General features: G+C 41.3%; 1 protein-coding gene across 1 annotated transcript; it reads left to right on the forward strand.

Moving 5' to 3' along the window:
* Positions 1-33,935: 33,935 nt before the first annotated feature.
* On the forward strand, positions 33,936-41,645 carry LOC111901382 (uncharacterized). Its single transcript, XM_023897233.3, has 8 exons — positions 33,936-34,083; positions 34,180-34,271; positions 34,420-34,486; positions 34,699-34,729; positions 34,833-34,973; positions 40,679-40,704; positions 41,263-41,321; positions 41,406-41,645. The coding sequence occupies exons 1-8, from the start codon at positions 34,042-34,044 to the stop codon at positions 41,446-41,448; spliced, it is 501 nt and encodes a 166-aa protein (XP_023753001.1). The 5' UTR covers positions 33,936-34,041; the 3' UTR covers positions 41,449-41,645.
* Positions 41,646-72,089: the final 30,444 nt, after the last annotated feature.

Consider the following 72,089-nt stretch of genomic DNA (forward strand, 5'->3'; position numbering starts at 1 on the left):
ACTTATAGAAAATAAGGGATTTTCTAGGGTTTTTCATACTTACATCAACATTTTCATTTAAAGGTTTACATGGCCTTCATGATAGATTTTCATAAGCAAGACAATGACACTTAAATACTTATGAATTCACCAGCTTTAAAGCTGATTCTCTCTTTCAAAATAACTTGTATTCTCAGGTCAACTGTAGACAGGTACGATGGCCAGGTTTTGAGAAGACGGAGCAGACAAGACTCGTCTTTTATTTGATTGTATATTTTTGGTGTCTTACTACAATGAAAGAACACACATGTATTAAAACTCTACTTTTAATGCAATGGATGATGTTGTTGCTTGTTTATTATATTACACTGTTGTGATACTGTACATGACGTCCTCTACCCCTGAACGTTTCCGCCGTTCGTGGTTTTGGGGTGTGACAGACACTCATCTCACAATCATCGCTTAGCATTCTAAGTTGAAGTCTAGAAATCCTAAATATTCCTAGTTCGCTTAAACTAATGCTCTGATACAAACTGTGACATCCCCAATTTCACGGCCAGAAAAGACCGATTTGTTTATGCTTTATTTGAAAATTAGAGTATACTTTTGAAGAAATATGTTGCAGAATTTGTTCCCAAAAATATGATAAGTAAATTATCAAAGAATTCTCTAGGGAATGGGTTTTCATTATATTAAAAACATTGGGATGTGATTGTCAATACAGTACATAAGCATAAATAGAAATAGTACAAGTCTTACAACATCTATTATTCTAATAGCCTATAATCCATAGATCTCTCATCAGATCAACACTCATCTGCTCTTTTGCCACTACCTGTAATTCAAGGAACTATGTGGGTCAGGCTTGGGAGCCTGGTGAGAATGTAGAGTTTTCACCCCATAATAATTAAGTTCTTTAGTTTCATCAAATCATTCAACCTGATTAACCATTCCCGTTATCCTCACTTTCTGTCCCTAAAGAATCTAATTCAAGGGACCTAGCCTAAGGATCATCATCAGGAAGACAATACTTTTTTGGGGATTGCTCAGCAATATGTGTCAATAATCCAACCATGAGGGGGATGGAGTACACCGGTGAACACATCGTTCACAAACACCTATAGGTTGCAAGCCTACCAACGTTCCACTAGACTTCCTAGAATAGTCCAAGGTCGTTATCTATGCTCCGCTAGATGACTAAATCAGCTTAAACATCGAGCCCTCTCATCATTTTATTTCATCTCTCATCATCTATTTCATCTACCCATCTTGCACAATATAATGATAGGTATAAAATACATATACAATTTAAATTAAGTAAAAATGTAACGCTTGGATCCTGGTATGTATTTAAATTACTATTTATTCAAATTATAAGAGCAACTCGACGAGTTGGAAGCCTCAAACTCATCGAGTAGAGATCATATGATCCGCATGATTTAAGTAACCTACTCGACGAGTTGAGAGGCCTCAACTCGATGAGTTGGCTGGCAGAAGGGAAACTCTAATTTCCAGGGTTTTGTAGCCTATTTAAAGGACTTATTCTTCCCTCACCAGCCCCTCATCAGCCTCCATAAAACCCTAAATCGTATTGTGAGCTCCTTGTTGATAAACTAGAGGTTTTTAGTGGATTTTTGTGTGTTCTTGTGCTTGGTTAAGGACTTGGAAGAACTAGAAGGTCATTGAGCTTGAGGAGAAGCACTAGATCTGGGATCTCATCCGTCTTTGGCAACTTTCTGAGGTAAAAAGACTCAAACTTGATCATTAATAGCTTAGATCTATATTAGTGTTGTTTTATGAATCTTTTTTACCCCATTATTAGAGCATGATAATCTTCATAGTCCTGATGCTAAAAACTTCCATTCTCAGTGTTACTTGGTCCTTAGATTCATAAAAAGGGTCCTAAACCTGTTCTTGTCCAAGAAAAGACCATATTCATAGAAGTAGGTTTCTATATCTCAAGATTGGGTTCATTTGAGGCATGCAAAGCCATCAAGTTGTTTATTTTACATATGTATACCATGGGAACAATGTAGATCTATATTCTGGAACCTTAGATCTGAGGAAAGGGCTTAATGCACTAAGAAATATGGGAACTCGACGAGTTCATGGAGGAACTCGACAAGTTGGGTCGAATATTCCCGATTATGCTAAAGGAACTCCACGAGTCCACAAGGGAACTCGACGAGTTGTACTGGGAAAATCCTGTTTTTGTTGAGAAGGAGAAACTCGGCGAGTTGGAGGAAAACTCGACGAGTTACATTGTATTATGTGATTCATGGGAACTCGACGAGTTGAAGGGTAAACTTAACAAGTTGAGTCAACTCGGTTCGTTGACTTTGACTTGACATTGACTTTGACTTTGACCTTAGTTGACCTAAATAGGGGCATGAGTATAAATGGTATCTGAGGGGTTGTTTTGATTCGCGTAGTGTGTATAGCTGATTCCGGGGCAGAGACGTTTCAGCTATCATTCGACATAGGTAGTGAGTTTTCCACCTGTATGAACGGGTCAAAGGCACTAATTTCGGCCCGTATATGTATACTAGTATGTTCTGAACCAAGGTCCGATGTCGGGCAGTGCCCGATATAGGTTTATATGAACGGGTCAAAGGCACTAAGTTCATTTTGTTCGATCCTCAGATCAACTCACTGACATCTTCACTAAAGCCTTACTTGAAGCAAACTTCAACAAAATATTACAAGGTTTGGGAATGATGGAAGCAGAATCAGTACCAAATCCTCAAACCTCTCTCTAAAAATTAAGATAAGAGAAATAGAGCGAACGCTCGGTCTATTTCGGTTCTGGATTTTTCGGGAACCGAAATGAACCGAACGCTCAGTCTATTTTTGCTCCAACATTTTCAGGAACCGAAATGAACTGATCGCTCGGTCTATTTCGTCTCCAGAATTTTAAGGAACAAACATGAACAGACCGCTCGGCTTATTTCGCTTCATTTCTTTGAGGTTTGTTTTTGGTTGTATACTTCGTAATCTTTCTCTTACTTATTTTCTCTGCGTTGTTTTTAAGACTTACTTATTTCTTTTTTTTCTTGAAAACTAAAAAATCCAAAAAAAAAATTTGTTTGTGTCTATGGTTTGCTTCTTTCTATACATTCTCCAGGTGTCATGGATTTCAAAGCTACAAAATTTGGGGTGAGGCAGGTATGATATACTTATCTTGAACTAGTTAAGCATCCCTAGAAGAATGTTGTTGCATGTAGACTGAAGACTCAATAACTATGAGTGAAACCTTAATGAACCGATTCTACCTATCGGTTCTTCCCAATCAGGCTGCTAAACTCACTCCAGTCCTAAGCTATCTTTCTCCTCTCAAATGAGTTAGGAGAGTTCTACTTTGTCACTTTTATATAGCAGTGGTACTTTCGGTTCTTTCACCCCCTCCTCGGAAAATTTCTCCATCAAACATCGTTTCATAAAAGTAACCCTTGAGACTCTCAGTCATAACTACTGAGGTTTATGGTTACACAATATCTGTGTTTATTATCTTAGATGCGTACACCACGTGCTAAGTGAAACCCAAAATCCAACACCTATATAGAACTGACGGTGAATTTTAATATTCAAGCTTTCACTTGTTACCTAAAGAAGTCTCATTTTTATTTTCTTGCGTGATCTTTATGATATTGTCTAATACCAAGACATTTCTTCCCAAAAGATCCAGTTTAGTTTTTGTTTTTTGAGATTTATATTCCACTTATTGTCACCTCAAAATTTGTCTACCCTAATTGTTCCATAGACCACCTCGGTCTCATAAGTGCTTCAACCAACTTTCGGTCTCATGTTGAGTATCCAAATTTGGTTGAATTTTAGCCACCTACTAAAGCCTATGTATGAAAAGATGCATTTCAATGTTTCTTAATAGACATTTGATCGTATTCTAACGGGAAACCACACAAGAACTTCAAGTCTCTCTTGCCCTTGAAGGAAGAGATTCGTGCCCGGGATCAGTTGCTTCTTGTCTTATATGACATCACTCACATCCCTTACACTTATTGCTTTATTTCTTTTTATTTGGCACACTAATGCACGAGAATCTTCATGATTTACCACCACTCTTGTACGTGTTGCTTATGAATCTTCATGATGTTGTCGATCAGATAAGAAGTTCAAAGATATTTGTGGATAAGTTCAAAATAGGGCGCGTGAATTTGAAACGGCTCCTAATATCACACCTGTTGACGTCTATCTGGGGAAACCAAGCTGTCACATCCCTATTTTCCAGGCGCCTTTTCAGAGATCGTATCATAATTATAACAAGATTTTTTCTCTCTCCTGGGAACCGTATATAAAGGATTTGTTGCACTGTTGCATCTTATTACCTTCCTTACAACTCTCTTAAGTATCACAGGTGACATTCAACTGTTCATCTTCTTTACATCTACAATGGCGGACTCTTCATCTCTTCAAGATCAGACGGCTTCATCTTCTTTACTCGCAATCAAACCTAATCAGAACATGATAATTCAGTTGAATTTGTTCCTATATGATTCATACATGCTTCATGTAGTGGAATGTCTCAAGCATTCCCCCCTTATCATCGCTCTAATTCAAGTGGAATCTGTTCCAATGTCCTTACTGTCACAGGTGTATTCCACAGCAACGTATGACAAGAACAAAGAGAGGATTTTCTTTCAAATTCACTCCAACAAGGCTTCTAGCTCAAAAGGACGTTTTTCTCTCTATTGGGACTTGCAGTAGACGCCTCAGTTATCTCCCCAGACTTCATTACAACAACTCAATTATTCTCGATGTTCTATGAGATGGGCTACACTGAGGTGCTCACCACCTTCACTAAATTCAAGAAATCGTGTTTACCCCCTCAATGGAATGGGTTACTCACTCTTCTTCACAAGCGGTTAGCTGAACGTGTTGGTGGATTTGATGGTTTGAACAAGTGCTTCATGACGATCCTATATGATCTCTACAATGGTCTCAACCTGGACTATGGTTCATTAATTTGGACTCAACTGGTGCAAATCTTGTCTTCTTCTATAAGGCATTCTGAAATTTTTTGTGGTCGTTTTTGGACCATTGTCTCTCAAAGGGCAATCACCTACCTCAATGTACCAGTCATGAAGGATTCTCTACTCTCCTCTATCTCCTCCTTTCATACCAAAAAGATCATAGTGGCTGATCTAACCAAGTTTTTGCACAACGACTCTATTCTGGAAACTATGTACCGGTCTGTCTCTCAGGAAAGTAAATTGATCTCTGATTACAAATTGCTTCCTCCCAAGCATCCACGACAATTGACTCTTGAGATGCAAGCAGCCTTAGAAGAAGTGGAGAAACCTGCTAAATGAGGTAAGAAAGCCATTACTAAGAAAGAAGATACTACAGATACTTCTTCTAAACCCGTTAAATCCAAGAAAAGGAAAGCTGACAAGGGTGATTCCTCAACTTCAAAGAAAGTCAAGAAAATGGCTCGAAGAAAACACACTCCTTCACCATCCCCTTCAGAACTGAAAGATGAGCAGTTTGCCGGTGAAGACGAGGAAGAGCAACATGAAGGTTCACCTTGGGGTAATACACCTCCTCGGCCTCCAACTCCGGTGGATATTGTTGATGATTCTGTTCCAACACCCCCTCTATCTCCACCCAAGACAACAGTTCGGGTTACCATTGCTCCTCCACCCCCATCTTCATCACCGCTTGTTTCTACCATTGCTCCACCACCGCCTGTCAGTTCTACTCCTGTCACCACTGCCCCATTACCACCTCCTATTTTCTCCAACGCAACCTTCACCACTACACCTATCATCACTTCTACCATAGATTCTTCTGTCAACGTCAACACATCTGATGTGGGGGAGAAGACTGAAGAACCTCCTAATGTCACAACCGAGCCCCTTTCCCCAACTCATTCTAGTGATTCTAATCCAGTTCTTGGAGGAGCTGACTTTGAGTTTGATTCTACTTACTATAGTCCCTATCGAATCCCCAGTGAGGAAGATGAATCTGCTCCGGTAACCAAGCAACAAATCGACAATGTTCATGAAAAGCTTGATTCACTGCTCGCTTTGACAACGAAGTATAATGATGTTGTTCTCAAAACATTCATGGATACAACCCTGAACCAATATACATAATCCATCGACAAATTACTGCTGCTATGGATGATTCTACTTCTCTATGTAAACGAGACACATCTGATGTTAAAGATCTCATCCATGACTCTAAGGTTTTTCTTGACTCTTTCAAGGGTCATGCTGATTCAAATGCTGCCAAGATCACAGAGTCCATCGACTCGCTTTCTCAATCTCTTTAAGCCGAGCAGACCAAGTTTGAGACTGTCCGTTCTGACATCTCTACTGACAACAAGACCTTCTTGTCTTCTATTGACTCTCGATTCGAAAAGCTCACTGCTGATCTTCACATGGAAAGGCAACTCAAAGATGATCTTGCTCAACAAACTGCGATAAATGCAGTGCAGCAAGTAGCACTTGCTAAGGCCGAACACGATATTTCTTTGTTAAAAACAGAACGAGTTGTTTTTGCAGCTGTGCTGGGGATGTTCTTTCCCAGCTACATAACGTGCTTCAAGCTCATGATCCTATTCTAACGCTTACAATTCGCAATCATTTGACCTTAAAACTTCTTCCGTCACTTGAACTCTTACGAGAAATGAAGGGTGTTTCGGAGTGAATTGTTCCTCCGCAACAATGGGGAGAAGAAAAGCCACAACCTATTTCAATTAAACCGAAGGTGAAAACCGAACCGAAGGATAATGTAGCTTCGGGTTCTGGTATCAAAGACAAGAAAAAGCATGATGACGATGACGAAGATCAAGACACTATTTCTGAGATCCTGAACCGAAAGAAAAGGGATGAGGAGATAGATGAAACTCTTCGAAGTGCCAAGTAAGCTGAGGAAAAAGAAAAGAAGAAGAAAGAAGAGGATGATGCATTAAGTTGCAAGAAGATGTTGTTCCCTTCTTGGATAAGAGAAACACTCACCAGGGAGGCAATAGAGTTTCCAAGCACCTACTGGCTGGAGCCTGTAACCTCCTTTGACTATGAGAATACAAGGGATTCGCAGTTAGACATGCCTATTACTCGAAAGGCATTCGTTTTTCATTGTTTTGAGCCGACAGTTGAAGTTCCTTCACCCCATCCTTAGGTCGAGCGTGAACTTATTTATTTTTATCTTGAGTTTAGTCAGCCTCAGTACCTGACCTGGAGTGCTCAGAAAATTACTACGGTCAAGGTGCTGAAACCATCGTCTGTAGGGAAGTTTGTTAATTTCTCTTTCAGGATAAACAGAGGTTTAAGTAACTCAGTTTCTATTATCTCCCTGGCAGATCCTCCTAACTTGAATCCTCATGATTGGATTCTGCTCTTCAATATTTTGCTCACTAATGCGACAGAGTATGAACCAATCTTAGGACATTTGAAAAGAATGTTGGCCTCTTATATCCACGGAGTTACGAAGATGGATCAAGAAGTGGCGAATGTCATGAGGAAGAAAACAATGGTGAAGCCTACTGTAAAGCCAGGAGATGTCAACAAAATGACTCTCAGTCAAATTGATTCTGCTCACCCCACAGTGATGTTTACAAGGGCCAAAGGTGAAAGATTCTTGTTTGCCCTGGTGGACAAACATTTGTTCTCTACTGACTGCCTAGAACACATCATCAATATCATTCATCGGTGCAAGGAAAATTCCGAGTCTGATAAGAAGAACTTCACAGACATGCTCCGGTGGTACATCACTTTTTGACAAACTCTTTTGGCCATCATACTGAGCGTGTTCAAGACTATCAAGAATTTTGCTGCAAATCAACCGAAGTGAGCTCTCGGCTCCATTGACGCAAAGGAGGAGATTGTTGGGTATTATGTGTTGCGTCATGGGCTATTCTTTTGTATATCCAGTTTGGGCCTGTCCAAATGTGATTATAGATTAGGGTTACGTATTATATAAAGTGCATGCATGTATGCCTTTAATAGAGATTGATTGATTATTTTTGTATTGCAACCCTAAGCACCTCTACAGTTGAAGTTCTTAATCGAGCTCTTCTGAGGTGTTAAAGTTTAATCATACGACATATTTAAAGTCACTCATGTATTCTTAATTACGTATTTAATTGTTTATCTGCTTAGAATCTATCGATCCTACCGGAACTTTGTTCCCAACAGTTTCAATAATAGCAGAACGAATAACAAGAATCAATTAGGCAGGAAGATAATAGTTTCTCCAATCTGAAAATATGGGATAGTACTTGTGTATCATATTTTATGATTATCTCATTGATTGTGAAACCATATCACAATTGATCCTCTAAGGACATCTTAGTGCACTAGTATATCTAAGAAGAGGAATCGGAAATTGTTGAAATGGTTAAATCAAAAGGATGAGTCATACTTCATTCTAAAAATCAAGTCTTAGAGTCATACTTCAAGATTGTGAATTGAGTGACACATGTTAAGAGGGTCTAAGACACTCATCAAATGTGAAGTAGAAAATTGTTTTTCTTACTCTTGCATGTTTGAAATTGGTAAATTGTGATGTCTTGGATAAGACAAAGACCAACTAATACCAATTGTGTGTAGTGTTTGTCTTGATAAGAATCCGCACTAACTCTTGAATATTTGTTTGTCAAGAAATGTTTCTTGACAAGAGAATCTTATATGTCAAGAGGTCAGTGGGAGTCTAAATGATCTTGAAAAGGTTCAAGAACTAATCAAGAGTAAAACTATTAAACACTAGCATACGACTTGAGGATTGTAGCCTATCGTGTTGACGTATTCCTGTTTCTGTGCCAACCAGTTGAGTTGATTATGCATATGAGTTCTACGAGTTCTCAATAGACTGCATAAGGCAGACACCTTGTTCAATGAAAGTACATTCACTAGTATAGGTGAGCTGCTAAATAACTTGGAAACAATGGTGGGACCCTTGATGGCAAGAAATTAAGTATGAACAAGTTCTGTCCATAAGAGTTTGGATTTGTCACAAACATTATCTTATGGTTATGGTTATGACAAATTCGCATGGATAGGAACACATGCACCATAAAATCTAAGTGTCATAAGGTTTCTCTCATTCATGAAAATGATTGTGAGGAAACTCTTTCACTAAGGGAGATTTTAAGGAGATAACGATTATGTAAATTGCATTCTCAAATTCGATTATGATTATGACATCCCTCTTCATAGTTCGAATTGTGAGATTTGACAATTAGTTTATACATTTAAGAGTTATTGCTATAAGTGCTGAAATTGTTTAGACACTCATCTAAGCTATCTAAGGAAAGGTGTATGAGGTTGAGAAGCTTAGATATAGGCTTATCGAAGCATATCGTATTAGAAATATGAACTTTGGAAGTCAATAAGTATTCTTTTCTAGAAGTCCAAATGTTTTCCGAATACGTGTCAAAGCTAGTGGGAGCATAAATGTTATGTCGGTATGAAGATAATTATCATGTTAGTGGGAGCAGGATTATTATTTTAAGTGTTGCAAGTTGGCAATATTAATTATAGAAAAACAAAAGTTTCACCTTGCAAAGTTGCAGGGGTTAAAAAGTTGTTTTTGCTATAATTAAGGGAGAAAATGTTATACTTCGTTTCCAATCTAAAAGCTTAGATCGAGAAATTTTAATTGAATTTATTCAAGGATATATTTATTAATTGCATTCTCAAAGTTCGATTATGATTACTGCATCCCTCTTCATAGTTCGAATTTTGAGAACACGACAAATAGAAATATTATGGGAATAGTATAGCAAGAAACTGGTAAAGTATCACGTTCATTATGAATTGTATCCCATATGCTTCGGGTATAGGATCGATTGCGTATAATGTAATATCGATTGTTCTAAATTTTTCCAAATGCCTAGGGCATTTAGAGGAAAAAAGGGAATAGAAATGGATTTGAGTAAAATAATTAAACAACTGACAAGGACAATCTAAGGTTTGCTAAGGATTGGTCGCTTGTGGGCATTTGGAAGTATAGTAACGAATGGACCATAGTGAGATTATTATGACTACATATGATTCTATTAATAATGAGTTTTCGTATGGCAAATATGGAAATGTTTCCATATTGGGAGTTGGATATCGAGAATCTATGTCTAGATTAGAAACTTCTATACAAGAAGGATGTTCAAAGGAATGTACTTCGAATGTGAGACTTCATGACTATGGAATTGTCTTGTAGCAATCTCCAATAGAACACTTTGTAATTTCATTGGCAAAGTCTTGGAGACTTTGGCACTGTGATATTACGAAAGGACCATTGCATAAAATGTTAGAATCTAACATATTCCAGTAGTGGCGAGAATTTTGTATTCTTACACTAATTGATTAGGATTAGGAATTGTGAAATGAGCATCGTTGGAAATGTGTTCATTTGATCTATTTCACAAAGTTAAGACCATAGGTAAACATAGTGTGCATGCTTCGTGTATGGGACAACTGTTGTTATAATTCAAGTAAGAAGTTGATTACCCAAAACAACAAATAATGAGTAATAAATATGGTGATTAAATAAAAGGTGTTTTATTTATACTCAAAAGTTTTAGGGCCATATAGGATTAGTATTAATCTTGTGTTTCACTTTGCATGTTTTGACTTCCCGAATAATAAGATTATTCAAACCCTCCACAGTCGCTCATACTTTGGAAGTAGGTATGAAAGAAGACTGCCATGAATCCGTCTGTAAATTGATTAAAGCGTTTAGACATAGCACAAGTTTGCTGCGGAGTTCATGAGTGTTGCTATAAGATTAGAGTATTGGTTTAAACCCACGCTCACTTGGATCGCTTCATGGATTTTATCACGAGTGATTGGTGAGACGATAATATCTTGTATTCTTGAAACCGAGATGTGTGAGTTGTATTCTGCAAGTCGGTTTCACATTGATAATATGTAAACGCACCAGTAACTTGGTGTTATAAAACATATTGTTGTGTGTGATTTGATGAGTAGGTACAAGCCAACATTCGATTCAAAGTTTATCCGTTCCTTTTACCCAAAGTGGGATAAAAGCGATATATGTGGGCCCCTCGATGATTTAGTGATGACACCCTAAGCGCTTGGCCAAGCCGGGACTAAGTTGATGTGTTCAATTATAGTTTGTTGTCAGTCGTCATAAATCGGAAATCGGGAAACAACACATGAACAGAGAGTATGATTAAAATCCATGTCTCAGTTCATACGATATCTATAATGGAGGAATATATGATGCCTTATCTAAAGGACAAGTTGTTGATAAGATCAGAGTTCGACAGTGTCTTTGAGAGCTACGATTGCTAATCGGATTGTACTTACATTATAGTTACTAGACTTATCCAAGTTAGAGACTGTTGAATTAGTGTCTAAGCTCGTAACTATATTTGGTATGTACTTGACCAGGTTGTGCATAGTCCTTTTGGGTTGCCTTCACCAAAGCAACTTGATAGGATGATTTATGGAGAAAGAGGATTAACTATGATTTATTAATATATTATATGAATAATATATTAAAGGAGAAATCATATTGTTTAATTAATATTAGTCAAGAATTAATTAAGAATTAGTTTTGTGACTAAAAGACATTAATTAAACTTAAGGGGTTGAGATTGCAATTATAAGATAATTGCAATTGGGCTATGGATCACCTTGGAACATAGGTTGGATGAATTCTATGGGAAGCCCATAAGGAATTCGTCCAAGGGGTGTTCTAAAGGGAGTCAATGGGCTGCTTGGAGCCTAAACTGTAACATCCCAAGTTCAGAAGTGCAAGTTCAGGGTTCAAAGTGTAAATAAGGATGGTCAACTCGGCGAGTCCATGGGTAGACTCGGCGAGTTGATTCGCGATTCTGGTCGCGTGTTAAGTGGCCAACTCGGCGAGTCGGCAGCTGGACTCGGCGAGTTAGTGCTGAAGAGAGAAAACCACTAATCTTCGGTATTGCACCCTTTTTAAAGGACTTATTGTCCTCCCTTCAGTCCCCTTAGCCCCTTTGAAGTCCAGAAAACCCCAGATCCGTTGGTGAGAGCATTGGAGAGCAAATTGGAGCTTTGAGAAGTGATTGGTGAAGAGATTTTGAAGATTTAGAGGTTGGAGCAAGGGGCTTTGTAGAGATTGGGATTATTCTTCATTTGGAGCTTTCTTTTGAGGTAATAATTCGTTGCTTGAGCTTTTGTGCATCTAGATCAATCATTTGTGGAAGTTTTGGGAGCATATCTAGTGTTATGTTGGGTTTGGAGGATGGATCTGAGGTTGCTACCTCAGATCTGGGATTGAGATGATTCAGAAGTGCATAAAGTCCCTGTCCTTGAGTTTTTGGTGAAGCCTTCTTGTTCCAAACCCTAGCCTAGAGTGTTTATGGCTTAGATCTCTTTGGATTCACGTAAAGTTTGCCACTTTACGTGATGGATGGCTTGTAGAAGAGTAGATCTACGGATTGGAGCCCTTGTATGACTTGGAAGGCCACTGTATGGGTTATGAACTAGAGGTACTCGACGAGTCACATGGGTGTACTTGGCGATTTGTATGAACATGAGCATGGACTCGACGAGTTTGAAGAACAACTCGGCGAGTCTGGTCGTGGGACCCTAACTTTTTTGGTTAAGTCGTGAATCGGTGAGTCGAGGGACGACTCGGTGTGTTGAACAGGATAGGACTTGAAGATTCTTGGACTCGGCGAGTCTCGGGGTGACTCGGCGAGTAGAGTCGAGGCATGGGATTTTTAAGAGCATAGGAACTCGACGATTCATCGGGTTGACCCGGCGAGTTGAGTCGTGATATGGGGTTTCTCAAAGTATAGGGACTCAACGAGTCAGCGGGTTGACTCGGCGAGTAGAGTCAGTCAGGAAGGTTGACTTTAATTGAGGACTTTGACTTTGACCAAGGGTTGACCAGCTTGACTTCCAGGTGTATTTTGGTAATTATTGGTATTTATTGGTTTGGTTATTTGGTAATGATCAGTGGTGGAGTTCGTGCTGGTGGTCGGAGCAGCGTGGTCTTAATCCTTCAAGTCGGCAGTTGCAGGTGAGTTATCCTCACTATATCGATGGGGTCCACGGCACCAAGGCCGGCCCTCTATCGGATGGAAATCCGGGAATTGTTGTTATGTTATTGCTTTGCTATGTTTGCATCCTGGTAGTTAGGATGATATACATTAGGGACCTGGTTAAGGTTAGTATCCTGATAGTTAGGATGGTATATGTGTGACCGGAAGGTCTTATGTGCTAATAGGGTATGAGAGATATGTTGATAGATGTTATGAGAGTTTTATGTGTTAAGTTACGTTATGAGCAGTATGTTATGGACCGGAAGGTTAATATGATATGGACCGGAAGGTCAACAGAGTATGGACCGGAAGGTCAACAGAGATATGGGATGGAAATCCCCTGAGACATTCAGATCGAAAGATCCCATGGAGTCATGGCCTGGAAGGGTGTATGTGTTGTTATGGCCTGGAAGGGCGTATGTGTTTTTATGGCCTGGAAAGGCGTATGTGCTGTATGTAGTATTTTGGGGGTAATTCACTAAGCTTTCGGGCTTACAATTTCAGTGTAATGTTTCAGGTAACTCAGGAGATCTTGGCAAGGCAAAGGCGTGATCGTACCGCTCCTCAAATTTTATGTTGATGTTCTGGGATACTCTGATAATAAATGAAATGAAAACCTTTTTGTAATGATTTTATGAATATGGGTTGATTTTGAAAAGTTTAAATTTATTGTAAAATTTCACTGTGTTACAAGTTGGTATCAGAGTCTTGGTTTGAGTGAATTGGAGGAACATTCGTGTGAATCCAGTCTCAAATCAAGGAAAGTTTTCAAAAAGAAATTTAAAATGGTTTTCAAAATAAGTAAAGGAGGATGCGGAGGTACGATCAGCCAGAGCCAGTAAGTAGACCCCAAAATACCATGCAAGTTATTTGATTATGTGATATGTTAAAACAACATGCTAGTACTAGGCTAGGGATCTTCAGGAATTGCATAATAGAGTTGCCTGATTTATGATGCCTGCTAGCCTAGGATTCCTTCCGTATGAGATTTTCAGTGTTCCTCTAGGGGTGAGAGTTGATTGCTTGTTATGTATGTTCAGCACTAGGGTGTTGTGGTGATACTTGATATAACTATGGGTAGGTGTGGAAGGTAGTATGGGCCCGTACTACTGAAAGCACAGGACCCATACGCGTATCAAGGAAGTCACAACCCCTAGGGTTTGGTTGGGAGTTGGTTCCCGGGTTAGTGGGAAGTACCTGAGGTTTCATGGTGTTTTCAATATGGCGGTTACGAGGCATGTCGGGAGTGGATCCGGGTCAGGATCCGGATCAGGAGAGGACGGTCAGGGTGGATCAACGCCACCCGAGGTCATTAATGCAGATGAGTACGGATGAGTTGGATGCCAGGATTCGTGAGATCCTGCATGATGAGATTGTTTCTATGTTCAGGGCGAAGATGTCGGAGATGTTTGGGTCGATCAAGACCGCCATGATTGAGTACTTTGATGAGCGCTATGCAGCTCTTGCAGAGGCGGCGGCCGCGGCAGCCGCAACGGCATTATTAGCGGCAGGGGGAGGAGCCAGTCGGGGCTTCCAGTATCGGGACTTTGATAATGCAAAGCCCCGTACTTTTGATGGAGTTCAGGATCCGATCAATGCTATGAGATGGTTGTCGGATGTGGAGGATTGTTTCTTCACATGTTCATGCCCTACGGATCAGAGGGTGCGGTGTGCTCTGAACCTATTAAGGCTCGGGGCGAAGGATTGGTGGAGGTTGACCACGGGAGCTTATTCGGAGGCGCAGCGGGCTGCGGTTTCTTCGGAGCAGTTTCGGGAGATGTTTTGTGCCCGTTATGTTCCACGAGTGGAGAGGGAGAGGTTAGCTCGGGAGTTCTTGGAACTGGAGCAGAATTCGGAGTCAGTGACGGAGATCACTAGAATGTTCACTGAAAGGGCGATGTTTTGCCCTAAATTTGCGTCGGAGCGAGCTCAGATGCTTCGATACGTGAGTATGCTCAAGGGGGATATCAGACAGTTTGTGGCTACGCAGAGGTGTGAGACCTTGCTAGAGTTGTAGGAGGCCGCTCGACGGCGTGAGTTGGAGGTTGAGTTGCAGTTGCGAGAGCAGAGGCAGGCCCCGGTGCAGTCGCAGCCGGCGCCGAAACGGTCTAAGACCGTTGATTCCAAGTTGGGAGGTCAGAGTAACCGCGCTTATGAGAAGTGTGGGAAGGGTTATACCAGAGGTAGTAGGTCCGGTGGTGCGTGCCACAAGTGCGGAAAAAAGGGGCATTACGCCAAGGATTGTCAGCAGTCAGCCCCGGTTCAGGATATGAGGATTTGTTATCATTGCCATCAGGTTGGTCACTTGAGGGCCAGCTGTCCTCATCTTGTTGCCAGACCGGTGCAGGTTCCGGCACCGGCCACCTTGAGGATTATTGGCGGGGGTCAGTGTGGAGTGGAGCCTCCAAGGGCACGGGATTGAGCTTTTTAGCTTGTCGCAGAGGATTTCAGGTCAGAACCAGGTACAGTTGCGGGTATGTTTTTATCTTGTCATCTGTTGGAGTATGTATATCTGCTAGTCTTGTTCGCACGAGTTATATTATAGTATTGTTAGTCCTTTTCACCTGGTTTATCAAATGATCGAGGGTTTTGGTATTTGGAGTCGTAGTTGGTTAACGTGGGGAAACTAGGTTTCTCTGTCTGGATGCCGGGAATAGCATTGGCAAAATGAGGAATGCTCAGCTGAGGGTCAAACTCTTTTAGAGTTCGAGATGTGCAATGTCGGGATGTGAACTCGTGAAGCTTGCTCATTTTGAAGGAATCAGTGCATGGATAAAAAGGAAATATCTTGAGTAGGGTTGATTAAATGATGCCGGTTGGGTTGCCAGTAAGTGGAAGCCAGTGCTCTAAGTGGGAAGAATTGGAAAATTCGCAGAAGAATCAACGAGCGTTAGAGGTTTATTAGCTGTTTGGTATTCAGCAGGGTTTCAGTCAGCCAAGAGTGTGGGTTCGTATATATCAGTGTCAGATAGGTGGGGCGGGGTGCAGACCAAGGTTTTTGGACGAAGACGATCAGATGTTGTGAGGTCTAATGTTAGGCCGGGAATCTGAGAATATGGAACGGTGTAGCACCTGGTTCCTGGTATGAAAAATTAATCTAAGTATTTTGCATTTTTAGCCTTGGACTTGGCGAGTTGTAGGCCCGACTCGCCGAGTAGAGCCGGGATTTGAGCACGTTTAAGTTGGCAACTCGGCGAGTCCATATTTTGGACTCGGCGAGGCCACGCTGTCTGATGAAACCCTAAATTCCAAGGGTTTGCACCCTATTTAAACCATCATATGCACCCCCAAGCTCGCCCCCTTCACCCTTAGCGCTCCCTATATCGTCCTAACCTCGTTCCTTGTGAGATTGAAGTGTGTTGGTGTGCTTTCTTGAAGATTTTGAGAGAAAAAGGAGAGTAGATCAAGAGGAGAAGAAGGAGGCCAAGCATCTTGGTGTTATTTCAGAGATTCCTTGAGGTATAACTCAGTTTCCTTCTGTTTTCATGCTAAGAGTCCCTTAGAGCTCCATTAAAGTCCCTCTTGTGCCATTTCCAAGCTTGTTTATGAATTTGGGTTTGTGATAAATTGATTAACCTTTAGATCTAGGCATGTTTGAGCTCCAGGAGGTCGGATCTACTTCCTTTTTGGAGCCACATTGCATGAAAGCCCTAGATCTACTCTTTTAGTGCATTTTGAGCCCTAAAACCTTCATTGGTGTTTATTTACATGTAAAGTTGGAAACTTTACGTGTTAATAAAGCCCTAAGAACTCAGATCTATGTATGACATGAGTTGGATTCAAGCAAAATCGAGTATATAGTAATTGCATGTGAATGACTCGGCGAGTCGTTCATTGGACTCGGCGAGTCGAGTTGCGAGTCCCTGAGTTTTCCCCTTTTCGTGTTGCGGAGTGGGGTCGTGAGTCATAGGGTGTGCCTCAGTGAGTCGGAAGCTAGACTCACTCATGGAGGAACTCGGCGAGTCAATGCCCTGACTCGGCAAGTCCAAGGCAATCTTTTTGCCTCAAGAACAGAATCGGCTAGTTGTTCATACAACTCGGAGAGTCTCAGCATAGATTGTTCTTCGGATGAAGATGAACTCGAAGAGTTGTTCATACAACTCGGCGAGTAGGATGAAGGACTATTAGACATCCGTTTAGAAGGAAAACCCGTCGAGTCAATGCCTAACTCGACGAGTAGAGACGGGATTATGGTCAATCGAATGGATAGGGACACGACGAGTTGGCGAGCCAACTCGGCGAGTCGGGTCAACTGGAAGTTGACTTTGACTATGACTCTTGGCTTGGTTAGGGGTAGATGGTCATTTTACCCTGAGGTCGATTAGCAGTATTTGACTAAGTGTTTTGTGGGAATTATAGCCGGAGGATTTACGGGGCAGTAGCAGCAGAAGGCAGTCAGTTCCCACGCAGATCAGCAGCTATTTTGAGGTGAGTTACCTTCCAATAGCAGTGGGTCTAAGGCCACAAGGTCGGCCCACTAGTAGGAGTTGTAGGATTAGATGATTGTCTCTGTGATATTCATCTAGAGTGGCTACTACCTGTGTTATGTTTATGTGCTAGTATGATATGATGCTATGTGCTAGTGACAGTAGGGGAGATAGTCCCCAGATTACCGGTCGATAGGGCCGAAGGGGCGATCATGCCCAGCCATGCTAGATAGATTATGTGATACGTGTTATGTGGTAGTGGTAGGGGTGAAATAGTCCCCAGCATCCGGTCGAGAGGACCAAAGGGGAGACCAGATCCCAGGTATGCGAGCCAGCATCCAGTCGAGAGGACCGAAGGGGAGACCAGCACCCAGATATGCTAGTCAGTATCCGGTTAAGAGGACCGAAGGGGTAGGTCGGGCACCCAGAAATGCCTGACAATATATGTATGTTGTGTGGTTATTTCGTATGTGGTACAGTGGGGGAACTCACTAAGCTTCGTGCTTACGGTTTACATTTTTGGTTTCAGGTACCTCTTCTTCGAAGGGGAAGGAGCTGGCGCGGTAGCGACACATCACATACATGCTTTGTATTCTGCACTATGAGATCTTCCTGGGGATTTGTACTCTGACATTGTTATGTTTTATAAAATGGTTTCCAGACACGCAACATCTTTTATGAAATGATATGATCGGTGAATGTTTTATTTCTAATGATTTGCAAAGTATATGTTTTAAAAATGAAATTTTTGGCTCATATTTTTGGGATGTTACAAGTTGGTATCAGAGCCCTGGTTTGAGGGATTCGGACACACCTTCGGGGGTGCCTGAACTCAAATCGAGGGATTAAAAGATTTTGAAAAAGACAATGTTTTCTAAAGGGCTAAGTAAAGAGTTTTAAGAAAGAACAAAGTGTGTGATGTGCGCGACCGGCCGAGCTCAAGTAAGTATTCCCAAAGTACCCATACAAGCTTATGTTATGTTTATCAGTTTCAGCAGATCAGCATGCTAGAATAGGACTAAGGATCTAGGAATGATGCCTTATGTGCCTGCTATATGTGCTTCAGTGTATGAAAAACTGCATGCTAGAATTGAGTAGACAACAGTAGGATAGCCTGTTTAGGTTATGCCTGATAGTATGAGTTTAGCATTGTATGCTAGTTCAGTTTCTCCCTATGAGGACGGATTGCTTGAGATTGTTCCCTTTTGTCTGAATGTTGTTTGCTTTGTGCTTCGTGGGACCCTGAATGATGGGAGCTAGACATTAGGTGAATACGCCACGTCACATGTGACTAGGTTTGAATAATCTTAGAGTGTTGGATTTGGCCTTATTGCGCAACTCTTGTCTGAGTCTAACCGTCGTAGAGCCGAGTCTGTTACTCAAAGGATTATCTGAGCCTCACCACATGTGATGGTATTCAGGTAAAGGCTAATTGGCATTACAAGGAGGCCTTCAGCAGCTGAGGATCGGGTAGGGTGGAGTTAGTGGTTTCCCTAGGGCAAGCCTAGGATGAGTATAGCAGTGATCAGCGGTAGTAAAAGGGATCTGGTGGAGTCAAGGCAGTCCTTGGAGAAGGTAAGGATAGATGTGGAAGGTAGTATGGGCCCGTACTACTGGAAGCAGAGGATCCGTACCCGAACCAAGGAAGGCCAAGATAAGACCAGGGAACTTATATTAGATGTGATCCCTCAAGAAGTATCAGTATCGCTAACGATTGTTATTTATGTATTCCAGAATGGTGGTTCTACGCTCGAGGCCAGCAGTTGGCAGTTCAGGAGAGGGATCGGGTTCGAGATCAGGTTCCAAGCCAGTAGATAAGAGGCTACGCGAGTTCATCGCGTCAGAGATCACCAGGGGCATCCTTGAGTCGACCCCTATTATCTTCGGGTCGATCAAGGAAGGGATAGTCGAGTTGATGGAGGATCGCCTCAGGGCATTCAGGGGCGACATGGCATCTGGCCAGTCGGGATCCCGCACACTGTCCTTTAAGGACTTCAGGGGCAGTGGTGCGCCGGATTTTCACGGGGCGAAGGACCCCATAGCTGCCAGGAGATGGATTGCAGACATTGAGTCTGCACAGTTGACTAGCTTCTGCCCTGAGGGGTCGAAGGTGAGATTTGCAGAAGGATGTCTGAGAGATCGAGCTAGGGATTGGTGGGAGTCCGTTGGTGACTCGTTGGGAGCCTCGGCTGTCGAGGCTATGACCTGGTAGGACTTCATGACCAGGTTTAGGGTAGAGTTTACGCCGGCTGTCGAGCTTCAGCAGCTGGCCAGGGAGTTCCTACATATGAGACAGACGACAGAGACTGTGGCGGAGATCACCGCCAAGTTCCAGGAGAGGGCGTTGCTGGTGCCCCAGTACGTAGGTGACGAGGATATGAGGAGGACCCGCTATCATAACATGCTACGAGCTGATATCCGGGAGCATGTCCGTTTTTCAGCTTGCCCTACCTTGGTCTCTATGATTGCCAGGGCAAGGGAGATGGAGATAGATCTGGAGCACATCCGGAAGAGGAAGGCGGAAGAGGGGCATGTTACGGGGATTCGGGGAAGAAGCCCAAAGGACCAGATGTGGGGCCGAAAGGCCAACAGGGGCAGGGCCGCTGCAGGAAATGCGGCAAGACGCACGAGGGAGCGTGCAAGTTGGGATCGTCAGGCTGCTACAAGTGCGGCAAGTTAGGACACTTCAGCAGGGATTGTACCACCCCTGCACCTGTGATACAGACGTCTGAGTTGTTGTGTTTCCACTGCAACCAGAGGGGCCACAAGAAGGCCAATTGCCCCCAGTTGTCAGCATCAGCGCCAGCAAAGACGCCAGCTCCAGCTACCCTGCGGATTACTGATAGCCGGCAGGTCAAGGCAGAGGCTCCAGTGGTGAGGAGCCGAGCATGTTAGCTGACTATCGAGGAGGCACGTGTGGCACCCGATGTGGTGACGGGTATGATTCTTTCCCTCTATTTTATTTTTATGATGTTATGATATTGATATGTGCTCTATGTATATGCGTTAGGATCATTCCATGTGAACGGTATCCCTGTTCAGGTGTTGTTTGACTCGGGTGCCACCCGATCACTTGTTTCTCTTACGCTTAGCAAGAAGTTTACTGAGTCCTCAGGCGTGTTGGATTGCCCTTTAGAAGTCGAGATTGTCGATGATCTATCGGTGCGGGCCTCATCGGTGTTCAGAGATTGTGTCCTGAGGTTATTTGAGGAGCGTTACTTGGTGGATTTGGTTCCCATTCCGTTGCGTGGGAACAAAGTGATTATAGGCATGGATTGGTTGAGACCTAATGGGGCGGTGATAGATTGCGCATAGCAGCTAGTGTGGATCAGGACCCCGAGTGGGGGAGAGTTGGTGACCCACGGCGAGAGGCCACAGCGTAGACCCACAGTATGTTCAGCAGCAAGGGCTAGGCGCTACCTTCAGCAGGGTTGCGTGCGATATGTCGCGTACGTTATAGACACCCGAGAGGCGAGTAACGCGACGGTGAACGAGGTTCCAGTGGTGCGAGACTACGCTGATGTGTTCCCGGAGGAGCTTCCTGGAATACCTCTGGAGCGTCAGGTAGAGTTCAAGATCGACCTAGTTCCTGGTGCGGCTCCGATAGCCAAGGCACCCTATAGGTTGGCTCCTCCTGAGATGCAGGAGTTGTCTACATAGCTGCAGGAGCTGTTAGACAAGGGATTCATTCGACCAAGCAGTTCACCCTGGGGAGCCCCGATCCTTTTTGTGAAGAAGAACGACGGGTCGCATCGGATGTGTATAGATTACCGGGAGCTGAATAAGGTAACGGTGAAGAACCGTTACCCACTCCCGAGGATTGATGACCTCTTTGATCAATTACAGGGAGCATCTTGGTTCTCCAAGATTGATTTGCGTTTAGGTTATCATCAGATGAGGGTAAGAGAGGAGGATATGCAGAAGACCGCGTTTTGGATGCGTTATGGCCATTATGAGTTCGTGGTGATGCCGTTTGGGCTCACCAATGCTCCTGCCGCGTTCATGGATCTCATGAACCGCATGTGCAGACCGATGTTGGATCGGTCTGTGATAGTTTTCATTGATGACATCTTGGTTTATTCCAAGACGCATGAGGAGCACGAGGAGCACCTGAGAGAGGTTTTGGAGACCTTGAGGAGGGAGAGCTTGTATGCCAAGTTCTCCAAATGTGAGTTTTGGTTGCGCGAGGTGCAGTTTCTTGGGCACCTCGTCAACCAGAACGGGATTTCAGTAGACCCGGCCAAGGTGGAGGTCGTGATGAGATGGGAGGTTCTGAAGTCTCCATCCGAGATTCTGAGTTTCCTAGGATTAGCAGGCTACTATCGGAGATTCATTCAGGATTTCTCCAAGATAGCCGTACCTCTGACCCGGTTGACTAGGAAAGCCGTGGTCTTTCGATGGGGGCCTGAGCAGCAGGCAGCGTTCGATATTCTGAGGTGGAGATTGTGCGAGGCGCCAATCTTAGCCGTGCCCGAGGTCGTAGAGGATTTTGTGGTATACTGTGATGCGTCTATCTCAGGCTTAGGTGCAGTATTGATGTAGAGGGGGCATGTCATCGCTTATGCCTCGAGGCAGCTGAAGCCTCACGAGGCGAACTACCCGACGCATGATTTAGAGTTGGGGGCGGCGGTCTTCGCCCTCAAGATTTGGCGGCATTACCTCTACGGGGTTCGGTGTACCATTTACACGGACCACAAGAGTTTGAGGTACCTCATGGATCAGCCGAACCTAAACATGAGGCAGCGTCGGTGGTTGGACATGGTGAAGGATTATGATTGCGAGATCCTTTATCACTCGGGGAAGGCCAATGTGGTGGCCGATGCGCTTAGCCATAAGGCGGCACCGATTAGGGATGTGTGTATGAAGATGACGGTGGTGACTCCACTGTTAGAGCAGATTCGGGAAGCTCAGCAGGAGGCTATGAAGGAGGAACATCGGAAGAGCGAGCGAATACTGGGTCAAGTCACCTCCTTCGATTATGATAGCCGAGGATTATTGACACTACACTGTAGGGTGTGGGTGCCATATCACGGAGGCGTGCACCAGATCTTGATGGAGGAAGCGCACAAAACCCGATTCTCTATGCATCCGGGGGCGACGAAGATGTATAGGGATCTTCGTCTAGACTATTGGTGGCCCTGCATGAAGCGGGATGTGGCTTGGTACGTCGAGCGATGTTTGGCCTGCAGGAAGGTCAAGGCCGAGCATCAGAGACCGCACGACAAGATGCATCCGTTGGATTTTCCGTTGTGGAAATGGGAAGATATTACGATGGATTTTATCACAAAGCTTCCCAGGACTGCGCGTGGAGTAGATTCGATTTGGGTCATCGTGGATCGATTGACCAAGAGCGCCCATTTTATTCCGATCCAGGAGAGTATCTCGGCCAAAAAGTTGGCCGATATCTATATCCGGGAGATTGTGGCGCGGAACGGGGTGCCGTTGTCAGTGATATCAGACAGAGATGTACATTTCACTTCCAGGTTTTAGAAGAAGTTTCATACGAGTTGGGTACTCGTCTGCATTTTAGCACCGCCTTTCACCCGCAGACGGATGGTCAGAGCGAGCGGACCATCCAAACTTTGGAGGATATGTTGCGGGCGTGCGTGCTAGACTTTGGTGGTAGCTAAGATACCTATCTTCCCTTGGCTGAGTTCTCGTACAACAACAACTACCACGCGAGTATTGACCACCCTCTATTCGAAATGTTGTACGAACGGAGGTGCAGGACCCCGATATGTTGGGGTGATGTTGGCCAGAGGGTCATGGGGAGCACAAAGGTGGTGCTCAAGACGACCGAGAGAATCCAGCAGGTTCGAAGCAGGCTTCAGACTACGCTGAGTTGGCAGAAAAGCTACGCCGACAAGCGCCGATCAGACCTGGAGTTCCAGGTCGGGGATATGGTTCTCCTGAAAGTGTCGCCTTGGAAGGGCGTTATTCGATTCAGGAAGCGGGGCAAGTTGGGTCCGAGATTCATTGGTCCGTTCAGGGTTGTAGCCCGGGTGGGCAAGGTGGCATATAGGCTGGATTTGTCAGCCGAACTCAGTCAGATCCAAAGCACTTTCCATGTCTCCCAGCTACGGAAGTGCCTAGTGGATGATTTAGCGGTGGTGTCGTTAGAGGATATCCAGGTTGATGACAGCCTGAATTACATTGAGCGCCCAGTCGCAATCCTCGACCGGAAGTCGAAGGATCTGAGGAAGAAGAGGGTGGAATTAGTGAAGGTGCAATGGCAGCACCGGAAGGGTTCGGAGTGGACTTGGGAGCCGGTGGAAGAAATGATGGAGCATTACCCCAAGTTGTTTCAGGATCGAGCAGCAGACTTCGAGGACGAAGTCTAAAATAAGTGGGGGAGATTTGTAGCACCTAGTTCCTGGTATGAAAAATTTATCTAAGTATTTTGCATTTTTAGCCTTGGACTCGGCGAGCTGTAGGCCCGACTCGCCGAGTAGAGTCGGGATTTGAGCACGTTTAAGTTGGCGACTCGGCGAGTCCACGCTGTCTGATGAAACCCTAAATTCCAAGGGTTTGCACCCTATTTAAACCATCATATGCGCCTCCAAGCTCGCCCCCTTCACCCTAAGAGCTCCCTATATCGTCCTAACCTCGTTCCTTGTGAGATTGAAGTGTGTTGGTGTGCTTTCTTGAAGATTTTGAGAGAAAAAGGAGAGTAGATCAAGAGGAGAAGAAGGAGGCCAAGCATCTTGGTGTTATTTCAGAGATTCCTTGAGGTATAACTCAGTTTCCTTCTGTTTTCATGCTAAGAGTCCCTTAGAGCTCCATTAAAGTCCCTCTTGTGCCATTTCCAAGCTTGTTTATGAATTTGGGTTTGTGATAAGTTGATTAACCTTTAGATCTAGGCATGTTTGAGCTCCAGGAGGTCGGATCTACTGCCTTTTTGGAGCCACATTGTATGAAAGCCCTAGATCTACTCTTTTAGTGCATTTTGAGCCCTAAAACCTTCATTGGTGTTTATTTACACGTAAAGTTGGGAACTTTACGTGTTAATAAAGTCCTAAGAACTCAGATCTATGTATGGCATGAGCTGGATTCAAGCAAAATCAAGTATATAGTAATTGCATGTGAATGACTCGGCGAGTCGTTCATCAGACTCGGCGAGTCGAGTCGCGTGTCCCCGAGTTTTCCCCTTTTTGTGTTGCTAAGTGGGGTCATGAGTCATGGGGGGTGCCTTAGTGAGTCGGAAGCCAGACTCACTCATGGAGGAACTCGGCGAGTCAATGCCTTGACTCGGCGAGTCCAAGGCAATCTTCTTGCCTCAAGAACAGACTCGGCGAGTTGTTCATACAACTCGGCGAGTCTCAGCATAGAATGTTCTTCGGATGAAGATGAACTCGACGAGTTGTTCATACAACTCGGCGAGTAGGATGAAGGACTATTGGACATCAGTTTAGAAGGAAAACACGTCGAGTCAATGCCTAACTCGACGAGTAGAGACGGGATTATGGTCAATCGAATGGATAGGGACTCGACGAGTTTGCGAGCCAACTCGGCAAGTCGGGTCAACTGGAAGTTGACTTTGACTTTGACTCTTGGCTTGGTTAGGGGTAGATGGTCATTTTACCCTGAGGTCGATTAGCAGTATTTGACTAAGTGTTTTGTGGGAATTATAGCCGGAGGATTTCCGGGGCAGCAGCAGCAGAAGGCAGTCAGTTCCCACGCAGATCAGCAACTATTTTGAGGTGAGTTACCTTTCAGTAGCAGTGGGTCTAAGGCCACAATGTCGGCCCACTAGTAGGAGTTGTAGGATTAGATGATTGTCTCTATGATATTCATCTAGAGTAGCTACTACATGTGTTATGTTTATGTGCTAGATGATATGATGCTATGTGCTAGTGATAGTAGGGGAGATAGTCCCCAGATTACCGGTCGATAGGGTCGAAGGGGCGGTCATGCCCATCCATGCTAGATAGATTATGTGATACGTGTTATGTGGTAGTGGTAGGGGTGAAATAGTCCCCAGCATCCGGTCAAGAGGACCGAAGGGGAGACCAGCTCCCAGGTATGCGAGTCAGCATCCAGTCGAGAGGACCGAAGGGGAGACCAGAACCCAGATATGCTAGTCAGTATCCCGTCGAGAGGACCGAAGGGGTAGGTCGGGCACCCAGAAATGCCTGACAATGTATGTATGTTGTGTGGTTATTTGGTATGTGGTACAGTGGGGGAACTCACTAAGCTTCGTGCTTACGGTTTACAGTTTTGGTTTCAGGTATCTCTTCTTCGAAGGGGAAGGAGCTGGCGCGGTAGTGGCACATCACATACATGCTTTGTATTCCGCACTATGAGATCTTCCTGGGGATTTATACTCTGACATTGTTATGTTTTATAAAATGGTTTCCAGACACGCAACATCTTTTATGAAATGATATGATCGGTGAATGTTTTATTTGTAATGTTTTGCAAAGTATATGTTTTAAAAATGAAATTTTTGGCTCGTATTTTTTGGATGTTATAAACGGAATTAGAGTTCGGAACCCCAAGAGGGCTAGAACAGTATATGAGGGAGAGATTCTAGGGGAGGATAGTTCGTGATGATGTATGCTAGTTTGAGCGGTCCGAATAGACTGAAGGCCGGAAGGCGTATCAGTCAGGCTGAAGGCCCTGGAGGGTAGTTCAGCCATACCGAAAGTTCTAAGAATGTTTCAAGGTGGCTGCCGGCCTGGAAAAGCAGTTCAGTCATGCTGAAGATTCTAAATATGTTGTTAGATCTTTATGAGGAGATGAATTGTGTATGTTGCGATGCTATAGAAATCAGTAGGACTGGCCCTAGGTATTGATTGTGTTAGTGGAAGGCAGTGCATGGGCCCGAGAGTCCTTGCAATCAGATTCAGAGCATGTGTGATGAATGGGGTAGTTGTTAATTTGCGAGTGATAGTGTAGAGTGGGATAGGAGTGTTGCGGCACTTGGTTGAAGTCGCGAAGTTGACTGGTGGACTACCTTAGATAAGGAAAAAAGGAAAGGTATGTAGCTCCGAGGGGGGGGAGTGTTGGATCACGAAAGTGAAAACAGTAGCGAGAATGAAGGATTGAAAGTATGTCAATATGGTGTTTGGGCATTGTGATTGTGCCAGTGGTATGGAAGTACATTTGATTTGGATGTCTACTAAGGCTGGAAAGCAAGTCATGGTAAGGCGGGAAGGTTTACCAGAGCTAGGGGACCGGAGGGTCCTGCTGAGACACAATTACTGGAAGGATTTCTGGTAATGTAGAACCAGAGGAGTTCGGAAGGGATGTAAGGATAGAATCTTGGATTCTCAGGGTGGTTGTGATCAGGAGCTTATGTATGTAGTGGTAATTCATCCTGGGGGATGTTTGAGGGTGTCTTCAGTGTGTCAGGTTTTCCCAACCCGAGGGTGCTGGAGCAAGTTCAGCATGTGTATGTGATTGCGGAAGAGAACTCATGGGAGTTGCTCAGAAGCTGAAGGAAGTGTCATCCTGTCAGCACGGAAGGAAAAAGTGTTGGATTCAGAAAGGGAGCGGGATAAGTCTCAGCAATGGATTCGGTAAAAGTAATGTCAGTCAAGAAAGGGATAGCAGTGGGGTACCGGGTCGAGACCTGGTGGTTCGTGGTGATATCTAGCTGGTAAGAGGCAAGTGATCGTTGTGGTTCGGAATGATTGAAGTGTCATTGGGTGGTATTTGGTTGATAAGTGTGGCTGTCAGAGGAAGGAGCCGGTGGCCGGGTTGAGGCGGTTGTCAGGACACCGTAGAGGGAAGAGTTGGGTTTTGGGTTTCTGTGGTGATGTTTTGAGGAACCGGATCAGTTAACGCCAGGATATGCTTTGCGGGAGTAGTTTTTGGAATTGTGTTGTCGCAGGCTCCGAGTTGGCCACTTAACACGCGACCAGAATTGCGAATCAACTCGGCGGCTGGACTCGGCGAGTTAGTGCTGAAGAGAGAAAAACCCTAATCTTCGGGATTGCACCCTATTTAAAGGACTTAATGTCCTCCCTTCAGTCCCCTTAGCCCCTTTGAAGTCCAGAAAACCCCAGATCCGTTGGTGAGAGCATTGGAGAGAAAATTGGAGCTTTGAGAAGTGATTGGTGAAGAGATTTTGAAGATTTAGAGGATTGGAGCAAGGGGCTTTGCAGATATTGGGATTATTCTTCATTTGGAGCTTTCTTTTGAGGTAATAATTCGTTGCTTGAGCTTTTGTGCATCTAGATCGATCATTTGTGGAAGTTTTGGGAGCATATCTAGTGTTATGTTGGGTTTGGAGGATGGATCTGAGGTTGCTACCACAGATCTGGGATTGAGATGATTCAGAAGTGCATAAAATCCCTGTCCTTGAGTTGTTGGTGAAGCCTTCTTGTGCCAAAACCTAGCCTAGAGTGTTTATGGCTTAGATCTCTTTGGATTCACGTAAAGTTTGCCACTTTACGTGATGGATGGCTTGTAGAAGAGTAGATCTACGGATTGGAGCCCTTGCATGACTTGGAAGGCCATTGTATGGGTTAAGAACTAGAGGTAGTCGGCGAGTCACATGGGTGCACTCGGCGAGTTGTATGAACATGAGCATGGACTCGACAAGTTTGAAGAACAACTCAGCAAGTCTGTTAAAGATTGCCTTGGACTCGGCGAGTCTGGTCGTGGGACCCTAACTTTTCTGGTTAAGTCGTGAATCGGTGAGTCGAGGGACGACTCGGTGTGTTGAACAGGATGGGACTCGAAGATTCTTGGACTCGACGAGTCTCCGGGTGACTCGGCGAGTAGAGTCGAGGCATGGGAGTTTTCATAGCATAGGAACTCAACGAGTCATCGGGTTGACTCGGCGAGTTGAGTCGTGATATGGGGTTTCTCAGAGTATAGGGACTCGACGAGTCAGCGGGTTGACTCGGCGAGTAGAGTTAGTCAGGAAGGTTGACTTTGATTGAGGACTTTGACTTTGACCAAGGGTTGACCAGCTTGACTTCCAGGTGTATTTTGGTAATTATTGGTATTTATTGGTTTGGTTATTTGGTAATGATCAGTGGTGGAGTTCGTGCTGGTGGTCGGAGCAGCGTGGTCTTAATCCTTCAAGTCGGCAGTTGCAGGTGAGTTATCCTCACTATATCGATGGGGTCTATGGCACCAAGGCCGGCCCTCTATCGGATGGAAATCCGGGTATTGTTGTTATGTTATTGCTTTGCTATGTTTTCATCCTGGTAGTTAGGATGATATACATTAGGGACCTGGTTAAGGTCAGTATCCTGATAGTTAGGATGGTATATGTGTGACCGGAAGGTCTTATGTGCTAATAGGGTATGAGAGATATGCTGATAGATGTTATGAGAGTTTTATGTGTTAAGTTACGTTATGAGCAGTATGTTATGAACCGGAAGGTCATCATGTTATATGCGGTTATATGATATGTATGTCATGTATGATAAGGACCGGAAGGTTAATATGATATGGACCGGAAGGTCAACAGAGTATGGACCGGAAGGTCAACAGAGATATGGGATGGAAATCCCCTGAGACATTCGGATTGGAAGATCCCATGGAGTCATGGCCTGGAAGGGTGTATGTGTTGTTATGGCCTGGAAGGGCGTACGTGTTGTTATGGCCTGGAAAGGCGTATGTGTTGTATGTAGTATTTTGGGGGTAATTCACTAAGCTTTCGGGCTTACAGTTTCAGTGTAATGTTTCAGGTAACTCAGGATATCGTGGCAAGGCAAAGGCGTGATCGTATCGCTCCTCAAATTTTATGTTGATGTTCTGGGATACTCTGATAATAAATGAAATGAAAGCCTTTTTGTAATGATTTTATGAATATGGGTTGATTTTGAAAAGTTTAAATTTATTGTAAATTTTCACGGTGTTACATAAATAGTCAAATTAGGGTTTCCTTGTTTGATAACCCTAATGGTCTCACTATATAAAGACCCCTATGGCCCCAAAAACGTGGTGAACTCTTTTGGAAGAGCCCTAAGACGTTTTTGGTGCTCGTCCTCCTTCTCATTAGTCATTCTCTTGCTCTTGGTGTTTGTAAGCCATTAGAGGAGTGACCTTTGTGACTCTAAGCTCCAAGGAAAGAAGATTGAAGAGATTTAAGCCATTCTACAAGAGGTAATCATCTAGATCTGTTCTTACATGTCAATTTCGAAATTAGTTTGCTGGATCTAGGGTTTATAACTCTTGGATGAATTGCATGTACAATAGAGAAACCTAGATCCAAGCTTTAGGGTTTGCATGAGCACATAGGATGTTCTTTTGTACAAAACCCATCACAAGCTAGTACGCACAACGTACAAGCCATGTAGCATGTACACTTAGCGTACAGTTAAGTATGCCCAACGTAATCAAGGATTGGGCTTTGTGTCTTTTGGGCCTCAGATGGGCTACTTTCATGGACTTTGTGTCTTGGGCCTTAGTGGTCCATCTGGAATCGAATCTTTGGGCCTCAACCCCGATCTTACTTGGGTCGTTTTCGGTAGGACTAAGGTAGGATGGTAGAATCAGATCATAAGATCGTAGGATCGTTAATATATATTTTTTTGAATATTTTTCTTGGACTAACTACATAGAATACTCATTCTTAATTATTTATCGTTAAATAATGTATTAGAAAAGTTTTTTTTTTTATGTTTTAAAATATTTATTGTTAACTGGATGGATGAATATGTATTTTTTTGTTTTAAAATATTTTTGGTAGGATCTTATGATCTGATTTGATCTTACGATAACGATCTTGCAAAGCGGAAAAAAACCATATATAAGATTCAGATCATAACAACGTTGATGTAAATACAACTCTAATTATGTGTCTTTAAAAAATTAAAACAAATCGAAAGAATTTCCAAATATGTATATCAACAAATTGTCAAGGGACTGTTCTTGTATGTGGGGAGAAAAAACAAGAAGGGTTTTAAGCAGAGAGTTTTGTTCTCCTCCGGGCAGAATCGCAAGTCACAGAGGCATGAATGAAAGTCGTGGTCCAACGGGTTGCCTCCGTCAGCATCGAGGTTTTGCATATGAGATACATATAATTACATTTACATTTCACATATTTTTCTATCAATTCGAATCATTGTATATATGTGCGTAATTTCAGGTGGAATAATGTACAGTGTCGACAATCGGGTCTGGGTTGCTTGTACTTGTCGGAATTCACAACCTCGATACCGATTCTGATGCAGATTATATATATGTTTTCTCACAAAACGCCTCCTTTATTCGACATTTTTGTTCCTCACAAAAATGTACGATGCAGTTCTAAAAGGTAGTGCTTACTATCATCGCCAAAAACGAACCCTCTCCCCCCAAACCTTGCAATGCTAGGAAGCCGGAATGAGCGATGGGAACCCAATTTTATGTAATAATATATTTTTTGAAATGATATTTTTTTTCAATAAATTATATAAGATAAATGGTAAAATGTGTACAAAAAATTTTAATGGTAAATATGTATAAAAAAAAATTTAATGGTATAATGTGTACATAATAAATAGTAAAATCCACGTTAGTAGCCACATAGCATGCCATGTGGATGGTAACCTACTGTTCCTGGTAACGTAATGGTGTTTTTTTGAACAAAAGATGAAGTTTAATGGTAATACTTGTATAAACACTATAGTTGATTGACAATATGTGTACATAAAAAAGGTCAATGATATTTTTTTGTATAATTTTGATACTTTCTTACCCGTACAAGTCATTTTCCAAAAAAAAAATAGAACTCTAATTATATGCCTTTTAAATATTAGGTTAATTGTAGTAAAGTCACTAAGTTAACCGAAAATTTTGATTTTGATACCGTATTATTATTATTATTATTTTTTTTTTTGTTAATTAAGTCACTATATTTACAATTTTGTGGCAACAATATCAATCAAATGTCAGTTTTGTCTGTTCACTCGGTAACCACTCTTCTCAAACTGCAATAAAATCATTAAGTTTACCAAAATTTCGATTTTGACACTATGTTTTGTTTTTCTCAATTATGTCAGTATATTTACAATTTTGCTACAATGTTAACCAATTGACTAGTTACCATCGATCTAGTAGGTTACCACATAAATAACGTGACAATATTGTGATGTGAAAGCCATGTTAGATCTTATGTGGAAGGATTTAAATATAAAGTGTGCATCGAACCCAATTCACATATCTTCTTCTCTTCTTCTTCACTTCTCGTCAGAGTATTTCATCATAAATGGTGTTTGAAGGTCGATCAAGTGGTTGAAACTCACTTAAAATTCAAGGTCGACGCAAGAGATGCTTAGTGAGTTTGAACCACTGGATCGACCTTTTAAGGTCTTCATTTACTTGTTGCACAAATCAAGTTTTTAAACCATAATAACATTTCCTGAAAAGGGTGACTGTGCCATTTTTGTTGACTTGTAAGTGATTTTGAACCAATGAACCGACCTTTGGACATCATTTGTGAAGAAATACTCAGACGAGAAAATGTGAAAAAAAGAAGAATATGTGTGATGAATTCGATGCAAACCCTATATTTGAAAGTCAATCATGTCACATAAGATCCAACATGACTTCCACATCACAATATTGCCATGTCATTTATTTGGTAACATGTTAGATTGATGGTAACCGGTTAATTGGTTGACATTGCAACAAAATTGTAAATTCAATAGCATAATTGAGAAAAATAAAATATCGGGGGTCAAAATTGAAATGTTGGTAAATTTAGTGACTTTATGACAATTTGGAAAAAATGGTTACCTCGATAAGAGAAAGAATTGGTTATTTTGCTGATATTAAAACAAAATTGTAAATATAATGATTTAATTGAGAGAAAAAATATACAACATCAAAATCAAAATTTTCTATTAACTTAACCATTTTTAGGGTTAATATTATAAAAGCCCTAAATTTTTAACGCGTAATTGGAAAAAGCCTTGATATTTTTTTTTATTATTGCTATGGCTACAACTTTCTCGTAAAATTATCACTCTAGCCCACTTAACGAGTTTCATGGTTAAGTTGGTTAACTTTTTTGCAAAATTAGTCCTAAAATGTTCAAATTTAGTCCCTGAGGTTTGAAAAAATTACACACATGGTTTTTTAACTTTATTTTTCGTTTTTTTTATACTTTCTTTATTTTCGATTTTTTTTATCAATATATGTACATTTTTCATTTTCCTTATATATATATATATATATATATATATATATATATATATATATATATATATATATACTTTATTTATTTTTATTTTTTAACTTTATTTTTCAAAAATTATTTTTAACCTTTTTACCTTTTGTTTTCTATTTTTTAGTGTATATATAGAGTATATTAGAGTTTTTTTTTTTTTTTTTTTTTTTTTTTTTTTTTTTTTTTTTTTTTTTAGGTTTTTTCATATTTCTTTTCGTATTATATTTTATTTTTTCACCTTTTTATTTTTTTTTTCTATTGTTTGTTATTTATGGTTTTTCTAATATTTTTTCTAAGGTTTTTTCATATTACAATTTTTGTTTTCTATTTTTTTTCCTATTTTAGTTATTTATGGTTTTTCTAATGTTTTTATTTACTTTGATTCAATTAAACGAACTTGAATTCAATATAAATTACTATAACAAGTTTTTTTTATAAAGATCTACTATTATTATTATTTTTTGTTTTTTTAGTCTATTATCAAATTGAAAAATATTATTTTGAATTTAATCTATTGATATCATATATTATATGATTTAATTTGCAAGTTATATAACACACTGAAACACTAATTCTTAGTAAACAAACTATTTTTTTTTAATTTTTAGTTTTTCATAACATAAATATAACAACACTAAAGAAAAAAAAAAATAAGTTGGACCGAAATTACAAATATAAATATAACTACTCTATTTACTTGAATAAAAATAAAAAACAATTACAAAAACTATAAATTATAAAAATTGTAATATACTCTAATATATTAATACATTTTATATTTTTTGAAAAATGTCAATAAAAAGATAAAAAAAACAAAAAAACAAAAAAACAAATAATTGGAAAACAAATAAGAAAAAAAATAAAAAAATAAAAAGATGAAAAAAATAAAATATAATATGAAAAAAATATGAAAAAACCTAAGAAAAACTCTAATATACTCTATATATACACTAAAAAATAGAAAACAAAAGGTAAAAAGATTTAAAAAAAATTGTTGAAAAATAAAATAAAAAAATGAAAATAAGTAAAATACATATATAAAAAAAGAAAATAAAAAATGTACATATATTTATAAAAAAACCCAAAATAAATAAAGTATACAAAAAACAAAAAATAAAGTTAAAAAACCATGTGGTGTAATTTTTTCAAACCTCAGGAACTAAATTTGAACTTTTTAGGATTAATTTTGCAAAAAAGTTAACCAACTTAACCATGAAACTCGTTAAGTAGGCTAGAGTGATAATTCTGTGAGAAAATTATGGCCACAACAATAATAAAAAAATATCAGTACTTTTTCCAATTGAGCTTTAAAAATATAAAAATTTTATAATATTAACCGATTGCAATTTGACCTTAAAAATGAAAACAAATGGAAAGAATTTCCAAATATGCATATCAACAAATTGTCAAGGGATTTTCTTGTATGCGGGAAGAAAAAACAAGAAGGGTTTTAAGCGGAGAGTTCAGTTCTCCTCCGAGCAGAATCAAAACTCACAAAGGCGTCAATGAAAGCCGTGGTCCAGCGAGTTGCCTCCGCCAGCGTCGAGGTTTTTCATACCAGATACATATATATTTACATTCACACTTCACATATCCATCAATCGATCTAATTCGAATCACTGTATTTCTGTGCGTAATTTCAGGTGGAAGGATCTCCAGTCTCGGCAATCGGGCCAGGACTCCTTGTACTCGTCGGAATTCACGACCTTGATACCGATTCTGATGCTGATTATATGTATGTTTTCTCACAAAACCCCTCTTTCATTCACCATTTCTGTTCTTCACAATCAATCATATGAATTTAAAAGAATGATGTATTGGTGAGTAAATAGATTGGGGGAAACGAGTTTGATAACTGAATGCTTCTTGATGCTTTTTTGCAGATGTCGTAAGGTGTTGAACATGAGATTGTTTCCTAATGAAAAAACAGGCAAAACATGGGACCAAAGTGTAACTCTCTCTCTCATTGTTTTTATCTCTTAATAGAAACATGATCTGAGAATTCGCACATTTTTGGAATAATTTTGAGTTTCTTGATGATTTCAATCTTCTAATTGATGTGAATCCTATATTTTATGACGAATTTATAGTTGTTTATCTTTGGTGAATTGAATTCGAGTAACTTAAAATGTTTGATAACGTCGTGTTTGTGTATATTTCAGGTAGTGCAGAAAAATTACGAGGTTCTATTAGGTAAGGAAATGTTTCTTCCTTAAATTTTTTTTTTTTAAATATTTTACAGAATGCTTTTAATAAAAAAAATAAAACATTTTCCTAATGCTATTTGGAAATACAGTGAGTCAATTTACGTTGTATGGTATAATGAAGGGTAACAAGCCAGATTTTCATGTGGCAATGGCACCCGATAGAGCAAAATCCTTCTATGCTTCTTTAGTGGAAAGATTCCAAAGAAGTTACAAATTAGAATCAGTAAAAGGTATATTTTGTATTGTCTGGATAAATGATGTTTAAAAATATATGAGAAAACTGTGGTGCACCCACCACTACATTTCACGTACCAAAGAAAGAAACACAAAAAGATTCTAAAAGGACAAGGGACCACTATCACCCAGGAGGATGTTGCTGACATGGAGCAGGGGCAAAGTGGGAATTTAGAGAAATACTGACATTCCGTTATAAGGATGGGTAGGGAGCCTGGTGATGGCATGGAAGAATATTAGAAGTTTCTACTTCTCTGGGAGTCCGTAGCAGCTCGAATTGCTATTTCTATTTCATTCTTTTTCTTATCAATTTCTTGTGTAATCTCTGTTTTCGTTCATTAATCCCAGAAGAAGTGTGAATCCATCAGTTGTGGTTTTAATTTATCTTGAGAGAATCTGAGTTCATAACAAATTGGTATCAGAGCAACCAACCACCTGGGATTATGGCTGGAGAAAAGGGAGGTGGGAAAGAGGCTGGAGGAGCTCAACTCAAGAGGGTTGAATCGCTGGAGTCAGAATTAGGTGTGTTGTATGATCGCTTAGAGACCCAAGGTAATCAGATCCAACATCAGGCGGACTCCATAGCTTCCATCCAGCTGAAGATGGACCAAAATCAGCTTAAGATGGACCAGAAGTTGGAAGAGGTTTTGAGAGCTGTAACTAAAGGGATGAAGTCAGGAGAAGGGGAGAAGGAGTCCGAACCTGTTTCTTCCATTTTGGCGACACCAAAAGAATCCGCTGGGGGATACCGCAGCGGCGTCGTAGGTGGGTCGGGAGGTAGTGGCGATGGGGGCAACGGCCGAACCAATAACGGTGAACCAACAGGAGGGACCAATTGGCGATTTCGGAAACTCGATATGCCCCTCTTCGACGGGGAAAACCCCGATGGATGGATATTACGTGCAGAACGCTATTTCAATTTCTACAGATTATCAGAAGCTGATAAAATGGAGGCAGCGGTGGTGGCTCTTGAAGGAGACGCCCTTCTCTGGTACCAGTGGGAGCACACTCGCCGGCCGGTGACACGGTGGGATGAGATGAAATCTCTCCTATTACGACAGTTTCGTCCGGGTACTGCAGGTACGTTACACCAGCAGTGGTTAGCCCTAATTCAATCTGGGTCGGTTTTAGAATACCAACGAGCCTTTATTGAACTACTTGCCCCATTAAACAACATACCTGATGACATCACCTTGGGCCACTTCATCAACGGGCTACAGGAGGAAATTAGGTCTGAGGTCCAGTTATTGAGCCCCATATCAGTGGAACAAGCTATGACGTTGGCCATCAAAGTCGAACGCAAGCTTAATTCCCAACTCCATCGGAAATCCTCTCTCTCCACTGTAACTCCTCGGACTAACACATCAGGTACTCTTTCTGGAACACCCCTGATAACCCCGCTCAAAACCACTTATTTCCCCCCTCGATCGTCTACGGTACCAACCCACACCCCAGCCGTGTCGATTAAGAACCCCAGCAAACCAGGCGGGGAAGTGAGAAGATTGTCGGATAAAGAACTGCAATATAAACGATCAAAAGGGCTTTGCTTTCGTTGTGATGAGAAATGGAGTGCAGGGCATCAATGCAAGAGGAAGGAACTCAGTGTACTCTTAATGCAAGAAGAAGAAACAGGGGAAGAAGACCCACCAGACGAAGTCAATGAATTTGCAAATTTGGACACTAACGAACTCCCATTGATATCAGGTGTCTGTTTGAATTCAGTTACTGGTAACCTCAATCCTAAGACCCTCAAACTTAAGGGAATCATTAAGGACACAGAAGTGGTGGTACTCATTGATCCGGGAGCAACTCACAATTTCCTTTCCTTGGCAACTATAGATCAATTACAGATTCCAGTCAACCCTACTCCGGGGTTTGGGGTTTCTTTGGGCACAGGAGAATCAGTGACCGGAAGAGGAAATTGCCAAGGGGTATTAATACATATTCAAGGGCTGGATATTAGAGAGGATTTCTTACCGCTCACCTTGGGAAATTCAGACGTAATTCTGGGAATCCAATGGTTGGAGAAGTTAGGGGCGGTGACTACTAATTGGAAAACGCAAGTCATGAAGTTTCAAATAGAAGGCCACGGGGTGACTCTCCGGGGAGACCCATCCTTAGAAAGGGCAAAAATTTCCTTAAAAACCATGATTAGAACCATTGGCTCTGTGGGAGGTGGATATTGGGTCCAGTTGAACCAAGTGGAGGACCAACAGCCCGTGAATCACATTAAAGACTGCCCTCCCTTTCTACTTCCAGTATTACAGAGGTATGCTTCTGTTTTTTCTTGGAAAGGAGGCCTACCCCCACTAAGGAATCACCAGCACGCCATTAATCTGAAGGAGGGAACTGGACCGGTGACGGTACGTCCTTATAGGTACTCTCATACCCAAAAAGCAGAAATTGAAAGATTGCTTCACGACATGCTCGACTCCAAAATCATCCAACCGTCCCGAAGTCCTTTTGCTAGCCCCGTGTTGTTGGTTAAAAAAAAAGATGGCTCGTGGAGGTTCTGTGTTGACTATCGGGCCCTTAACAAGGTGACGGTTAAAGACAAGTTTCCCATACCCGTGATAGACGAGCTTTTAGATGAATTACACGGATCACGGATGTTTTCCAAGCTGGATTTGAAATCAGGTTATCATCAAATCCGTATGAAGGTGGACGATATTCATAAAACAGCGTTTAGAACGCATGAAGGGCATTATGAGTTCAAGGTTATGCCCTTCGGCCTTACTAATGCCCCAGCCACCTTTCAATCTGTCATGAATGAGATTTTCAGACCTCATCTACGAAAGTTTGTGCTGGTATTCTTTGACGACATCCTAATTTATAGCCGAGACGAAAGTCAACATTTGTCCCATTTGAAGATTGTTTTGGAAACATTGAAGCAACACGAGTTATATGCTAATTCAGCCAAGTGTGAATGGGGTAAAAACCAAATAGCCTACTTAGGCCATGTTATTTCAAAACAAGGGGTAGCAGTCGACCCTGAAAAGGTAAAAGCAATTGAACAATGGCCCATTCCAAAATCTTTGCGTGAACTCAGGGGGTTCCTGGGTCTCACAGGATATTACAGAAAGTTTATTTCAGGGTATGCGAGTATTGCAGCACCTCTGACGGATCAATTACGCAAGGATTGCTTTGGGTGGTCACCAATCGCCATCCAAGCTTTCAACACTCTAAAGGCAGCCCTAATGAAAGCACCAATATTGGCCATGCCGGACTTTACCAAATTGTTTATCATTGAAACGGATGCTTCCGGAAAAGGGATAGGAGCAGTCCTGCTGCAAAACAAGCATCCAGTGGCTTTTTATAGCCAAGTTTTAGGGGTAAAGAATAGGCTTAAATCGATTTATGAAAAGGAATTGATGGCCATTGTTTTGGCTGTTAAAAGGTGGAGACATTACTTGATGGGACGCCATTTTTTAATTAGAACAGACCAACGCAGTCTCAAATATTTGATGGAACAACGAGAAGTGGGCCCAGAATACCAAAAATGGATGTATAAATTATTGGGCTTCGACTTTGAGATTCAGTACAAACCGGGGGCTACCAATAAGGTGGCAGATGCTCTCTCTCGAGAACTCTCCGAATCAACCGAAATCAACATGCTTACATCTACTTGGACCTTCCCGTTGGGAGAATTGGATAAAGAAATAGCTGAAGATTCCTTCATTCAGCAGGTAAAAAAAGACATATGTGAGGAAGGAAAACACCACAAAGGCTACACAATGGAAGGTGGGAAATTGATGTATAAAGGTAGGTTGGTCATACCTCAAAAATCGGAGTTGATTCCCAAGCTATTGAAGGAATTCCATGATTCGGTGATGGGAGGACATGCAGGGGAATTAAGAACTTACCAAAGGTTGGCGGCGGAGTGGTATTGGGTAGGAATGAGGAAGAGTGTCCAGAAACATGTACAAGCCTGTGTCGTGTGCCAAACCCAAAAAGCTTTAACTACTCATCCGGCGGGGTTATTACAACCATTACCCCTTCCGAGCCAGGTTTGGGATGAGATATCCATGGATTTTATCGAAGGCCTACCTAACTCGCATGGTTACAATGCCATATTGGTTGTAGTTGATCGCCTTACTAAGTACTCCCATTTCATAGCGGTTAAACACCCCTTCTCAGCAACAACAATTGCAGCAATTTTCATTAAGGAAGTAGTTCGTCTTCATGGGTTTCCATCTTCCATAGTCTCTGATCGAGACAAGGTGTTTATGAGTTTGTTTTGGCGTGAATTGTTTCGATTACAAGGGACTCAGTTATTAAGAAGCACAGCCTACCACCCGCAAACCGATGGACAAACGGAGATCGTCAACAAGTCGGTGGAGATGTATTTAAGGTGTTTCATCCACGGTAAGCCTCGTTCCTGGTCGCAATGGTTACCATGGGCAGAGTTTTGGCACAACACCGCTTATCACACCGCCAGCAAAATCACGCCTTTTAAGGCCTTGTATGGGCGTGACCCGCCGCGTGTTATACGGGTTCAGCAAGGGCAAACAGGAGTTTTGGCTGTGGAAGAACAACTGTTGGAAAGAGACGCCACGTTGGATGATCTTAAGGGCCACTTGCTTCAGGCTCAACAAAAAATGAAGACAGATGCTGATAAGGGTAGAAAAGATGTGTCATATGAAGAAGGAGAGTGGGTCTATCTAAAATTGCAACCGTATAGACAAAGGTCAGTGACAAATAGACCTTTCCAGAAGCTGGCGGCTCGATTTTATGGACCATTCGTGATTATCAAAAAAATTGGTGCGGTTGCTTATCACTTACAGCTACCAGAGGATGCTAGGATCCATCCGGTCTTTCATGTTTCGCAACTCAAGAAAGCAATAGGCAATCAGTCAGCATACCCGAAATTGCCAACCCACCTAATGGAAGACATGCGTCTTGACTGGGAACCAGAAGCATTGCTGGGGGTTCGTACCAAGCAAGAAGACACAGGTCGAAGAACAGAAGTGTTGATCAAATGGAAGGGGGTTCCTGATTTTGATTCCACCTGGGAAGATTTCACAACTATTCAAGGCACCTTTCCAGACTTTGACCTTGAGGACAAGGTCTTGCTTTGGGGGCAGGGTAATGTGGTGCACCCACCACTACATTTCACGTACCAAAGAAAGAAACACAAAAAGATTCTAAAAGGACAAGGGACCACTATCACCCAGGAGGATGTTGCTGACATGGAGCAGGGGCAAAGTGGGAATTTAGAGAAATACTGACATTCCGTTATAAGGATGGGTAGGGAGCCTGGTGATGGCATGGAAGAATATTAGAAGTTTCTACTTCTCTGGGAGTCCGTAGCAGCTCGAATTGCTATTTCTATTTCATTCTTTTTCTTATCAATTTCTTGTGTAATCTCTGTTTTCGTTCATTAATCCCAGAAGAAGTGTGAATCCATCAGTTGTGGTTTTAATTTATCTTGAGAGAATCTGAGTTCATAACAAAAACATACGCTAAATTTGTTAAAATTTAGGAGGTAACAGGAAAAAAGAAAATTTATTGTTTTCTTTTTTCCTGACTTTTTCTGTTAAGTGAAAAAGAAACACTTAACAGAAAAAGTATATAAATTATACAGTAACTATCAATTATTATAATTTATATTTTAAATTGTCTTTATGTAATAAGGTTATTATTTATTTAGAATTCAGATATTGATGTTTTAATAGTCTTGTTTTGGGTTGTGTTTCTCCAGATGGAGTCTTTGGAGCAATGATGAAGGTGAGGTTCTCATTTAGGAACAAGAATTTCATTTCTCAAAAAAAAAAAAAGGAGATGAAAATATGTACTTTATTTTACACCTATAATAGCAATGTACTAGTATTTCCATACCCATTATAGCAATGTGCTTTTTTTTTTTTTTTTTTTTGTTTATTTATTTATTTATTGATAATAGCAATATTTAATTCATAACAACAATCTGCTTACATTTTCTTCACACCTAATAGCTACATAGTTGCAAATTGCAACTTTTTTACACATAATAAACACATACTTATGTTTTTTTTTTTTTTTTTTTTTGTATTTTTAATCATAATAGCAATATGTAATAAATAAAGGACATTGCCCATATTGGTAGCAAAATATAAGTATAAACTATAAAATATATACATAAGTTGCTGTTATGGATTAAAAAATAAGTCAAATGCTTACTTTTATGTAAATACTCAATAATCATGGTAGTTATCAAAATTTTATAAACTAAAATTGCTTCCACTTTTTTCACCATAATTCTCCCTTGAGCTTCAATCTAACTTGTAATTCTTTTATTGTTGGAAGGTCAATTTGGTAAATGATGGTCCAGTTACAATGCAACTCGAGTCACCAAATTCATCAAGGTTAGTTCCTCCCCCCATCCATAAACTTATTTATTTATTTTTATAATTTAATGTTACAACAATAAAAGTTAAATGCGATTTTAGGTGTACAAATGATGTAGCAGAGCCAGAAAAGACTTCAAATTGAAGCATATGTATCGCTAGTTTACACCACAAACGGAGTTACCATTGAATTTATAATGATTTATGTTTTTTTCGGATGATTAGAATTATAAAAAAATTGATTACTTGATATGATTTTGTTTTAAAATATCTAAATCCGAAAATCTGATCTCTATATATCAGGAAATCCGTTATGAAAATTTAATTTACGGATTTTAGTAATGATTTTCCAAAATTTTGGATGTGCGGATTATCCAAAAAAGCCGTAAATGCATGGTTTTTTATTTTTTATTTTGCAAGTTTTTGTAAATTTTATTTTTGAAGGACTCGTATATTCAAAATGAAATAATTGAAGACGTTAAATGGATGTAATGATTACTTTTATGTGTTGGGTTAAAACTTAAAACTCGTGTGCCTTGTAATCTCGCCGACTTAAAACGAATATATTTGTATGTTCAAATCTCAATATTATTCAAAATTGTTATATGAATTGGGATTAGTAACTCTAGTATTTAGAAGTTTTATCCCAAATGTTGGATATCGGATTCAAACACCCATACCTTTATCTACGAGTATTTCAAGTGCCTCCTCTTTTGTGATATCCCAATCTTTGTTTCTATCAATCCTTTGCCCTTTTAGGGCTATCCTCGGGTTATACCATGTCATCATATACTCTGTCTGCAGTTAGATAAGACTATGTTGTAGAGATGCCCGCCATCACTGGTCTGCAGGTAGATAAGAACGTGTTGTACAGATGCCAATCATCACTAGTCTGCAGTTAGATAAGATTGTATTGTATTGATGCCAATCATCACCAATCTACAGTTAGATAAAACCTTGTTATACAGATACCAATCATCACCCGTCTGCAGTTAGATAAGACCGTGTTGTCCAAATGCCACAACTAGATAAAACCGTGTTGTACATATGTGAATTATCAGTCTGTAATTAGATAAGACCGTATTGTACAAATGCCAATCATCGTTTTTCATGGATACATGGTCTTCCTGGATAGTTGGTAGTTGCCGTCATTATGATTTCACTGGCTACTAGGAATTTTGAAAAGCCTCTTGCGGTTTCATATTTTGGAAAGTTGTGGTTTTCTTTTTGTTAGTTGTGTACTTTGCTTTCTTTTAAGCTTTCTTTGTTGTTTTCATCTGCAATTGATAGCTTTTCGCAAGATATTAAGCACACATTTTGATGTTATGAATCGTTGAATTTAAAGAACTTTGTGAGGAGTGGAGCTGGAGCATATAAGAGACGAGTATTGATTTCATCCTTGTTGGGCCTGGGCTTCATAATCCATCATTTCTTTGTGGCCTACTTAACCATTAGTTGATTCATATTCATATTTGCCCAACTCTCCCCTCCCTTGGGGAAAGATGTATTTTGTTGTATGACTAAACTGAAACAATATTAAGGTCTAGTAATGCTTGATCTTTATGAGAAAATGTTGGTGTATTTGAGAGGCTCCATTTAAATATGCTACCTTTTGGAAATGACTTTACATTCCATCATTTCGAAGCCGAAGTATAGAGGGAAATAACCCTTGGAATAGTCGAGAAGTAGAGTTGGTATTGGATCTTGATAGGGAGATGAAAATTTTCTTGATTTAGAAATGAACGAAAAGGGTTTGTAGGCACTTCTAATCGGAAGGTTCTTCAAAGTCTACAAAACCTTTTTGCTTATCGAAGATTTGTTATTTTTCTTCTCATGCCTAGTTCCCGAGTTTTAGCAAACAAGTTAGGGCTAGCCCAACTGACTAACAAAGTGTCTAAGAAATAGGTCATGAGTTCTTATAATAACTTGTTTGCAATGTGTTGATACCAGATTTGGTGACTTCTAATTTTAGAACTTTGCTTAATTTTTTCCAAGTGTGGGAAAGAAGATAGTATAGCTTGTCTATAAAATATGACTTCTTGTAAGTGAGGGTTGACATAAATTATGTTGTGAAGACTACAATTTTGTACGTCAAAACTGATTAGAGTTCATGCCATGGGGAATTAGCGATAATACTTAATTCCAATGATTTTTTATATGTTTTATTTCTTTTTTTTTTTTTTTAAAACGGCCGGCATATATTAAAAGAACCTAGCAACAGGTTAGTAGAAAATGGAAAGTTACATAAGAGGAAAAAAAAAAAGAAAACAAAATTACAACTGATTTTTGTATTCAAGAACGGGATCCCACTTGATCCGATCATCTTTTTTCTTGCTTGTATTTATCAAAGGTGAGACAACAATCATATCTCTTTAACCAGCACTGGTCTCGCTTTAGAGTTTTATTTCAAATATATATTTTTAAACGATTCAACAGTTAGTGAGAGCAAAGTGGATGATGTTAATCATTCGTTGAATGTATTAATTAATCTACCTAATAAATAAATAAATAAAGATTTTTTTGACACATATCATATTCTCATTCATTTTGCCACATGTAATTTTGTGGTTATTTTAAATTAGTTTTATTCCACATGTTATTTTATGGTTTTTCCATTTTTTTAAATTCCACATATTATTTAAATATAATAATAAATGCATATCAATTTCATTAATAAACTTTCCTTTTGACTTCAAAATGATTAAATTATAGCTTTTTTAATTTAATTTATTTATTTATCTACATTATTTGTTTAAATTTAAAATAGAAAAAAAAAACACTTTAACTTTTATAATTCAATATTGTTCTCACTTTTCTTATAAATTCAAACTTCTAAAATGTTTAGAATTTTATATTTATTTGTTTTTTAAATAAACTCATGTAATACATGGATCACACACCTAGTATCTCCTATAATAAATGAAAGTTTTTTACCACATGTCTTTTTCTCCTTCATTTAGATACATGACATTTTCTAAAATTTTTAAATTTTCTATTTTCCACTTATCATTTTATTGTATTTTTTATTTTATTAAATTAAAATTCCACATTAATATATAAGGTAATATATATGTAAGGTAATTATTAAAAAGGGTTTATATATGTAATGTATTCAACACATTAAAGCCTCATTAATTTTAATAATTCAAAATTTTTCTCATTTTTCTTATAAATTCAAAATTTTCAAATTGTTAAAATTTTATATTTAATTTTTTTTAAATAAACCCATGTAATACATGGGTCTCACACCTAGTTAATAAATAAAGGGTAAATAGCATAAAAAACACTCTTTTTACACAGAATTCGATTTTGACACCGTGTTTTTTTTGTGTCAATTTTGACACTGTGTTTTCCAATTTGTTACAATTCTGACCACTTGACCGGTTAACCAGATTGCATGCTAACGTGGCATGATGATGTGTCAGTTTTGATGACGTGGAATGTTGACATGATATGTTGACGTGTCAAAATTGATTTTTTTTCTCACAAAAAACACTAAGTTTTCATTTTTTTTTTTCAATTTTGACACTATGTTTAATTTTTTCTTTCAACTTTGACATTATGTTTTTTTGTTCCAAATCGAACATCATTTTTTCCAATTTTATTCAATGTTAACAGTTTTCTATTTGAAACTGTATCAATAATTTTTTAATACATTTAAACCATATAAATATGTTTTTTTTTTTCATTTAAAAACCTTAGTTTTGTATAAATACTTTTTTTTATACTCAAACCATATTTTTATGTATAAATATGTATTAGTTATATAAAAATTGTATTTTATATTAAATATGCAACTTTAAAATGTGTTTGGAGGTTTGGAGGCGTGTATTCAATCAAAACTCGGATATCAAGTTTGCAACTCATCAAATTTTTACATCTTATTAGAAGCTTATGGTTAGTTTGATTCTCATGATATAACTAATGTTTTGAATGTAAAAAAAAAACACCTCGTATTTAAATAAAAATGTGGTTTTTAAACGAAAAAATATGTTTATACGGTTTAAAATGTAATAATAAAATATATTTATACGGTTTCAAATGGAAAATAGACAAAATTGAACAAAATTTGATAAATGATGTTCGATTGGAACAAAAAAACATAGTGTCAAAATTGAAATAAAAAATTAAACTTAGTGTCAAAATCGAAAAAAAGAGAAAACTTAGTGTTTTTTGTGGAAAAAAAATCAATTGTGACACGTCAGCATATCATGTCAGCATGCCACGTAATCAAAACTGACACGTCATCATGCCACGTCAGCATTTAACCTGGTTAACCGGTCAAGTGGTCAGAATTGTAACAAATTGGAAAACACAGTGTCAAAATTGACACAAAAAAAACACGGTGTCAAAATCGAATTTTTGTGTAAGAAAAGTGTTTTTTGTACCATTTACCCATAAATAAATAACTATTTTGGGAGATTTTGTAGAAAATGTATATCTGTGACCTATTTAAAAAAACTCTATAACGGTTAATGCTAGTGTAAACATCTTTTAAAAAAACTAGCTTATAAGTTATTTTTAACTTGCCGAAAACATATCAACCTATAAAAACTAAAAAAAATAAATGAACTAGATGTGACGCACAAAACATTATCTAAAAAGTTTAAAAAATAAGTTAGATGTTATGCGTCAAACAATTAGATGAATCACATCTTTCGTATGACAAAACAAAAACCATACAACAAACGGTATGTAATGCAAAATAGTAGATTGTTGGCATTGTAACATCCACAATGTTTTGAAAATGTGGTTGTATTTTTCACCTACCAGAAGATTGTACATTATAATGTTCTCTCTAGGATAAATGAAGATTGTACATTATAATGTCCCCCGCCTTTTTTATGTTCTCTCTAGGATAAATGAAGATGTATTCTTATATGTTCGAGCATGAGTCGATCCTTAGAGAGTACTAAATAGTTATGAGCCAATTGTTTAATATAACTCAGGGAGAATTAGAGTACTTAATAGTTATGAGTCAATTGTTTAATATAACTCAGGAAGAATTAGAGAGTACTTAAAAGTTATGAGTCCATTGTTTAGTATAACTTAGAGAGAACAATTTCTTATGTGTAAGGATATTGTAACGACCCAAAAATCATGACTAAAAATTTCTTTTAAAACATTACTAAAAATAGATTTATAACAACGTACCATAAGTCAAACATAACTTCTGAGTATTAAATTCAAAACATAATATCATTATCAGAGTCAAACATTCCCAGGCTAACTGACTATGGTGTGTGCTCTGCAATCTTCCCGAGTTCCTCTTTTGAAAACCGAGTACCTGAAACCAAAACTGAAAACCGTAAGCACGAAGCTTAGTGAGCTTCCCCAATCTACCACATACCATACAATAACATATAAAGCACATATTGGGCCTTGCCCACTGCATCGGACCGAAGTCCGGACTAACGGGGCCTTGCCCCCTACATTGGACCAAAGTCCGAAGCTGACATCGGACCGAAGTCCGAAGCTAACTGATTGGGGCCTTGCCCCTTCCATCGGACCGAAGTCCGAAGCTGACATCGGACCGAAGTCCGAAGCTAACTGACTGGAGCCTTGCCCCTTCCATCGGACCGAAGTCCGAAGCTGACTGTCTGGGACCTTGTCCCCTCCATCGGACCGAAGTCCGAAGCTAACTGTCTGGGACCTTGTCCCCTCCATCTGACCGAAGTCCGAAGCTAACTGTCTGGGACCTTGTCCCCTCCATCGGACCGAAGTCCGAAGCTAACTGAACACAACATATCATAACATATCAACTGGCATAACTCACATATACTGCATACTACATCGGGCCGTAGCCCGGAACACATAACACATAAATCCTGTTTGAGCCACGAAGGCATCAAACATACTAACTACTGTATCAGATCAACATCCGAAAGCTACTGCTAGCTAAACGGGCCGGCATTGTGGCCTTAGACCCGTTCCTACTGGAAGGAAACTCACCTGAGACTGCTGAACCGATGCTGCTAATCCTTTGACTGCTACCTGACCTCTGACTCCGAACTGCTGCTCCACTAGCTCTTCGAGCTTCAAAAGCCAATATAACACTTAGTCCAACTGACCTCCAAAGGTCACTAGGTCAACTCTGGTCAAGGTCAAAATCCTAGTCAAAGTCAACCTTCCAGGTCAACCCTACTCGCCGAGTCTACCTACTGACTCGCCGAGTTCATACGCTCAGGGTCTTTCTTATTCGCGACTCGACTCGCCGAGTCAGTCTATGACTCGCCGAGTCCAACTAGCTCCCAGTCCTGTCCTGTCCAACTCGCTGAGTCACCACCCGACTCACCGATTCGAGTCTCAACTCAAAGGGTTTAGGGTTTCGCGATCTGACTCGGCGAGTCCAAGAACAGACTCGCCGAGTCCAAGACAATCTTCAACCAACTCGTCGAGTTGCTCGTCCAACTCGCCGAGTCCATGCCTAACTTCAACCGACTCGACGAGCTGTTCATCCTACTCGTCGAGTTCCTCCTCATCTTCAAGCTACTCGCCGAGTCCACTCGAAGGACTCGCCGAGTCTATCCAGTCCTCAATCCATGCAGTGGCTTTTCGAGCCAAACAGAACTTCCAACTCATAGATCCATACTTCTAGGGCCTATTCCCCACGTAAAGTGGCAAACTTTACGTGTAGATTGAGAGATCTATGCTTAAAACACACTAAACTGGGGTTTATGGCAAACATGCTTCTTCAACATACCAAGGGCTGATACTTTAGGGGATTCAAGACCAAAACCAACATGGATCTGAGGTAGCAACCTCAAATCTGAACCTCCAACTCGAATTGGTTACATATCATACCAACAATGAACAAAACTCATACATAAGAATAGATCTAGATGCAAAGGGATTCCAAGCAACAGCTTATTACCTCCAATTGATCTGAAATGTATTCTCAATCTCGGATCTACAGTCCCTTCTTGCACTTCCAAGGCTTTTCTTCCTTCTCCAATCTTTTAGTGCACTCTTCAATGCAAGATCTAGCTCAAAAACGGATATGGCGGCTAGGGTTGATGTTCTGGGTGTAAAGAGGCAGTAAAGGAACCCTAGGAAAGAGAATGAGACGCTTAAATAGGCTCCAAGTCCCGGATTTAGGGTTTTTCCTCGTTCAGACCCAACTCGTCGAGTCTCCTTGGCCGACTCGCCGAGTCGGTCGCTAACACCTCAACCCAGATCCCGCTCGGACTCACCGAGTCCCTCCATGGACTCGCCGAGTCTCCCCTAAACTTGAGGTTTTCTTTCTTTTCTTGGCTTTCCAAACTTTGGGGTGTTACAACTCTCCCCCACTTAAACTAAACTTCGTCCTCGAAGTTTGCTATGATCAACTGCTTGCGAACTGCCTCTAAATCTCTGTCTGGAAAATCCAACACCCTTTTGCCCATCACTCCGGCCACTCCCAGTGCCGATCACTACCGATAGAACATACTGAATCCTTCTCTTTCCCATAATTTCCTCAATGTTACTTCCTCCGACTGAAAATCCTGTTGTATCCCATCCGCCTACCGGATGCACTGAGACTACTCTGGTCTAACCAATCTACTGATATCAGAGTTACCGGACTCCCACTGGTCACTACACTCCATCGCAATCTCCTAGTCGCTTCCAACGACTCCTGAAGATACTTCGACTATCTATAACTGTTCTATCTATTCTGCCGCTCATACTAAAACGATGCTGCTGGAAACAGCTTGATTATATCCCATCTGATTACTCAACTCTTACTAACTCGAGCCTTCCATCCTGAAAGAAAGGCTACCTGCCTAGCTATCCATACAGATCACTTACACTTGGCAGAAGGCTCAACTGATCCTGCCGAGAGGGACTTGCCATTTCCAAATCAACCAATTATACCGTCAGCACTTGCATTCCAACACAAATACACTACTGACCCAAAACCCTGAAACCTTCCAACACTGACCTGCCTGCAATAATGAACATGCCTGAAACACTAAACTGCCTGAAACGCTGAACCGACTGAAACGCTGAACGACCTGAAACACTGAACTGACTGAAACACTGAACTCCAACCCAACTGTGGAGTCAAGGGACTCCTCACTTAGTCGCTTCCACGACTTCTGAACGAAATCTTCCTCTAGGACTAGTTTCCACTAGTTATCCTGCCACAGTGGCTCTAGCAACCTTCCGATCCAACTGATCGGGTCCATACGTCACATCCTGACATCATCAATTCCACGACTAACAACATGATGGCTCCCTGACTGACGGTAGCCTGCAACATGCCCGAACCCCAACGGTCCACTGCTACTCTGATCTCATAACTGATGTGGCGATCTATAGCCCACGACTTAGCCATAACTGATCCAATCGGAAAATCCGAAATCTAACTCGTGGATTCCCATATCCTCACTGCTGCACCCGAACTGGTGGGTACTACTGCTTTCCCGCGTCTAACACGCGCTCATGCTACCTACCAATCTGATAAAAGACTGCGACTACGCTCGCGGACTTACAACTCTCTAATGCTACCTGGCTGCTAGTGATTACTACGGCTACCCCCGTAGACTTACAACACCACTACTACTATCTGACTGCTAGTGAATGCTACGGCTACCCCCGCAGACTTACAACACTACTACTGCTATCTGACTGCTAGTGAATGCTACGGCTACCCCCGCAGACTTACAACACTACTACTGCTATCTGACTGCTAGTGAATGCTACGGCTACCCCCGCAGACTTACAACACTACTACTATCTCGAGAACATCCCGACTATCCCTAGTCCCGCTAGTGATTCCTCATCCCGATTTCTCAAAAATAGCCCTTAGTCTTCGAATACTGCATCAACCTCAACATCTTATATCCTTGATATTCTTAGCGCTTCGTCGAGGAATTCTTCGGCTTGGTTCCCAAACTAACCGTCTACTAATCCGGATACAAGAAGCTATTGTTGGGAAGTTTCCAACCTCCCAACTCCTGAATCTACGCAACCTGCATGCTGCCTCAGACACTGGCTACTAATACAAAAACATCTCTTGTTACCCGTTCTCAGGATCCTCATTCCGACTCTCATGCGTCCGACAGGTGGTCCTCCAATCCTGGATTCTCAACCAGCTTCTAACCATCTCGATTACATGAACTAACTGCTGGGAAAAGTTCTCAAACTCCCAATTCTGAACTTCTCAATCCATCCATCACTGTGCTACTACCATTTCTTCTCAGAAGCCGCGCACTCATTCTGAGTCTACGTGACTTTTATCCATGTATACCCGGAGGGTTCTCCCCCACTTCGATCCTGCTTACCCCTTGCTGCTTCACACTCAAAAGAGATCCTGATCTTCACTACCATTCCAAAACATCTACTGGCGAACCCAAGCCCGCCAGGTAGGAATTTGACCAATCCATCCAAATCACTAACCACTCCGAACTAGCGAAACGAACCAAATCTCTCCCAACCATGCTACAGTTACTGCATCCTCCGGAACCTTCTCCATACAAGCACATCCCCTAACTACCAACCAATTATCCGAGGTATGCAAATGGCATATAACATAATCACAAGCAAGCCGCACTATAACACAACACTTATACCACAAATTGATGCAGAACCATAACAATATAATCATGACATAAGCTGACAGAAAAGCAAAAGTTACTTACCTTCATTACTCAGTGCTGCTCGAATCACTGCTGAAACCTACCGGAAAACTTGGCTCCGAGCCGTAGGCGCCCTTCCCCGGCCTCGACAACCACTATCGGTACTTGAAGTCCCAAGGGCAGGAGCTGGCGCCTGCCCTGCTGAATACAAACTCGGACAGTGGGCCTTCTTGTGGCCCCTCTGACTGCAATGGAAACACAACGGATCAAGTCCCTGGGCGATGGTAACAACACAGTCTCTGCTAAAATGACCAATCTGGCCGCACTTGAAACACCCAACATCGCCACCACTTCTACGCCTACACACACCCATGTGTGTCCTTCCGCACTTCCCGCATCGACTGCGGCTCTGATAGTTCCTTGCCCTCAAATCCGAACCCTTGGGCCTCTTACCCGAACCTGAGGCTACATGAGTCTCATCCGCCTTCCTCTTCCTTTCTGACTCCCTGCCCGCCGACTGGGCAACAGCTGTCTGATCCTGGAGCCTCTCGATCAATCTATCAGTGATCCTCACGACCATGTCGGGCAGATCCTCGCGAATGGCTCGCAAAACTTCCTCAACTATCAAATCATCCAAAGGTCTCTCTTGAAGACAGGATGTCCGGCTCACTCCTGTCCCCTGATGGCAGAAACTAGAAATGGGATCTCCCTCCCTGATGGATCCCTGAACTCCATAAGATTCGGGGCCTAGACGAGCCCCAAACTGCCCTGAAACTATCTCGGCCTTAAAGGCCTCAAGATGACTGTCCATGAGCTCCACAATGGCCTCTCTAACTGAACCGAAAATCACTGGAGTCTGATCAATGATGTTGCGCATAATCTCTGCGGAAATGAAATCCCTCATCTGATCATCAAGCTGCCCGGCTCTGAAGTCCGAGCCAGACCCCTCCTCGACACCTGAACTGCTAACTGGTATCTCGCGCAACGTCACCATGCTGAAAATATAACAAAATCCTGATCAATTTACACGCTACTGCTGAGGGATTTCTCACTCACTACACCATTTCCTGGTTTCGTCTTGGCCCCTCTTGAATCGAGTACGGATCCTCTGCTTTCAGTAGTATGGGCCCCTACTACCTTCCACATCTATCCGTACTTTCCTCAAGAGTTACCTCAACTCCACCAAGTCCCCTTTACTCTTCTACTGATCTCTGCTACTCTCATCCTAGGCTTGCCCTAGGGAACCTCTGACTCTACCCAAACAGTCCTCAACTGCTGAAGGCCTCCCAGTAATGCCAATTAGTCACCACCTAAATACCATCACAGGTGACGAGGCTCAGATAATCCTTCAAGTAAAAGACTCGTCCCTACAACGGTTGGACTCAGACAAGAGCTGCGCAGTAGGGCCAAATCCAGCACTCTGAGATTATTCAACCCTGATCACATGTGATGTGATGTATTCACCTAATGGCTAACTCCCATCACTCAGAGTCCCACAAAGCACAAAGCAAGCAGCATTCGGATGAAGGAAACGTACTCAGGCAGAACTATTCTCATAACAAGAAACTACACTAGCATACAATGCTAAGCTCGCGCTACCAGGCATAACCTAAACAGGCTATCCTACTGCTGTCTACTCAATACTAGCATGCAATTCTCATAAAGCTGAACACATAAAGCAGGCACATAAGGCATCATCCTAGATCCTTAGTCCTATTCTAGCATGCTGTTCTACTGAAGCTGGAACTGAAACTGAAACTGAAACTGATACTGATACTGATACTGATACTCATAATATAACTTGTATGGGTAAGTTGGGAGTACTTACTTGAGCTCGGCTGATTGCATGCACCACACCCTTATCTTGTTTAAAAATTTCTTTCTTTCTAAGTGCTTTCAAAATTCTTTTAGAAAACATTTTCCTTTTAAAAATCTTTTTATTTCCCCTTAGTTTGAGTTCAGATACACCCGGAAGTGTATCCGAATCCCTCAAACCAGGGCTCTGATACCAACTTGTAACGACCCAAAAATCATGACTAAAAATTTCTTTTAAAACATTACTAAAAATAGATTTATAACAACGTACCATAAGTCAAACATAACTTCTGAGTATTAAATTCAAAACATAATATCATTATCAGAGTCCAACATTCCCAGGCTAACTGACTATGGTGTGTGCTCTGCAATCTTCCCGAGTTCCTCTTTTGAAAACCGAGTACCTGAAACCAAAACTGAAAACCGTAAGCACGAAGCTTAGTGAGCTTCCCCAATCTACCACATACCATACAATAACATATAAAGCACATATTGGGCCTTGCCCACTGCATCGGACCGAAGTCCGGACTAACGGGGCCTTGCCCCCTACATCGGACCGAAGTCCGAGGCTGACATCGGACCGAAGCCCGAAGCTAACTGACTGGGGCCTTGCCCCCTCCATCGGACCGAAGTCCGAAGCTGACATCGGACCGAAGTTCGAAGCTAACTGACTGGAGCCTTGCCCCCTCCATCGGACCGAAGTCCGAAGCTGACTGTCTGGGACCTTGTCCCCTCCATCGGACCGAAGTCCGAAGCTGACTGTCTGGGACCTTGTCCCCTCCATTGGACCGAAGTCCGAAGCTGACTGTCTGGGACCTTGTCCCCTCCATCGGACCGAAGTCCGAAGCTGACTGTCTGGGACCTTGTCCCCTCCATCGGACCGAAGTCCGAAGCTAACTGTCTGGGACCTTGTCCCCTCCATCGGACCGAAGTCCGAAGCTAACTGTCTTGGACCTTGTCCCCTCCATCGGACCGAAGTCCGAAGCTAACTGAACACAGCATATCATAACATATCAACTGGCATAACTCACATATACTGCATACTACATCGGGCCATAGCCCGGAACACATAACACATAAATCCTGTTTGAGCCACGAAGGCATCAAACATACTAACTACTGTATCAGATCAACATCCGAAAGCTACTGCTAGCTAAACGGGTAGGCATTGTGGCCTTAGACCCGTTCCTACTGGAAGGAAACTCACCTGAGACTGCTGAACCGATGCTGCTAATCCTTTGACTGCTACCTGACCTCTGACTCCGAACTGCTGCTCCACTAGCTCTTCGAGCTTCAAAAGCCAATATAACACTTAGTCCAACTGACCTCCAAAGGTCACTAGGTCAACTCTAGTCAAGGTCAAAATCCTAGTCAAAGTCAACCTTCCAGGTCAACCCTACTCGCCGAGTCTACCTACTGACTCGCCGAGTTCATACGCTCAGGGTCTTTCTTATTCGCGACTCGACTCGCCGAGTCAGTCTATGACTCGCCGAGTCCAACTAGCTCCCAGTCCTGTCCTGTCCAACTCGCTGAGTCACCACCCGACTCACTGATTCGAGTCTCAACTCAAAGGGTTTAGGGTTTCGCGATCTGACTCGCCGAGTCCAAGACAATCTTCAACCAACTCGTTGAGTTGCTCGTCCAACTCGCCGAGTCCATGCCTAACTTCAACCGACTCGACGAGCTGTTCATCCTACTCGTCGAGTTCCTCCTCATCTTCAAGCTACTCGCCGAGTCCACTCGAAGGACTCGCCGAGTCTATCCAGTCCTCAATCCATGCAGTGGCTTTTCGAGCCAAACAGAACTTCCAACTCATAGATCCATACTTCTAGGGCCTATTCCCCACGTAAAGTGGCAAACTTTACGTGTAGATTGAGAGATCTATGCTCAAAACACACTAAACTAGGGTTTATGGCAAACATGCTTCTTCAACATACCAAGGGCTGATACTTTAGGGGATTCAAGACCAAAACCAACATGGATCTGAGGTAGCAACCTCAGATCTGAACCTCCAACTCGAATTGGTTACATATCATACCAACAATGACCAAAACTCATACATAAGAATAGATCTAGATGCAAAGGGATTCCAAGCAACAGCTTATTACCTCCAATTGATCTGAAATGTCTTCTCAATCTCGGATCTACAGTCCCTTCTTGCACTTCCAAGGCTTTTCTTCCTTCTCCAATCTTTTAGTGCACTCTTCAATGCAAGATCTAGCTCAAAAACGGATATGGCGGCTAGGGTTGATGTTCTAGGGGTAAAGAGGCAGTAAAGGAACCCTAGGAAAGAGAATGAGATGCTTAAATAGGCTCCAAGTCCCGGATTTAGGGTTTTTCCTCGTTCAGACCCAACTCGTCGAGTCTCCTTGGCCGACTCGCCGAGTCGGTCGCTAACACCTCAACCTGGATCCCGCTCGGACTCGCTGAGTCCCTCCATGGACTCGCCGAGTCTCCCCTAAACTTGAGGTTTTCTTTCTTTTCTTGGCTTTCCAAACTTTGGGGTGTTACAGATATAATTTATATTGGATCAAAAGTATGTCATCTCATAAGTCGAGTGATTAACCAGATAGTGTTTACACTATGTATCTTCTGAACAGATTGCTTTACGTATTATATATTAAAAAAATAGAGATTACCTTGATGTTATTTATGCTTTCTTCTAAATAAATATGTAATTGTTTTCAATATTTCTTCCTATCTTACAAATACCCTTAAAACATTTTATTCATTTTGTTTATTCTATGTTTCCATACAATTCAAAGTGTCATTTTGATGTTATCTATTTTCTATGTCAAAAAACAAACTATTCTTCACTTATAGACTATTGATCCTTACATGCTAATTCTCATGATTAGACTGTTTTTAACATTAACATCAAATTCTGCACCAAATCCACATATTAGTTTACGTTTTTTCCCAGATGAATTAGACCTATTTGAGCCAGTGATAAGACCGTAGGAACATCAATACATTTATGATATCAAGGAAGCAATGGACTACTTAACGTCGTTTGTGATATAAGGCTACCATTGGTCATGTAGCATTCACTTTTAGCATTGGGTTTGGGCAATGTCAGGATCTGACGTATGGACTCAATCGGTTAGATCATAAAATCATTAGAGATGCAGTGGCAAGATAACTAGTGGTAGTTGTTGACAGAAGAGGATTGTGTTCGAAAGTCGTGTGGGGGCGACTGTGTGGGAGTTCCTTTGGCTCTGCAATCGGGCCGGAACCAGGTATTTCAGATGTCTGGTGAACGAGTTGAGACTAGGAAGGTCTCGGTAGATTTTGGAAAGCAGCCATGTGGCAACATACTGCTTCAGGCAGTTAGGTGTTAGGGCAGTTTCAACGTTTGGGCAGTGTTAGTATTTGTGTTTTAGGTTGCAAGTACGAACTGAATAGTTGGTTGATTGGGAAGTGACAAGTCACTCACAGTGGGATTAGCTGAGCCTAGGCCAATATAAGTGATTTGCAGGGATAATTAGGTTTGTTGTTCTGTTTTCGAGAGGGAACCTCGGGTTATCAGGAGTTGAGTATTCAGTTGAGAGGCAAGTGGATGGGATTCAGCGATAATGATTCAGTATCGGCGGACTGTCAGGGGGCCAGACCATCTTGAGACTGCAGATTTTAGGCGGAGGAGATGTGATCTTGTTGCAAGGAACACGTTTATCTACGGATTTTAGAACCATGCGAGGGTTGCTTATGGTTATCCTCGGGAAGTCCAGAGTGTTACCGGGGTTGTAGCCATGTTACTTGAGTCGTTTAGCATGTAAGGAATGATTTCAAGGATGAAATCTAATTTAAGTGGGGGAGTGTGGTAACATCCCATTTGTTAAATAAATAAATAGATAAAAATTGATATGAATAGTAGCCCTGAATGCGGAATAATTTAGCAAGGCGTTAGTTCTGGGGATTAAAAGTTATAAACTTAGAAGTTGGGGGTTAAAGTGTAAGTTCCGGGATTTATTTTGTGAAGATTGTTAGAAGACAAGGGGTGCTTGGTAACAATTAGGACTCAATATGAAAGGAATTATGGGAGCAAGGGATAAAATGTAAATTCTGGATTTATATTGTGAAGATTTATGGAATCCGGGGCTAAAGGGGTAAATATTGGATATAATTTGAAAAGTTTTGGTGGAGGAGGAGCTGAAATCGAATAATATGAAAGAAGTTTGAAGGGTACGGGTGAACCCATCACCTTATTATCCATCCTCCATATTTAAAGCAATGCAAACCCTAACCCTAGCAGTCCCCCCCACCGGCCGCCACCCTTATGCCTCCCTCTTCTAGCCGCCGCCACCATTCACGTCGTTCGCTTTTCTGACCGCCTAGCACCATCAGGGTAGTCCTCGTCACCAGAAACATTGAAGACTGGCAAGAGATGGGAGCAACCACCATATCAGTCGATGACTAAGCTGGGAGACACCAACCGCCACCACTCCTCCGTCACATTTTTCTTCCGGCCACTGTCGTCATCTACAGGCGAGCGATGCCCATCACCGGTGCTACTCCCGCCGCCCATCACTACCTTATGTCCAGTAGATGTCATTGTGGAGCCACTGCCATCGCAAACAGCCACTGCTCCCCGCCATCTCATGCCACCGCTGCCCCAACGACTGTTCCTTTTCATTGCCGACCTCTGTCCACTGCACGCCACCAGGTGGGGGTTTGTTCAAATTAGCGTGCGAAGCTATTGCTGATTGTGTTTGTTGTGTGTGCGTGATAGCTTAGTCGGACATCGAGAGAAAACCCACCATGGCCGCTGACCATGGTGGTCATTGCCCTGAAATCACTTTCTACCACCACAAGCCACCATGAGGTGGTGGCTGTAACATCCCGAAATTCAGGTGTATCTATTTAACCCTTCTTCCTTTCCAAGTTTTCAAGTTTAGCCCCTAAAGGAAAATTATGGCAATTGAGTACGATGGGCGTACTGAAGAGTACGCTACGCGTACTCATGCGCTTACATTTGATGCGGACTCGCCTAGGTACGCTGGGCGTAGCGGGCCTAGATGAAAACCCTAATTGTGGCTTGTGCACTATAAAAGGAATGATAAGGCCTTTACCCCAGCCACCATACTTTAGTGAGTGAAACCCAAATAGAGCAAAAACCCATTATAAGCTTGTGTGTATGTTCTTAAGCTTGAAAGTTCCATTTCAAGGTGGTGAAGGAGAAGAGGAGGCCATTATAGGAGCTAGAAGTTGGTGGACAAAAGTAGATCCGAGTTCTACAGAGGTTGGAGCTTCTTTTAGAGGTAAAAAGCTCAAAGCTTTCCTTGTCATTTTTTATTTGTGCTTCATGGACCAATTTTTAGGGTTTTTGGTCCTAAGGTGGAGACTTTATGAGCAAATGGTCTCCATAAGCTTAGATCTGCCATATTTCAAAGTAATATGAGTTGTAGGTTCATAAAAATCCTATCTTGGACGTGAATATTAAGTCATGCATGAGATATTGGCTTAATGAGGAAAGAGGAAAGGTGTTTAGAGTAATTGGTGACCTTTACAGCCATGCAAAGGCTTAAAGGTTTCAACTTTATGGATTAAGTGACCTTAGAAAAGTCAGATCTGAAGTTTGAGTATATGTCTTAACCGTTTAGGACCAAAAATCCATAAATGCATGAAACTGAGACTTATGTTGGGCGTAAATCTCAGTACGCGCAGCGTAAGGGTCTGAGACCCCGATTCTGGATTGCTAGAGTACGCCCCGTGTACAAGAGCTGGTACGCGCCGCGTACTACTCCCTGTTGACTTTTAGGGTCTTGGTCAACACTTAGACTTTTGGGTCAAGGAGGGGTAAAATGGTCTTTTACCTTTCTGTGGGATTGTAGAAAGGGATTTAATCTAGCCTTTGAGAGCCATTATTTATTTGAGGATATTGTGTATGTGATTAGGCGGGGGCTAGATCAATATATTTGTGTGCGATATTATCCGGTTTACCCGAGGTGATTCTTCTCACTATACATTACCTATAGTGGTATCTATGTGTAGACCGGAGGGTCTTGTGTGCTATGTGTATGTATGAAATTATGTGCATTGTGATATATGTATGCTATGTGTTGTATAGACCGGACCGGAGGGTCCAACGATATAGACCGGACCGAAGGGTCCAACGATACAGACTGGACAGAAGGGTCCAACGAGCTATGACCGGACCAAAGGGTCCAACGAGCTACGAGACTGGAGGGTCCCGTTGAGACACATCGACCGGAGGGTCGTACTGTAGCCTCGAGTGGCGTATGTGTTGTATGTGGTATTTTGGGGAACTCACTAAGCATTTATGCTTTCCGAGTTGTGTGTTATGTGTTTCAGGTACCAATGAGGATCGCGGGAAGGCACCGGCATGACCGTACACACACAGATGGAGTTTTATTTACAATGAGATCTTGGGATTTGTTTATCGAGTTGATGTTGATATATGGCTTTTGATATTACATATGAATTTTATGATATGTTGAAATGGAAAAATTGTTTTGAAAAATTTCGTTGTTACAGTGGTTGTGTGAGTGAATCCTTGCATGAATGTGTTTTTAAAGTTGTTTGCAAAGTAAACGGCCGGAAAACCTACCACCACTATGAGGTGATGGCTGCCACCATGTGCCACCGCCAGCCACCACTAGGGTGGTTGTGTGTGTGTGTTTATGTTAGTTAGTGTGTGTTTATTTTTGGATTAAAGCATTGTAATTGTAATTAGCAAAATGAATAATGAAAAGAACCATGACCACCACCGTGAGGTGGTGGCCGCCGCCGCGAGCCGCCATTGACCACCACTACCCGAGGTGGTAGTGGTGGTGCCCGACTAGTGAAACCCTAATGGGCTTAAGGATTTAGTTTTGGGCCTATTGGGCTTTGATTGGGTGCGAAACCCTAATTAGGATTTAGAAAACCCTAATATTGGATTTATGGGCATTGGACTTATTGGGACCCACATTTGGGCCATTGAAATGGAATTGTGAATTACACCCAATCACACCATATGATTTATCTAGTATAGTGATGGACTTAATGGATTAAGTCCTTAATAGGTTAAGTGAGAAACACTTAACCCTAATTGTCTTTTTATGTGAAACCCTAATTTCACTTGGGCCTTAAGTTGGGCCTTTCTATTCGGTTTTAGTAATTGGGCCTAGATGTCTGGACTCTTGATGGGCCAATATGTTATGTGTTCCGGGTAAGCCCGATGTCGGGGCATGCCCGTTGTATGTTAGCTTATATGTTATGTGTTATGTGTTCCGGGGTAAGCTCGATGCCTAGGTAAACCCGATGTATGTTATATGATTATGTTATATGTTTATGATATATGCTATGATGTGTATGTCTGGGTAAGCCCGATGCCGGGGTGAGCTCGATGCCAGACGTGGTCTAATGCCGAGTTGAGCCCGATGTCGGGCAGGGTTCGTCCCGATTAAGCTAGGAGGTATCCCAAAGTTATGTGTATGTTATGTGTTTACGCTATATGCATTGTTTATATGTTTATATGAGTATCGGATTACGTTCCGATGTCAGGCGGGGCCCGATGCAGTAGGCGAGGCCCAAGTTATGTGATTATGTGTATGGTATGTGTTAGTTTGGGGAGACTCACTAAGCTTCGTGCTTACAGTTTTCAGTTTTGGTTTCAGGAACTTCGGCTTTCAAAAGAGGAGCTCGGGATGATTGCAGTGCACACACCATTTGTTTGACTTGGGATGTTTATACTTTGATATATTTTGACATGTGACTTTGATACATGACTTATGACTTTTATATGATGATGATATTTATGGTTTTATTAATGGTTTAAAACGAAATTTTTGGATCGTATTTTTGGGATGTTTCATCCATGTTGGACAAGACTTCATACCTCAACATCCTATCGCTAAGGTAAACGATAGTTTTCCGCTAGATATTTTAACATAACATTAGTGTTTTTTTTTGGATTATTATTTTAGAAAATTTTTCAATGCTTTAGATTTCATTTGGATGTCCTTAAAAATAAAAAGTTCATTCTTTTCTAAGTGTTTTATAAACGTTCATTGCGCAAAAGAACTAATCACCTCTAATAAATAATTTTTGAAAAAATAATTTGCACCATTTGCTTGGCATGGGTAAACGGCTTATGTATATATATAGGAGCATTCAATCGATAACATTTCTTATTGCGAGAACATTTGAGAACAAATTTGAAGCACATTATTTTGTTAAATTGAAATCATCAAATAATATTAATATAAATCAAAAAATAAGTAAAAAAATTAAAAACCCCACTAACCAACAACACTCACCTCCCAAACAATACCATCCACCACCACCCACATCCACTACCCCCGCCTACCACCAACAAAAACCACCACCCAACACGATCACCACCACCTGTTAATGCTAACCACGACCACCACCCATCACTACCACCCACCCACCACTACCAACGACCACACCATCCATATCCACCACCGGCCTCCACCTTCCGTCACCACCACCCACCATGCACAACCCCCACCACTAACCATCACCACCCCGAACCACCACCCTCAATTATAACCACCACCTGCCGCCACCATCACCCCTTACCACCACCCACCTAACCATCACCACCACCCATCATCACCACCCACCTCCACCACACATCACCACCACCCGCTATAACCACCCCTACCCACCACCTACCAAGAGCACCACTACCTACCACCATCACCACCAAACACCAACCACCATCCATCGTCACTTCCTACGTTCACCACCCACCACCACCATCCCACCAATATCCCACCAAAACCACCATACACCACAACCACCCGTCAACACCACTACCTCCACCACCACCCACCCACCCACATACCACCCACCACAACCACCTATCAATACCACCCATCTCCACTACCCATCAACACCACCCGCCACTGCCACCCATCAGCCACTATAATCACCACCCTACCACCACCCAACATGTCTCCCCCACCACCCGTGATTATGTGTATATAATCATATGTGATTATGTGTATCTAATCACATATGATTTATATGGACAATATTCTCTTTTATCTATATAAATTGTATGTGATTATATATATATATATATATATATATATATATATATATATATATATATATATATATATATATATATAATCATATGTGATTTATATGAACAATATTCATTTTTGAGTTTTCGTTTCAATAATTTTTCTCATATATTTAATCACATGTGATTATAAGTATTTAATCACATATGATAATGTGGACACAAATTTGTTTTAATATCTTGATTCAATAGTTGTTCTCGTTTATATAATTATATATGATTATATATATATATATATATATATATATATATATATATATATATATATATATATATCATATATGATTTATATGGAAAAAAATTCGTTTTTGTACTTATAATTCATATGTGATTAGATAGATATAATCACATGTAATTATGTATACGAGAACAATTATTGAATTCAGAAAACGAAAATAAATTTGGTCCAGATAAATCATATGTGATTAGATAAATTCAATAGTTTTTCTTTTTCCATCAACCTTCACCACCGACCACCACCCCCACCCCACCACCACCACTACCCACCCGCACTACCCCCACCATCACCACCCACCACCCATGACTACGATCCCCATCATTACCTACCACCCACTACAACTACCACCACCCAGCACCGAGCACCCACCATCCACCACTCCCACCACCATCACCCGCCAATACTACCCCACCATCCTCCACCACCACTACCCACCACCTACTAACACCCACTAACCACCACATCACTTATCACCTATAACCACCCACTAAACACCATCACCAAACCCCACAACCTACCACTACCCCTGTAACGCTTGGTTTCTGGTACGTATTTAAAATCATAATTTATTCATTTTTCTATTGAAACTCGACGAGTTGGAGGCCCCAAACTCGTCGAGTAGAAATGTATTGGGACGTAGGTTAAGAAGTCTACTTGACGTGTTAAGAAGCCTCAACTCGATGAGTAGGAGTGGCAGAATGAAACCCTAATTTTCAGGGTTTTGCACCCTATTTAAACACCTTAACCCCTATAAGTTGGCCTCATTTACAACTTCCATTGTCCCAAACCCTAGCCACGAAACCCGAATTCACTTTTGAGAGTTTTGAGCAATTTTTGTGCATTCTTTGTGATTTTGAAGAAGAAGATACTTGAAGAAGGAGCAAGGGCGTGTAGGAGGAGAGTAGATCCAGAAGTTGAGCTTTATTTCTGGTTCATCTGAGGTATAAAGCTCCTACATTGCCTATAGTATGATTAGATTTAGTTTTAGGATATTTTCTCGATGTTTTGGTCCAATAATGTTAGTTTTTAGGATTTGGACGTCCCATGTGGGTAACCTTTCAGATCTAGGTCTTTAGGGGACTTCATGGCATAAAGGTGGCCATGGAAGTCCCATGCCACTTGTAGACCACCTTTTTGGTCTTTTGAGCCAAATAGACCATGCGTGCAAGTAAAGGTAGGAACTTTATGTGACCAAATTGTCCATACAGTCCATATCTATGACCCCATGGCTTATATTGAAGTTTCAATGGCTTTGGGAGTTGGATCTAAGCCATTTTAAGTTAGGTTTAGAGCTAATTTCTTCTATGATGGGTCTTAATGGGTAAAGTCAGAAACTTTACCCTCCTAGATGTGTATCCAACCCAGATTTGAAATATAGGACATAGAATCAAATAATAATGGCTTAATACATTAAGAAAGCTTAAAAGACAAAAGAACTCGACGAGTTGGGTCGAAATGTCCAGATTCTGTAAAACGAAGGACTCGACGAGTTCAAGGACAAACTCGACAAGCTGAGTTGGAAAGTCCTGATTTTGTTGATAGGAGGAACTCGACGAGTTGGATTGTAATTTCAGGGTTTTATGATTTATGGAACTTGGTGAGTTAATGGGTGAACTCAGTGAGTTGAGTCAACCCAGAATGTTGAATTTGACCAGAATGATGACTTTGACCAAGGTGTTGACTTTAACTTTGATCAAAGTTGACCCTTAAAGGGTCATGAGTATGAAAGGGTAATTAAGAAAATCTTTTATGTATAGGAGCTTGAGTTGGGTGGATTGTCGGAGCCAAGGATTTTCAGCTACTTTTTGTTATTTGAGGTGAGTTACCTTCCAGTAGAAGTGGGTCGAAGGCACCAATGTCAACCCATTAGTAACTGATTGTAGTAGAGATGATTGTCTTTGTGATAATTTTTTGGTATGCCGCTATCTGTTATGCTTTATGTGCTAGTATGCTATGATATTATGTGATAGTGGTAGGAGGGGTGGGTTAGACCCCGTAATCGGTTGAGATAAACCGGAGGGTAGGTTAGGCACCCATATATGCTTGATAGTATGGTTATGATATGTTATTATATGGTAGTGGTAGGGGGTGAAATAGACCCTGTAACCAGTTAAGATAAACCGGAGGGTAGGTCGGGCCCCCAGATATGCCTGGCAGGGAAGTTCGGGCACCTAGATATGCCTGACAGGGGTAGGTCGGGCACCCCGATATGCCTGACATGGGTAGGTTGAGCACCCAAGTATGCTTAGCAGGATAGGTTAAGCACCCAGATATACTTGACAGTATGTTTATTGTATGGTATGTGGTATGATGGGGGAACTCACTAAGCTTTGTTCTTACGATTTTCAGTTTTGGTTTCAGGTACTTCTTCTTCGAAAGGAAAGGAGTCGACATGATTGCAACGCATCACACCATAATTTTCGCACATGGGATATTTGGGAGTTACACTCTGATGTTGTTTTATCATGAAATGTTTTGACTATTGATACATTGGTTTTGATATGAGTTGATGCTATGAATGTTTTCAGACAAATGGTTTTATAATTATTCAATCTAAAATGAAATTTTTGGTCTTGAATTTTAGGATGTTACAAGTTAATATCAGAGCCTTGGTTTGAGGGATTCGGACATACCTTCGGGGGTGTCTGGACTCAAATCGAGGGTTTGAGAAATTTTTATAATGAAAACAATTTTTCAAAAAATTAAAATTAAGGATTTTTGAGAAAGAAGAAGGAGTGTGATGCGTGCAATCGGCCAAGCACAAGTAAGTTTTCCCAAGATACCCATACATGTTTGTTATGATATATGATATGATTATGAAAACTGCATGCTAGATTAGGGCTAAGGATCTAGGAAGGATGCCTTATATGTCAACTCTATATGTATGAGAACTACATGCTAGATTAGGACTAAGGATCTAGGAAGATGCCTTATGTTCCTGATGTATATGCTTATTGAACTGCATGATAGTGCTGACAAGTCAGTGATATGATAGCCTGATTAGGATATGTTTGGTTTTGGTTAATAAATGCCCGAATAGTACTTTCTTTGTGCTTTTAGGAGTCATATTTATCTTTAATTAACTAGTAAACAAATATGTTAACTTACATATTACAAGGACTAAATAATTTCAGAAGGTTAGTGTCACAACCAGGAAATTCAATTCCTAGTAAACATTTAACAATGATAACAAATGTGAACGAACAATGTGAAAGCATGTAGGATGCTTATTCAATAATAATAGAATTTCAATCAAACACTTCATACAAGCACTACAAATAGTCAACAAATAATTGGAAACCCTAGAAGTCCTTGTTTAAGTCCATTTTGGACTAGGATTTCCTTATTGGGCCTAATGGGCCAATAAGCTTCCAATTTGACTATTTTGGGCTTAGCACTCTTAAATGGGCTCTAATTGGACCCAATTCCATTTATTTTAAAATTTTGGGCCATATTGGGCCTAGAATGAAATAAAATACCCTAATGGGCCTTATTGGGCCATAACTAACCTAATTAACTTTAATGGACTATGAAGCCCATTATTTTTGACAAATTGGGCCGTAAACCATCATGGGAGCCCAATGGGTCGAAAAATCATCAAATTGGGCCAACAATATGGATTTAAGCAAAAAGGCCCAAAGCTCTTTTCTCTTTTCTCTAATTCTCGGCCCAAGCCAAAAGGAAAGGAAGGGTTGACTTATGCTTGCCACCTCATTTTTACATGGAGGTTTTCCATGCATATAACCCATATCTCCATGCACCATCTCATCACTCTCTCTCTTCTCTTCCTCTATCCTCTTTGCTCTCGGCCGAACCCAAAACACACACACACACACACACACACACACTTCACTCAAAATTCTCTCAAAGAAAGTCTCTCTTTTCTTCACCAAGTTTTCGAGATTAGGAAGCTTTTCAAGGAGATTACCCCACAAATTCATCATCTAAGGTAAGATCATGCTTAAATATATGATCTAACTCACTTCTTTTCATCAAAAATCACCTCTTAATCCATTCAAATTCATAATCTTTCATCTTAGAATCCACTAAGTTCGAGATCCATCCAAGGAGCTTGTTAGGGCTGAAAATAGCAACAAACTCTTCTCTTTTCTTCTTCATATCGAAAACAACAAGCAAAGGTGAGCTTCATACCCCTTTCTTTTCGGTTTTTATGAGTTTTATGGGGGAGAATACAAGAAAATGTGTATATCTATGTGTATATATATATGCTATGTGTGATTTGATGTATGTATGTGTGTGAAATCATGTGTTTTGTGATGAATATGTTACGAAAAAGGGGTGTAAACCCGAGATCTATGACATGAGAAAGAAAACATGCATAATCTAAGCTATCTTACACTAAACAAGTCAAGAAAAATAGTTTATAAGGTCATGATGAACATGTTCTAACATAAAACCCATTTTTGGGCTTAAATTGTCAAAAATACAAAACTAGGGGTACAAATCAACAAGTCACGGTTTCTTGAAGGTTAAAAGGGTCAAAACAGTTCCTATAATTATTTTTCCGAACATTAGGAATTTCAAGGGACTTAAAATGTAAATTTTTGGCCTAATGGGCGATTTATGGGCTTTTCGGCCCAATAAGCCTCAAAAATGCGAAAATGATAAGTTGAGGGGCTGGAAATGTAATTTCCTATAAAACAGGGGGTAATTACCATAACAAAATGTTTATAAGGGTCAACAATGTTTTCACTAACAAAAAGGACCAAAAATGTAAACTTTTTACATTTTGGGCCAAAACTGTAAAAATTGTGAAAAATGGGTCCCTAACCGAGAATCACTATTCTGGAGGGGCTGAATCTGTCAACAAAGTAAATTTTGGGTTAAAATTGTGTTTTCATCAAATAAATAATACAAAAGTGTCAAGAAAAGGGTTTTAAGGACTAAAAATGAAATTCTTTTATATAAAAAGGACTAAAAGTGTTATTTTTATAAAAGAAGGGTAGTGAAAAGGGTCAAATTCCACTTTCAAATAAATTAACTCATTAATATAAAATACAATTACTACCGACAAAACGGAAAACAAACACACTCTCAACAACAAATATCGTTACAAAACGATTTGATTCGGTCTCGAATCAATAACAAAACAAAATCGTAAAACCAAAGCATTTCAATAAACACGCGATAACTATGATGAGCTAACTTACAAACTTTGGGCTTGGAAGTTTCAAATCATGCTTGTTGGGCCTTGCTAGCCCATTAACATGATCTTTGGGCCTAAAGGGAATATGCTTACGTGTTATTGGGCCTTCTATGACCCAATTCCATGTAAAAGGACTTTCAATAGCTCTAATGTGCTATTGGGCCCTAGTGGCCCATTAGTACTGCTAGTGAGGTCGAGAAGTCAAATGCGAGTGGGGCCAAGTGTCTTTCGCATTCCTGATAGCCTTGAATAACTCATGGAAATAAAGGGACTTCGTACTCTCCTATCTCCTCGGTTGTTGGGCTTATGAGAAATCAAAGTAAACAGATTCAGGACGATAAACAAGAGTAATCATGGTGGGTGGATTAAGTGAGTAGTAACGGCTGGCGCCTTTAAGGATCGTTCGTAACTTGTAGTTATAAACTAGTCATTTTCTTTAATGCGTGATTATAACAACTCACAAACCCTAATTAATCCAACGCCACCCGAGTAATCAAAATCATTCAACGTATTGGTATAACAATAGACAAGTCAATGTATTTTATGTATTGGGGAAAACATCGGGTTTTCCTGGGAAGTTCAACATTTTCACTTGCGTGATGTATACAAAGGTTCAACAATTATACATGTTTTGAAAATCAACAAGCATATACTCACGGATCTTCACACTTTTTATAAACAATTATCTTTTCAGAAAATATCGGATTTTCTGGGTTTTACAAACTACACCAAATCATTTTACCACAACATTAGTTATGAACTCACCAACATTTCATATGTTGATGTTTTTTTTAAAATAACTTGTATTCTCAGGTAACAGGTAAGCCGAAGAATAAGTACCAAGTAATGTCATGGTGTTTTGCTTAGATTATCTATCAGACAGTTTATGTTATGAAATTGTAATGTCTAAAATAATGTACTGGATGTAAACAATATCAGTTGTAATATTTCAATGCATGGTGATGAATTATGTTATGATTCATGTATATTCATTGTGATGGTATTCAATTTAAGTCATAAGAGCCCTCGGACGTTTCCGCCGTCTAGTTCGGGGGTGTGACAGGTTGGTATCAGAGCTCTGTTTATAGTGAACTAGCATATCTAACCACACATTGATATGCAACTATAAACCAAAAAGAGGGACTAACACAACTCTGAACAAAACAAGTAAAACATAACGATAAAACATCTTTACTTGTGTGAATTAGGAAAAAAAATATAATACCGAACCAAACAAGATAATGCTAGCATCTCGGTTAAGCCAGGACTGTTCATTCAAGGAGTGGATGTAGCCTGATCAACTACATTCCCTCCAAGGTACAACTATCACATGTCCTGAGGAAATCATGATGGCTAGGGAACCTAAAAACATACCCCTTTATCACCAAGAAGAGAACATCCGTTCAATCTATACAATAATTGTAGAGTCATAGGAGTAATGATAGTTATTCGTATACCTCCTCTCAGTCGCTATGGAAGGGGAGCAGCAGAGCATTCAGTTTCATCAGGTCTTAGTGGCTCATGGGATGATTGAAGATGAGCCTGAAGAAGATCAAGGGGGAGCACACGACGCTGGGCCTGACGAGTACACGGACACTGACTACGAGTTCGATGAGGCCGAGGATGACATGGAGGAAGGACAAGACTCAGGTGAGGACTCCGCCACATCACCTGACAGTGAGGCACAGCAAGAACATCCCACCCCACAAGTGAATCCCGCAAGGGAGAATCGCTCCCCCGAAGCTGAGATTGCCGCCTTGCGGCAACAGCTATTCGCCATGGAAGCACGTGCAGTGCGAGCTGAGTATGAGAGGGATGAGGTCATTGGAGAAATGACTGAGATGGCTTAGTTGTTGGCTCAGCATTTGGGCATATGATCTCGCTACTGTCATAGGGCGCTCCATAAAGTGTTAAGAATAGACTTATCTTACTAGTACTATGATCTATGCTATGTATCTCGACTCTATGTTTAAGTGACTACACTACTCATAGAGCCGTTATGCTGCCGAACTTGTACCACTTATGTATGATCTTTCGAGCAAAATTTTCATGTATCAAAGTGCGGATAGTAGTAATGGAAAATCTTATATGTTTACTGTGATGTTTTAATCTGCTATGTGTTACATATCTATGATTGTATGCTAAATTGTGAAATTACTTAAGTTTGTGCCACGCACCTAGTTTATAGGATCACAACCTCACAAAAACCACAGACACTCAACATCTTTCCGTTCCATGACAGAAAGATGCCTCAACGACCCACCCGCAGAAACCCTGGGCCAACCCCACCCGAAGTCGACTCAGCTGCATTCCAAGCAGCTGTATCTGTTGCGGTCACCGCAGCGATGGCACAAATTCACCAAGGGAACAATGGAGGACTCAACGGACAAGGGGCTGGAAGTTCAAACAACGGGATGAATCAAGGACCTACCAAAACATGTTCCTACAAAGACTTCACCAACGCCAAACCACGGACCTTTAATGACACTGGAGGAATGATCACCCTGAAACGATGGATCGAGAAGGTGGAATCGGTGTTCGAGATATGTGATTGCCCTGAGAAGATGAAGGTGAAGTTTGCCACATGCACTTTCGTTGACCAAGCGCTCAGTTGGTGGAACGGACACGTGGAAGCCATGACACTACCCGTAGCCAATTCCATGCCATGGGCAGAGATGAAAGAAATGCTGATGGCTGAGTACTGCCCTCGTGGCGAAATTCAGAAAATGGAACAAGAGCCATGGAATCTCACTGTCCGGAATGCTGATATAGATGCATATATATCAAGGTTTAGCGAACTGTCTTTGCTATGCCCTGACATGATCACCTCAGAAGGAAAGAAGATCGAACGATTCATCTGGGGACTAACCTCCTCGATCCAAGGAAACGTGATAGCTGCCCATCCCAAAACTTTCGACAGTGCCAAGAGATTGGCCAAGAAGCTGTATGACCACATTAATTTAGATATTTATATTCTATATGTTTTTTTAGGATCGTTCCATGTGAACGGCATCCCAGTACATGTATTATTTGACTCGGGGGCTACTCGGTCATTAGTATCTCATGCACTCAACAAGAGGTTTGTTGAGTCTTCAGGCATATTGGATTGTCCTTTAGAGGTCGAGATTGCAGACGACCGATCCTTCCGGGCATTACAGGTTTACAGAGATTGTGTCCTGAGGATGTATGAAGAGCATTACCTCATGGATTTGGTTCCCATTCCTTTGCATGGGAACAAGGTCATCATAGGCATGGATTGGTTGAGCCCTAATGGAGCGGTGATCAACCTTGTGTTCAACAGAGAGAGCTAGGCGCTACCTTTAGCAGGGTTGCATAGGTTATGTCACTTACATTATGGATACCCGGGAAGGGGGTAAGGAGACCGTGAGCAATATGCCAGTTGTATGGGAGTATCCAAATGTGTTCCCGGAGGAGTTTCCTGGAATACCTCCAGAGAGACAGGTGGATTTCAGGATTTACCTAGTTCCGAGTGTGGCTCCGATAGCCAAGACACCATATCGGTTGGCTCTTCCCGAGATGCAGGAGTTGTCTACACAGCTGTACGAGCTGTTAGAAAAGGGATTTATCAGGCCAATCAGTTCGCCTTGGGGAGCCCCGATCCTGTTTGTAAAGAAGAAGGACGGGTCACATCGGATGTGTATAAATTACCCGGAGTTGAATAAGGTAATGGTGAAGAACCGCTACCTACTCCCGAGGATTGACGATCTCTTCGACCAACTTCAGGGAGCATCTTGGTTTTTCAAGATTGATTTGCGATCAGGCTACCATCAAATGAGAGCCAGAGACGAGGATGTGCAGAAGACAATGTTTCAGACTCGCTATTGCCACTATGAGTTCGTGGTGATTTCATTTGGGCTCACCAATGCTCTTGTTGTGTTCATGGATCTCATGAAGCGCGTATGCAGACCAATGCTGGATCGGTCTGTGATAGTCTTTATTGATGACATCTTGGTTTACTCCAAGACGCAGGAGCAACACAAGGAGAACTTGCGAGAGGTGTTGGATACCCTGAGGAGGGAGAGCTTGTACACCAAGTTCTGGTTGTGTGAGGTGCAGTTTCTGGGGCACCTTGTCAATCAGAACGGTATTTTGGTCGACCCAGCCAAAGTGGAGGCCGTGATGAGATGGGAGGTTCCGAGGTCTCCATATGAGATTCAAAGCTTCCTCGGTTTAGCAGGCTATTATCGGAGATTCATTCAGGATTTCTCCATGATAGTGGTATCCATGACCCGAATGATAAAGAAGGTCGTTGTCTTTCGCCAGGGGCCTGACCAGCAAGCAACGTTCGAGACTTTGAGACAGGGCGAGTCACCGATCTTAGCCCTGCCAGAGGGCGTTGAGGATTTTGTAGTGTATTGTGATGCGTCTATCTCAGGTTTGGGCACAGTGTTGATACAAACAGGTCACATCATCACCTATGCCTCGAGGCAGTTGAAGCCTCAGGAGGCGAATTACCCGACGCACGACCTGGAGTTGGGAGCGGCTGTTTTTGCCCTCAATATTTGGCGACACTACCTCTATGGGGTCCATTGAACCATTTACACGGACCACAAGAGCTTGAGGTATCTTATGGACCAGCCAAATCTGAACATGAGATAACGACGGTGGTTGGATGTGGTGAAGGATTACGATTGTGAGATCCTCTACCATCCGGGGAAGGCCGATGTTGTGGCCGACACACTTAGCCACAAGGCATTTGCAGCCCCGATCAGAGACATCTGCCTGAGGATGATAGTAGTGACTCCGCTTTTGGAGTAGATCCGGGAGGCCCAACAGGAGGCTATGAAGGAGGAACACCGGAAGAGTGAGTGTATCGTGGGTCAGATTTCCTCCTTCGACTTTGATAGCCGTGGGTTGTTGACACTCCACCACAGAGTGTGGGTTCCATACGTGGGCAATGTGCGCCAATTCCTTGTGGAGGAGATGC

This window comes from Lactuca sativa, chromosome 1 (genome assembly GCF_002870075.4).
Source record: "Lactuca sativa cultivar Salinas chromosome 1, Lsat_Salinas_v11, whole genome shotgun sequence".
Taxonomy (NCBI): Eukaryota; Viridiplantae; Streptophyta; class Magnoliopsida; order Asterales; family Asteraceae; genus Lactuca; species Lactuca sativa.

What these genes read in the sequence shown, in the direction of transcription:
- LOC111901382 (XM_023897233.3), top strand. Translation starts at nt 34,042, where the DNA reads ATGAAAGCCGTGGTCCAGCGAGTTGCCTCCGCCAGCGTCGAG. An exon ending in TTGCCTCCGCCAGCGTCGAG is followed by an intron (nt 34,084 to 34,179) that starts GTTTTTCATACC and finishes GCGTAATTTCAG; the next exon opens with GTGGAAGGATCTCCAGTCTC. An exon ending in CAAATTAGAATCAGTAAAAG is followed by an intron (nt 34,974 to 40,678) that starts GTATATTTTGTA and finishes GTGTTTCTCCAG; the next exon opens with ATGGAGTCTTTGGAGCAATG.